This window comes from Vigna umbellata, chromosome 2, assembly GCF_029865625.1.
Source record: "Vigna umbellata cultivar VRB3 chromosome 2, Vumbellata_1.0, whole genome shotgun sequence".
Lineage (NCBI taxonomy): Eukaryota > Viridiplantae > Streptophyta > Magnoliopsida > Fabales > Fabaceae > Vigna > Vigna umbellata.
In genome coordinates this window covers 23,331,261-23,403,349 of record NC_142166.1, presented here as the reverse complement: position 1 = coordinate 23,403,349, position 72,089 = coordinate 23,331,261, and the positions used below count along the sequence as shown (strand labels likewise).

Sequence of the window (72,089 nt, the reverse complement as noted above, 5' to 3'; positions counted from 1 at the left end):
AATATGAAACTTAACAAAACACAATGGAAACTTAAGTATACTGACTAGCTAATGAACTAATAACAAGTACGAATTTCGCTCAAAACCAACTATATTGAGTTTCAGCCATGGCGTTCCAGGCTTATTTTTAATCGTGGCCATTTTAGCTAATTTTCGACCAAGGCCGACTCGTTCAAATTCGGCCAAATTTTTGTCAGAACTAACTCAACCAAGTTTCAACCGTGGACGTCCTGATTGAATTTGTTCGAATTTTTGCCTCGACTTGTCACAACATTTTGGGAAAACCTGACATATCTCAACCTTTAGCTCGACATGACTCGTCTTAACGTTTGACACGACCCGACTTGTCTCAAACTTTGGCCTAGGTCGACCCATCTCGACCTTCGATCATGCTTGACCTATCTTGACCCCGGGTCCACCTTGACCTGTCTAGAAATTTGGCCCGACTTGGCTTGACCCGTCTTAAATTTGAGTTAGGTCAGCTATCTCAACCTTTGGACCCATATCAGATTTGGGTCAGGTTGATTGTCTCAACCTTCGATCCAATTCAACTCATCTCGACCTTTGACCTATTTCAAGATGTCTCAAAGTTGTGTTGTGTAACAGAGTAAAAACCAAATTTGAATGCAATTTAATGCAAGACAGTTTGGTAGAACAAAAAGATAACTCAATTCAGGTCATATGAACTAATTTTTAGTTTAGTTTAGTTTGGGCAAACTACTTTTTGGTTCATTACAACTTTTAACAATGAGTTAAGTGCAGTTCATTTTGCCCACTTCTATTGGTCGTGTGGTGATGATAGTGTTGTTGTTGTTGTGGTGAAGAAGACAATGGTACTCTTGCTGGTGTGGTGATGGTAATGGTGGTGGAAGTGGTTTAGTGGAGTTGTTTTGGTCTCGCGGTGGCTGTGTCGTTCTAGTTGTGGTATCCTAGTGGTTGTATGGTGGTTGATGATGTATCATGGTTCCGGTGGGAGAACGAAAAGAGTGGTTGTGGTTGATTGTAGGATAGAAAAATTGGATGCATGTAGAAGAAGAAACCTTTTCAAAAAAGATAAGAAGTTTGCATTTAATATGTTTAATGGGGTTTGTTAACTTATGTAATCTCTTAAAATGTACCAAATTTTAGTTGACAAAAATACCATCATCTATTATGGATTCTATGTTTTAAGGTTAAGGATATTTGAATAATTTTTTTATTTTTTATTTTAAACTAAAAATAAAAATTATTAAAATATTCCTGTGCTTAGAGTATGTTTTCTTTTATGAATAAAGAGTTTTTTATTAACTAAAATTTGATACAGTTAAATAAGTTAGCAAATCACATATTTAATATTCTATAACTATATATATATATATATATATATATATATATATATATAAATATAAAAGAAGAATACACGTATTTGATATATGTTTTACTTTTCCAATTTTAATTTCTTAATTACTACTTTATAAATTTAAACAATAAAAAACTATTTGTTAGTTTTACCATTTTTGTAACTATTTTATTAAATTCAAATAGTTACTAATTTAAAAGAAAAATTTACTCTTAACCACCTTTTCAAATTTAAATAACTACTCATAATTAAATAATTTTTTACACAATATTATTTATAATATTTTTTATTTCTATAATTAAAATTTATTTTATCTATAGCTATATCTATAACTATACATCTTTCTGTTTTTGTAATTTTACTTTTTTAATTACTATTTTTAAAATTTATATAATTTATAGATATTTAAAAATAGATACACACAAATGTTATAACGTATGTGTTTATACTAATAATAATAATTGTAACTTTAATAATAATATTAATGATAATTATTATTATTATATATTATTTTAAATCACGTATATGTTTAAAGATAAAATGATAAAATTTTATTTTTATAAATTAAAATATTTTTTTTAAGTTATGAATCCTACCACATCATTTATTAACTTTAATAAACTTTTATATTATTTATTTTCATTTTTTAAAATCTTTCTCTTCATCTAAATAACATCAATTTCATCTCTGAAATGGACTTTTGGAAATAAAAATAAAGATAAGGTTTTTAAGTAAACTAATGTGTAAATATTTTTGTTTTCAACTAAAATATAATTTGCGTGATATTATACCGTACTTTTAAACCCAACAGAAATTCTAATCCTTAGAATTAGTTGTACCTTTCTGTTGTGCGTGCTAAACAGCGCACAATAGTGACAGTGTAGTACCCGCAATTTGCGTTTCAACAGAGGACCGAAGGAGGAACAGACAGCACAAGAAGTCGCAGAACTAATAACATCAAGAACAAGACAAAAACAAAAGAAAGGCAAAACAATTTTAACGGCTGTAGTGAATCGCAGGAGCAATAAGCGGGAATAAGGCAGCGTTTGTTTACCTTACCCGCACATATATCATCTACAGATGATAAAACCAAACTAAAGCTGTGGACTTTTTCAGACCCCTTTCACACTTCAACACTCTTATCCTATTTCTCTGTCACCACATGGTCCCTCTCCTTTTTCCAATATCTCTTTCCAGATCACAACACAAACTTCCATGAATATATCTTCCATCATTTAGCTTAACTTTCTCTGACATTTCTCTCTTTTTTCCTTCTGTTAATTTCTGTCTTCTTCAATAGGATTCACCACTTGATAGATAGACAGTCCATTCTTATGGCGTGAAATTGGGGATTCATGGTAGGTGTCTAACCCTCACACTCTGAGTTTTGTGTATAAAGGAATATCATAATAGATGGCCAAAGGACAGACTTTAAAGAAACATTTTTTTTGTTTTTGTTTTTGTTTTCCATATTTCAACCTTTGACCTCTGTTCCTTAATGTTAAAACCTAGGTAGATGGGAGTGGAAAGTGAATTCTAAGCAAAGCTCTCTCTCATAACTACTTTCTGTTTTCTTTGCAAGTTACTTCTTAAGGTTGAACACCTGGCTCTCACATTCTTCTTTTTTAATTCTGGGTTTTTCTTGAAGAGCAACTTGCCACCTTTCCCTGCTTCCTCTTATTCATTCCACTCATAGCCTTGGATCCAGTTCTGTTCAGGCTAAAGGGTTTGTTGGGGGCAATGGTGCTCATGTTGTTGTGTGAAGACATAAGAAGGTGTTGCTTTGCCTAAATTGTGAATGGACCGGAGGAGTTGGTTATGGCGCAGGAAGTCATCTGAGAAAAGTCCAGGTGAAACTGAGAGTTCTGGCTCAATGTCATCTCATTCAGAAAGATTCTATGATGATCAGGTAGCTGCACTCTTGTATTTCTTTACATTGTTAACTTCTTTTTTGCATGCTATCATGGTTTAGTTATATTTGTTTCCATTCTTTTCAGTCTTTCTATCTACTATCTGTGGCCTGAGATGATTTGAAGTTTCTGGGCACGCAGAAACTGTTTGTTTTGCAGACTTTACATGAATATAAGTTTTCTAAAGCTTGTAGACCATTGATTCTGCCTCTTTTTAGTTTGCTATTATGATTTTCATATATTTATAAATTGGGGGAAATTCGATGAATGATGTTTTTCTTACCATGATGTATATAGGTAACACCAAATGAATGTTTACCTCCCGAAGTCATGTGTGAGGAGGGTGCACCAAATGATGAAGAAGTTACTGATGTGAAGACTCTAACAGAAAAGTTATCTGCTGCTCTCTTAAACTCTAGTGCCCAAGAAGACTTGGTAAAGCAGCATGCTAAGGTTGCTGAAGAAGCTGTCTCAGGTATCTGTTGTTTGACCATCTTGCATATCAATAACTTCCCCTTTATTTGACAAACAAGTCTATCTAAATGAGAAATGAGCATTTGCAATTGACTTCCTGTTAGTTCAAGTGTTGATCTTAGTTATGGTTTATGAAAATGAATGTCTAAACCTATCCAAATATGATTCAGGGGTAATTCTAAAATGTGCTTCACCTGCTTGTCCATGATTCATTTCTCTTGCCTAGGGAAGCCATGGCTAGCTATATCCTTAAATTCTGATCTTGGGGAATTATTGGAAAGCCGTGTCTATATCATAAACTTCTGCTCTAGGGTGGTTATTAAATTTTTTTAAGAAATTTGTTTTCTGCTCTTTTTTAGTGGAAAAAAACTTATATTAACTACTGACATGGCTTTTGGATTAGGATGGGAGAAGGCTGAAAATGAAGTACTGATTTTAAAACAACAACTTGATGCTGCAAAACAAAAAAATTCAGTTCTTGAAGACCAAATTAGTTATCTTAATGGGGCACTGAAGGAGTGTATGAGGGAGCTTCGACAAGCTAAAGACGAACAAGAGCAAAAGATTCATGAATCTGTATCAAATAACTCTTGTGGCTTGGAATCCAAAAGACCTGATCATGAGTGGGAAGCTGTTGATCCTGCTGCTTCATTTGTTCCCTCTGATCTTCACAGGAGGCTTGAGGATATGGAGAGAGAGAATTCAAGTCTTAAAGTAGAGCTACAATCTCGACTTGAGGAACTAGAGTTCAGGACCATAGAAAGGGATTTGAGTACTCAGGCTGCTGAAACAACAAGCAAGCAACATTTGGCAAGTATAAAGAAGGTGGCTAAGCTAGAAGCTGAGTGCCGGAGACTGAAAGCTGTGACACGCAAACCATTCTGTGCTAATGATCACAGGTCTTTAGCTGCTTCCTCAGTTTATGTAGAGTCATTTACTGATAGCATGTCAGATATTGAAGAGAGGCAACTAGTACTTGAAAGTGATATTCCGAAATTGGGAGGCTGGGATATGAATGAAGCTGAATCAAACCGCTATGGCTCATGCTCATCAGCTGTAACTACAGAACTTGATCAATTTAAAAATGAAAACAGTGCCGGAAAAAATCATACGGTCTTTTCAACTGACATCAATCTGATGGATGATTTCCTTGAAATGGAGAGGCTTGCTGCATTGCCAGATACTGAAAGTGTTAGTAGCTTTCCTGTGGTAAATCCGGCATCTGACCAACTCAGTGTTGTAAAGAAACTAGAAAATGCTGATATGGAAGGTATGGTTCAAAAGAATGTCGCATTGGAAAAGAAACTAGAGAAAATGGAGGCAGAGAAACTTGTGCTAGAGATGGATCTAACTGAGTGCCAAAAGCAGCTTGAAGCATCATTGAGCAGAATAAACGAAGTGGAGTTAGAGGTAGTAGAGCTTCAAACTAAGTTAGCTCTTGCAAACAAATCAAATGAAGAAGCATATGAAAAACTAAAAGCAACTCAGGAAAAGAAAAAGATAGCTGAGTCTAAACTCACAGCTGCACACACCGAAGCAGAAGAATTGGTCTCAAAAATCTGTTCATTAAAAGAAGAGATTGAGAAAGAGCGAGTTCTGTCAGCAAAGAATTTGGCCAAATGTGAGAAGTTAGAGGATGAGCTCTTGCGAATCAAGCATGAAGCTCAACTCCAGCAAAACACTGAGATTCTGTCCGGAGAAGGTGTTAATAGTGAGCTAAAGCAGGTCAGTTTGGTAACACACAATGTGAACTCCACAATTTAAGCCTTCTTCGATGTATTGTATGTTGTTTGAACACACTGGCTAATAATCTCTCTTTCTATGATGAATGTTGTCAAGTGTATAATGCTCAAAGCTAAGATTTAGTTGAATTATTAACATGTGATGCAGGCTAAAATTACAGAAGATCAGTTGGAATTGCATTTGATTACTAGCTAAATACAAGTGATGGTTGTTGTGTAAATATTTTGCATTAACAATGTTGTTCACAAGTCTTTTCTATAAAGAGCTCAGCATCTTTATATGCAGGAGAAGGAACTAGCATTGGCTGCTACTAAATTTGCTGAATGCCGAAAAACCATTGAATCTCTTGGACTGCAGTTGAAGTCCCTTGCAACATTGGAAGACTTTCTACTTGATTCAGAGAGCTCTATGGATTTTGAAGTTACACCAGGTCCTCAAAATGGTGATGAGCAGTTGAAGAACTTACCTAGTAATTTGAGTTTGATCAAAAGAGATTCTGAACCATCAGTTTCTCTAAACCAATTATCATCTATAACCCATGAAAAAACCCATAATGGTTTTGGTAGGTTCAACTCTAGAAGCAAAAGTGTAAGTAAAACAAGAGGTCACTGAAAAATAAGGTGAAGAAAAAACTGAAGTTGTAAATGTGGTCAATACTTATTCAAAGTATATAAATCGAAACTTACTTGTTTACATATAAACAGTACCTTTTTGCAGAATTCAAATTGTTCACATATGTGAATTAGAATTACACAGTGGGCTGTGTTCCTCCATGTCATAATGTGCTAATGCTCCAAATTTTTCGATGCAAAAGTTGATATTTCACGTAATTAGGCGTTCAAGACTTAAATTCAAGAATATTGGCTAAATAAATACAATTCTGTACTAACAAATATATATATTCACTTAGTGATAATTAGACAGTTGTAATGCCACACACTACCTTTTTTTTTTTAGTTTCATCTCAATTATTGCTTGTTTTATATAATTTTAAATAAAATAAAATATTTATCTTTAGTAAATAAACATTTATTTTATTTTATGCTTATTTTTTCTATATTTATTCTCATTAATTATTTTATTAGAGTATAATTCCAGAAGACAAATGAACTCATACTTATTTTAATATTGACGGAAAATAATTGAAATATTTTATTATTAGTAATACTCAACTTTTTAAATTATGGAGGACATATCTCCTTCGTTTCAAAATATCATAATTAAATTTAAATAATTTATAATTTAGGTATTTTTAATTGAGTCCATTTCAAAAAAAGTTCATTGAATATCCAAAATTTTTATATTTTATAATTGAGTCTCTACTATTTGATTTTGTTGCCAAATGAAAGTAAGCATGTTTATTTTTGTTTTGGTCATTATAAAAACAACTTAAATAATTTTTAGTTTTTTTTTTCTGAATTTAAATATTTTCAATTAAATTCTCGATAAATATTTGAGTATGCAAATTGTTATACTTTTTAATTGAATTGGTGTCACTGAAATGACGTGACCATTTAATTTGAGTCAAATATAACATCACAATGAGGTTGTAAAACCTTAATTATTGAACAAAAATCAAATCAATCATGTAGACTCAAAATAATAGTGTTTGATAAGATTTTCTAGGATTTTAGAGAAAATTTTTATATTGTACAAATTCGTGATGTTCTATTTTAGAATGTAATAAAACAATTACGTCTCATAAAAACACTCTATTAATAAATAAAATTATTTTAAACCCTCAACAAAAAGAAGATTTATATTAGCAACTTAATTAAAAACACTCAAATTTATGAGAAACTTAAATTGAGCTATTTATTTTATTTTGTTTTTTGTTTGAATAAATTTTATTAAAAATTAAAAATACTCAACATATAAAAGAATGAAGAGGAAGAAACATACAAAAGTAGAAGTAAGTAGAAGTACAAAATTCTAAGAAATAATTTGAAATTAAAAATATAAATTGATTATTTACCAAATCAATTATAATTAATTAATTCATATTCGAAGTAAAGAAAAAAAATACTAAAAAGCCATTTAAACTAGTTTAGTTATTTGGATTTATGAATTCAAGATGAGCTTGATGAATTCCTGTTCAAAATCATAAGCTTGTTGTTAAATGCCAAACAAACAATAATTTGCAATAGAAAAAAGAAGTGCATTTTAATTGATAAAGATATTTCTACAATCCAAAACATCTTTAACTTTTTATTATTATTAAAATATCTATGTATTCATGTATTACGAGATTTTTCAACTAATCAAATAAAATAGGAATTAGAAGATAATTTTTTCTTATGTTTTTATTTCTTCTCCACAAATATTTATTTTGAAACAGAGAGAAACACTAGAAAGGGTTTGAACAGTATTTCAATTTTTCTTTTCGCAAAAACAACATTTAATAGCTATTGTGAGTATTAGATAAATTGCAGTAGTTGTTAGACTCTTATATCTTTAAGTAACACAAGAACTTTTATAATGGTTCACTCACCTGAGTTACGTCTAGTCTCCCTTAAGATTTCTTAAAGGAGTTTCACTCATCTTTTTCAAATATTAAAAATGAGTACAAACTTTTGGTATACAAGTATTATTAACCACTTCTGATCGTTCTAGTCAACTTGACTAGTCAAAGTTTAAAGACTTCTGGTATCAACGTAGACAATTGTCTAAAACATTTAATTTAACTGAGTTAAAGTATACACGTGTTTTAATCAATGTTTTAATTACAAGTACAAATTCAAATAACTCTTAGAGAGAGGATAAATTCAATATAATGAAATCTGATAACTTGAAAGACTTTTTCTTGTTCTAAGAACTGACTTAGACGATGTAAGCTTTCAGAGAGAATAATAATGTAACGATTCAATGATAGTAAAAATTCCTCTCGATTATCTTATGTGAGTCATCCTTATATAGTTTTCTTTGAGAGATGACGGTTATTTAGAGGGTTGACCTCTTGAAAATATTTGACTTCTAGTATGAAGACTTGTACTTTTATACATCTTGAAAAGAACAACATTACTTTAGTAATGAAAGCTTGTACGACTATGACAGGACATAAAGATTTTAGGAAAACAATCCAATATTGTCTACTTATTTTACAACATCTTTTTGACCCACGTGTAGGGGTTCGAGTCAAGCTTGATGTTGTTATTATCTACACAGATAAAGAGATAAAAAATAAAGAGAAAGGTAGAGTAAGTTCATGCATCATGTAACTAATAAAAAAAACATATTTAAAGTATTATACATAAATATAAAGTTGCTTATAAGATCCACAAAATCAAATTAAATATTCATTTAATAACCTTGAGGTGAACTTTCATATAAAGTATTTAAAATATATATAACATAAGACTTACAAAAATAAAATAATCTATCTATTTAAACATATTTATATCGTGAATACCTAATAAAAGGACTAAGAGACAATTTTTTTAAAACAAAAACAAAAGTCCAAAATAATATTATTAATTTTTAATGAAGTGTCATTCTCAATAATTGTTTTTTTAGAATTTCCATACAAAAATAGGAAAAAGAAAAAAAAAAACTTGTGGGTAAATATTGGGCAGTAAAACTAATATCTAAGACAAAGGATTATATAACACATGCAGAAAGTGACACCTGAAACCAATGGCATCAAATTTTATAGTAATTATAATACATGAAATTCAACAACAGAAAGACAGGAAAAGAAAATTGGTGAGACAAACTATACTATTTAGCTTCAAACTACATGCCATTGCTATCATTCTTCTTTCGCAGCAGATCATAGTAAACCTTCGGCTTTTTGTACTCTGACATGCATATAGCCTGATTCAACACAGTAACATATTTTTTCAATACCAACCAAACCAATAGTTATTAACTTTGAATGTCTGGTTTCATTTTCTTAAAGTTCATTTCAATTTTCTTAAATTTCAAATTATATAAAAATACTGTAAATAATTAAAAAAAAATATTGTTTAGAGAAAGGAATTTTACCTGCACTGCAAATGCCAAATGAATGAGTGTGGCTTCAGACCAAGGCCTTCCAATAAACTGGAGTCCAATAGGCAAACCTAATCTGTCAAATCCAACCTGTGAAATGCCAAACACACAATTTCTTTATAAACTAATTAATAAAATTTTCATTTTTTTAGAAAGATTATTTTTAGTTTACGTATTAATAATTTTAGTTCATGGAGATATTTCTTTTATTTTTTTAAAAAATGTTGTGAATAAGTTTATCCAAGATACCAAGAAACTAAGTAAAAGTGAGTATAATCCTACCGGAACAGTGACAGCAGGAAGTCCCAGAAAATTTCCTGCTATGGAATAACGAACAAGTGCAGCTGAAAATTATGGGAAAAAAAAGTTCAGATTTTGCAAGGAAAGTTTTGGTGCTTCATATACATAATGCTACCAATAACTTCAACATAACATGCAGAGCTTGGTGTCATTGTTAATCAGATGAATTTCATGTATGATGTACCTCCATTCACGTAGTCAAGTTCACCTGTCTGAATAGCATCATCTTGAATTGGATATGCAGTCACACTGTTACAGATAAATGGTATAAACGTGTTACCAAAATGCAAAACACAAAGAAACCATCATTCTTTGATGTTTGAGGAAACAGGACAAACCCAGTTGTTGGTGAGACAATGACATCTGCCTCGGCAAATATTTTCTTGTGAAATTGAAGTTGGCGATTCCTGTTCATATTTTTCTCATTAAAAGAAAAAAAAATGTTGTAGGAAGAAAATTCCTAATATGACCAAATTCACTTCTATCTACTATCAGTTAAATTTGATTGGAAGTAATAAAACCGCAAATGAACCTCATCAAAAAGGAAGTTCTAATAAATTTTAATTTTTTGTTAACAGTGAAGAGTGTGTTCAAAAAACTGTAATTTTATTAATTAGCATAATTTATTGGCTTAATTTTTCATATCTTACCTCATTTTCTGAGCTTTAAGATATTCCATGCCGCTGAAAGCACCATAGATGCTTTGTGCTACTCTTACATCCCATCCTAATTCTCCAAAATTCCTTTGGTAGTAATTTGGAGATATCAGCAACAATACTTCTCAAGCTAGAGGATAATGAGGAAGGTAAAAAGTTTATAAGATTGCATACTTTTCTTTAAATGAATCAAGTGCAGTGGAAGACTCAGATCCGATTGTTATATAGTGAGCCAGGCGCATTGCTTCTATCTCTGGTATGGTCACGTCTATGATCTTGCATGTTTGAGACAGAAAGTTAGCATGTTAGCAAGTGATGACTGTGATGTGCTGTTTCTCAATTATGAGTTCAGTAACAGTATTACAAGTGCTTTAAGAATTTTCTTCCTTAAAAAGATAGCTTCTTCCAAATTCACATCAAATAAGATACGGTTTTGTTTATGTGGGGAAAGCAGAAACCATGCTAATATATCAGTGGTCACCGTTAGCATTTTTATATTTTTCAGTACCTTCCAATTGTAATGATCCTGAAGCTTGAGCAAAGTTTTGGAGCAGCATATTCTGACTTCATTGCTGCAATCATCAAACCACTAATTGAAGGAAGTAGTGGTTAAACAACCTGATGTTAACCTATTTCTAAAATTTTTATAATCATAACGCAGATATTTGTAGCTGCCAACAGGACTCTAACCTTGCCGTATTTTGCTAATTTGATGTCAGATATGCCTTTTGTCAAACTCAGTCGTGGAAGATTTATGCTGGTCTGAAGATTAAATAATAAGAAATTCAAAGATATTAGAAATTTAGAACTTGAAAGTGCATATCTAATCAGAATCATATGTGATATTATAAACATGGACAGAGTAATCGATGGTAAAAAATCATTAATTTGAGAAACGATCTTACCAATACACTGAAAATCTTCTGATATGGAATTTCACCACTGATAGCTGCATAACTATAAACAATGAAACAGTAGATGTTGAAAAATCAATCTTAAAATTTCCTTGTAGAAAGAATATCATAGAAAGGAGTACTAACACAATCAATGCATCCTCAACTGTGCCTGCTAGTATTCCAACCATTCCAACTGTCCAATTTAGGGGAAGAACTCTGAATATAGCAGAAGATCATTCTCCTAAGTTATTACATTATAATCCTTAAAGTATTTAATGATGATAAAACAAATATGAATACCTACCCATCATGTGGTATACGTGCAAAAGTTGGTTTTAGACCAACAACACCGCAAAGAGATGCTGGCATCCTTACAGATCCTGAACATATAAATGAGCAAAGCAAACATCACAAGTAATAAGAAATAATGAATGCTGATTTCTCTGGTCTTTGATGTACAGATATAAATCAAATACCTCCCCCATCAACACCAAGGGAAACAGGACACAGTCCAGCAGACACCAGAGAAGCAGATCCACTAGAAGAACCCCCTGCAATCTTACTGGTATCATAGGGGTTTCTAGCAGGCCTACAAAGTAATAAGCAAACATGCTCTTATCACCAACTAGTTCTATGAACATTCCTTGATACTGAATTCACAAGACAAGTCCACCAAAGATGTCACATAATGTGAATATTAGTATAACACAAGGTGATCTTACCCATAATGTGGATTTATCCCACTGGTTCCAGACCCAAGCTCATGCATATTGCTTTTCCCAACAAGTATGGCGCCACATAACCTTAAACGCTTAACGCAGCAAGCATCATCGTTACACGGCCTTTCTTTGTGCAGCCACGTTGTACCTCCTTGAGAACAACATTTTCAGAGGCTCAAGTGAATCATGAAATCAGCACATAATCATTTGAATAGAAGATTCCTTAGGGAAAACAATAACACGTTACACTACCTGTTGTTGGATATGGCAAACAGTCTATCTCATCCTTGATAGCAACAGGAACTCCGTCTAACACTGAAATTGGTTCCCCTGCATAAATATTATTACATCAAATATCTGAACATTGTTGAGTACACATAATATATGAACACAAATGAGGCTGAATCCTAAATAAGAACGTCTGCAAATATGACAATGTAATTTCTGGGCTACTTCAAAAGTTAAAATATTAGTTTATAAATGCTAACACTAGGTTCTTTTAACACAGTCTTCATTATTGATTGAAAATTAGTGAAAACCACATAATTGTGTTGGTCCTACTTCTTATATAATGAGATTTACTTCTGATTTCATAGTTCCTAATAAATTTTTACTACGAACAAAAAGTGTACTAGGAGTGTCTTAGAAAAAGTGTTTTTAGCACTCCTAGAATATAATTCATTAGACTTGTACGGTTGGCAAATGACCACATATGTTAGTTGAAGGTGGAGTCAGGGAAAGGTAAGTGGCATACATCTTATCTTTGGATGCAGAAAGCACATGTAGCCATAATTATATGTTTCAATAACAACAACCCCATAGGAAGGGATCACTTAAATGTTGAATTGAAATGACATTTGACTTGCTCTCAAGTACCTCTTCGATATCGATGAGTTGATTCAGCAGCTTGTCTAAGAATATCATCAACACTATAGTGAATAAAGAATCCCATCTGGAGAGAGGGTTTTGTGGATTCATCAATAGCCGCAATAAACCGTTCAGCAACCTGCAAAATATTAAAGTAGAAAGAGAGTCAATGAATATAGTAGTACATCAAAATTCTGAAGTCAGAACGAACTAGAAATGTGAAGGACTTGTGGATGCAGATTACTCATTGTACAATAATACTACTATCTTTCAGGTTCTTAATCTAAATTTTGAGCTGTCAAAGCTTCTGAGTTTTTTTTCTCTTCATCACTTTTAGTTCTTATAATCAAGTAACAATGACTTTGACAACCTAATGATATTATGTCCTCCATTAGCATTGTTGCTTGATAGTAAATAACAGAAAGTGACAGCAGAAAAAATTCAGGAACTTTAACCTGTAAAAATTTAAATTTAAATTAGAAACTAAAAGCAGAAATTGTAAAAATGTAAAGACAGAAAGAGAGAACAAAACATAAGTATATCAATATAGATGAAAATACCAAGCTTGGTGTTATGTCCCCTGAGCGGTAAGCTTTGGCATAATCCATTATTGTCCAGCGGGAGAACGAAGAATTTGTTCCATCAAGTGTTTCCTGTGAAGATGTTGGCAAACAATCTAGTGCAAGATGAACTTTCTCCGGTGGAGGCAAAGAAGAGTCTAAGCATTTGACTTCTCTTTCTTTTATGTCTGCAAGAATAAGCAGAAACGGTGACCCACATTCTCTTAAGGCAACCTAAGGCCAAATTTTTGCAATCAAATATGCTCATGTCCACAATCTCTCAAACCTTCAAAATCATGCAAGGGAACAAAGAGAGGTGGTTCTTGGAACTCTGCATTTGTGATAAGCTGTGAAAATGGAATAAAACAAAAAGCACTTGCTTAAAGATGTTATTTAGAATTCAATCTTTACTGGAACAGAAGTTCATGAAATGGAATACAAATGTTCATGGAGCATACCCGGTGAATAAGATTGTTTCCCTTCAATATGAGCAGTAGGAAGGTTCCAAGTATTGGACACTCCAATAGATGAGTGAAAATCTTGACCAAAAGTCCAGTCATGCGGGGAGCTGCGATGGCAAAGATCATTAGTAGTATTTTTGTGGGTGTGCATGGATATCATCCATCACTATCAATACTCTTACAAGCTAACATTTTGGTTCAAATATCAAATCAAAAGCCATTAGTGTTAAAACTTAAAACACCAGCAGATGCAGAGCCTTTCTGAACCTGATAGAGTGGAACATACTAGGGAGTAGTCAATGTTATAACTGTCACAAGAACTCAATGAAAATCCATACTAGAAGAAGAAAAAGTAAAGATACCATGATGCTAGGATAGAAAGAAAAAAAAGACAGTGCATGATAAACCTTTGACATTAGCTTGCAGGTAGAATTCTCTGCTATGGGAGCCTAAATCCACATCCTTCACGGGCGTGTAAACCACACCCTCACGTTTCAAGAAATCCATTAGCCCCTGAAGGAGTGTTGGAGAAAAATGTCAGAAGGGTAGATAACTAGTTATAGGAAAATTTGGCGGAGATTACTAGAGGAATGAGGTAGAAATTCGATGTGCTTTTATAACTGTCATGTTGATGGATAGAATCTGGTATGAAAACTAGTAGACAAAGTGGTTTGCGTGAAAATAATTTACACTGATAAAGTTAAAACAAAACCTCACAGCAGTTTTGGTGTCTCTTTGGTGTGAAAAAAGCTCAACTACTTTTGCATGAACAAAACTTCGTAAATTTTCAACCCCAACAATAGGAATACAAATATAACCCTTTTCTTTTTCTTACCCACACTTCACAAAGTCAAACTGACTGTCACTGCCAGAATGTTTATTGATTAATTACATTGCTTTGGTATACATTGTCCTTACCTCTTTTCACGAACTTCATCTTTTCACTGTTTGTATATGTATCATTTTAGTCTACATCTTAATATTCAATATCCTAAATTATACTCTTTCTTTCTTATTTTATTTTTAAGGTTCATCCTAATCATCACTTCAAAGAATTCATTTTAATATTTTAATTGTTAAATTTGATTAGTATAGTACTTCGAAGATTCTGATGAACTTGTAATTATAAAACACAGTTGATGTTTGAACCAGAAATAGTTAAAAACATTCAAATGAATAATTAAAATCTTATATCAAACTCTTGTGCCAGTATTTGCTAGACACATTTCCTTGCCATCTTTACTATGTTTAAGATTGTTTCTTATTTTACTTTTCGTACTTTTCTTATTAGTGAACATACTAAGAAGTCTTATCAGTCAAAAAGTAGGTTAAAATTATGTAAATAGAACGATCTTTATTACACTAAATTAGTCCAAATTTAAAAGATAAAGAACTAAATAAGGTTTAACTTGCCCTGTATAAAAATGCTCATCATGTAAGATTATAGTGTATAACTACTTACTCTAAAAAACATGTTCAAAGCAAGTTCTTTCCCTGAAAGTGAGTTGAAATTGTCTCTACAGAAAGCCAAACATATCATCAATAGAATAACATATAAAGAAATATTAATTAGTTGATTGGTGAAATGAGCAAGAAAAGAAACTTTCAAAGACACAAATAAGCCAACTTTTGGATGCTAAGGTAAGAGATGGCAATAAATTGGACTTACAGGAGGAATTAATGAGCATCTGCTTCAACTTGTTTTAACGAATTTAAAGCACAGTAGCATGGTAGTATTAGTGAGATCTAGAAAACGTATGTATTGTGTCAAAGTCAAGTAATAATTTTTCTTACCATATTGTTGCAGTACTTATTTTGGTTCTAGGGACTCGGTAGAGTGTGCAGGTTGAAAATGTTGCTAATTTGATGGAGGCCTGCTTCATCTGCCACTCCATTCTGTGTGACTACGAGGTTCCTTGTGATTCCACCACCACCATTTTTTGTTTTATTTTATTATTTTATGTCCTAGGGAGCACCACCAAAGTTAATGCAATTTACTATATGAGTTGTTTCTACATTTATAGTGGTCCACTGCATCACATGAGCCTGTCCATTACTTTTCTTCTTCCTGCAAAAATTGTGAAACCAAATAGCTTTGGTTGTTTAAGAGAAAAATATGAGTACAAGAGCACATGAGATTAAAACAACTTTAGTGATGGGGACATATCAAGTTTCCGTAAGGGAGAGTAGTTGCTGCAACTTAAAGAGTATTATGAAGATGGTGATGATGCAATGCAATTACTACTGGGAGCTCATAATATGCTGAATAAGACAACGAATGCAATTGTTCATGGAAGTGTCTTTGGGTTGGGTCTACCACCCAAGCGTCAACCAAATATTCAGATACTAAAGTATCATCGTCATATACTCTCACCAACTACGATTAAAATAAAAAATCTCCGTATATTTATACAAACTAACATACAAATTATTTTATTGCTTTTGTTCTTTAAAGGTCTTCCATTAAATGTTGTTTTATAAACTCAAGTGTTTAACAATTACTGCAGACGGTCTTACCCATTGCAAAGAAAATTAAACATTGATTTGCAAAAAATTTAAAACTATATTCAACCCCCCTTCCCTCGCCCTTTCTAGAGTTCTTCTATTTCAAAATTGTCACAATGTAGTACATCAAACAATAGTTAAGACATATTATTTAGTGAAGTAAGAGATAATCTTCTAAACTTAGCAAGAGAACAAATTTGACAATTGGAAGTGAAAAACCATATAGAATATCAAAATGAATGTCATTACTCAAAAGTAGGACTTTATTTGGAACATAACCAAGTCTTAAATGTCAAATACATGCATTCTTACAAGAATAAGTATTTCGAAACACACTATTTTACTAGTTTAATAGGAAACAAAATTACAATTATTTTGTGAAAAAAAAAACAAATGATACAACACCTGCAATCCTCTAATAAGATTACCACTTATAATATTCTTAGAGTGAAACATCTCTTGGATAAAAAAATTAGTATTAACACCTTAGTCAATGGTTCATCTACCTTAAACAAAATATTGATATAAATAAGGAAAAAATTAAGTCATTGAAAAATTGACTAGCATATAAAGTAAACATAATCATAATATTAAGATGAGTCGACCATGAGTTTCTATCCATAACATTCATGAGAAAAAATAAAAGTTAAGATCTCTTTATTTTAATAACTTTTATAGGTGATAATTATATATAACAAAACATACCAACAAGTTCGGTAAAAAAAATATAATAACTAATGATATATAATACCTATAAAATTTAATTTTAATAAATTTTAACAATAACATAATTTATAACCTTTTTCATCTTATTCTATTATCATAATACATATTATCATGGAAAATATTATATACGAATCTAACTATATATTTTCTACATGGACTAAATTGAATTGTGAAACTTTTTTTTTTGTGTAAAAATAATACATTTTGAAAATATAATGAAAATTTTTAATTTAAGATACATATTCAAACTTCTTATTCTTTTCTTATATTGTGAAAAGGAAACAAGTTGTTCACATTGTAAAGTGATAGCCTTCATCTAGTTGCTCCTTGCCTGGATGATGAAGTGTCTTAGGTTGGATGATGAAGTGTCTTGGATTGGTAGAAGCATGAAGATAGAGAGAGAACATGGGTGGTGGTTCGGTGTTAAGAAGTTTTTCTAGAGAGAGAGGTAAGGACAACTCCTAAGAGATGAAGGAAACTAGAAAAAGAAAACTAACCTAGGGTGACTTCAAGACAAGTAAGATGCACAAATTTGACAACATTTCATTACTAAACTCAAAGTGATTTTTACAAATATGTAGTAATTAAGGAATAAAGTGGGTTTGATATTTGAGTGTTATTGTTTGGTAATTGGTGTTTAATATTTAGGTGTTTCTTAGAATTATAATTGTTATGTTAATTATTTAATTTTATTATTGATAAAGTGCAACACATTATTGGTATGTTATTAAATTTTTTATTTGTGTGTGGGTGATATTACTAATGTGATGTGTTGGTCTGTTGGTAGGAATGTTGTTTAGGATGGAATGGATGTGGGCTCAATGCTTAGGAAAAAGATTTTATGAGAACCTTATATTTTAATTATATTTTTGGCCTAGGCGTAAAAGGATATTCTTACCTTTATTAAATGATGAAGAAATTAAGTTAGGGGTGTAGAAAGTAAAAGAAAGAAAATAAAATCTGGAAAAAAATAAAAGAGTTACGTAGATTTTGCAAAGATTTAGTAGTTGTTGATATTTTAAAAAGTAGTTGAGAGAAAATTAGAAAGGAAATCTCGATGATTTTTAGAGATTAAGAGAGAGATCTTATTTTTAACCAAAAAGATAGAGATAGAGTAAAAAAGAGATAAAAAGAAGAAGAGGAAAAGGGTTTGGATATCGTTACTCAAGAGCTAAAAATGAAAAAGAGAGAGATAGGGAGAAACACATACTGATGAAGCCCTGGAAATCAATGTTTTTGGTGGAACATCTGAGGATGATACTGATGATGTGCAAGACCAAACAAAAGAGGAGTTTATTGAAATCTCAGACTCAGAATAGGAATTAGAGTCTAGATTAAGCTCTATTTTGTTTTTTATGGGATAATTGTAAATTTGGCCATAAGGCCTTTATCTTCTAAACTATGATACCTTATTCTGTTTTGATCTTTATTTTGGTTGTATGACATATTGCTTTTAATTTCATATCCAGTGCTTATGAATGTTTGGATGATTGGATGAAATCTTATTGTGAATGATTGATTTATAATGAATTGTATGAATGCAATTTGATATATTTAACTGTCATATTCTTCATTGCACATTCATACTCATTTGACATTACAATTGCATCACAACTATTGATTATTACTGGACTAACACTCAACATTGTTGAGAAAGTTGTGCTATGCAGGTTTAACATTGATCTTGAAAGGTTTAATGATCATATATGTGTATTTGAACATGTTGAGATTGTTGATAGGAGAAGCATTGGTTTAGCTGAACCCACAATCTCAATAATATTTGAGTTTTTGATGATGACAAAGCATAATTAATAACACATGTGTATTTTGTGTTACATGTTCTATGCTTACATGTGATATGCGTATCTGAGAACATGATTATGTTGTTATTGTGTTGTTCATTGCATTTCACTGTGTTATATATGTGATTTTATACATGAATGCATGACACATGTTTTTGGATGAGAAAAACTTCAAGCACTAATGTTGAATTTAAATTGTGTGGCAAAACAACATATTTAAGTCGATTACATTATGGGTTGAATCGATTAAAACTCGTGTCTTTGCACAAACCTTTTTCAAAGTGTGTTGTGAGATTTTTCAAAGAGAAACGTTTTCAAAACTTTGTTTAACATTGTTACATAATCGATTGCATGCGACATGTATTCGATTAAGTCTGTTACTGTTTTAAAATATGTTAATGCTTGATATAACTGTCACAACAGCTATATTTTTAAATGTGTTGACCAAGCATTAAATATTATTTGATTGCATTAATTGTGAATTCAATTAATTGCTTTGACTGCTACTAACTGTTATAACTGAATTGGTGTATTCAACTGCATTAGTAGCAAAGTCGATTATATTGCGTCTGATACGAGTTTATCTATAAATTGACGCGAATTTGATTTTTGTAAGAACTTTTGTGATTCTAAGATTTTCATATTCTTTTGCAGAAAGTTTGATTCTTATAGAAAGAGAAAAAGCTCTAATAAACTAGTTTGACCGTGGTGATCAAATACTTGGAATTTCTTGAAGAGCAAGATTGTTGAGTTTCAAAGTCTGATCTATCTGTATATTTGGGTGTCTACTGCAAGATCAGGTTCTACAATCTGCTGAAGATTGGGTTGAATTCCCTGTTGTGGTTACAGGAAGAAGGTCGTGCTGCGTTCTTGACTTTGAGGGTGCCTCAAAGGGGTTAGACTGTAGGAGAGAGGATTCTTGCTGCTAGTCTCTTTATGTACATCCTATATTTTGATTAGAGGGTTAGAGAGGTGTTTTATATTTTTTACGTGAGATCTCTATAAAAACCTTGTTGTAAAAACCTTGATCATTATAGTGCATTGGCTTCCTATGGTTGGAAGGACACTAGATGTAGGCTTGGCCGAACCAGTATAAAAACTTAGCGTTTGATCTTTCTTATCCCTACTCTTTTACATTCAATCGATTATACTTTATACTCATTCGATTAAATTTCCGTTGCACTGAAAATCTTTTAACTTGCGTTTCAAGAAAAGTATAAAGACATCTCTTTTGGTGAAATTTTTTTTGAAATTTTTAAATTTTATACTTCACCAATTCACCTTGCCCCCCCTTCTTAGTGTGAGAAATTGAGTCATTCTGTTTTAACAATTGGCACCAGAGCTGGTTTTCATAAAATATTTGAAAAGCTAGTCGATTACTATTTTCATTAAATCAACTAATACTGAAAAATGGCTTTCAATTCTCAGACCTTTGGTGAAGGTGCTTCGACAAATAGACCTCCACTATTTGCTGGAGAAAAATATGCTTTTTGGAAAATAAAGATGCAAATCTTTCTTGAATCGATGGATAAAGGAGTTTGGGATGCAATTCTAAACGGTCCATATGAGCCCACTCATGTTTTAAATGGCAAATTGTTTTGAAAATTTTTCAGAGTGGACTCAAGATGAAAACCGTGGAGCTTAGTATGATGTTAAGGCTAGAAATGTTATTGCTTCTACACTAACCATGGATGAATTTTTCAGAATTTCCCAATGTAAAACTGCTAAGTAAATGTGGGAGGTTCTTGAAGTCACACATGAAGGAACGAATGAAGTGAAAAGAGCCAGAAAGAATTCTCTCATACAGATGTATGAGCTGTTCAGAATGAAAGCGAGAGGGACTATCTATGAACTACAGAAATGATTCACACACAAAGTGAATAATCTCATGGCTCTCGGGAAAGTGTTTGATAAAGAAGAAATCAACATAAAGATCCTGAAAAGCCTCAACAGAAGCTGGCAGCCGAAAGTCACTGTAATATCTGAATCAAGAGACTTGACCACCTTATTTGGAAAAATCAGAGAACATGAATCGGAGCTTGGAAGGCTAAAGGAGGAAGAAGAAATTGAAGAAAAGAAATCAATTGCTCTAAAGGCCACAAGCAAGAAAGCTACAAAGAATCTTGAACCTGAAGTTGAATTAGATGCAGAAGTACCAGAAAAAGAAATTATGAATATGATGGTGAGAAAATTTAACAAATTCATGAAAAATAAAAGTTCTACAACTAACAATGTAGGCTTTTCAAGAGGAGGAAAGAAGAGCTCAAAAAGCAACGCTATACAATGTTATGAATGTGGAAAGGATGGTCATATCAAGCCTAACTGTCCAAACTTGAAGAACAAGTAGAAAGAATTCACCAAGTATCCTCAAGACAAGAACAAGAAGCAAAGGAAAGCATATATTTCCTGGGAAAACAGTGATGAAGACTCTTCAAGTGATGATGATTGTAGCGTTTAAAATGAGTCAAATTGATGTTTCATGACAGGCTCTCCACACTTTGATAATGACAATGATAGTGAATTTGAGAATGAACCAATAGAGGTCAAGTACTACATGCTGTTGGATGAATTTCAGGAGATACATGTAGAAGCCATGTGACTCCAGTATAAAGTGAATCGATTATCCTCTAAGAGAAGAGACTATGAATACAAAATTGATAATCTAGTAGTGGATAACGAAAAGCTTGAAAAAGATCTTTAAAATGCTTTGAAATCTGCGAAGACAGTCAAGACCGAGATAAAAATTGTTGAGAAAGAATGTGATAATTGTCCAGTACACCTTGAGAAAATTGATTATTTAACCAACAAATTGGTAAATTTACACAAGACAAAGAAAATTTTGATGTTGTGTTAAGATCATGTGGAAGAGCTATCTACAGACAAGATATTGGTTATAAGGCTAAAAGTAATAGAATAAACTCAAGGAAATTTATTGATCTGAGTAAACCTACTACTAATGCATGCTTTTACTGCAACACACTTGGTCACAATGTTAGAAACTACTATTTCATAAATGTTGGTGTTCCAAAGGGAAAATACAAATGGGTTCCCAAGGAACAACCTCTTGCTACTAACAAGACAGGACCCAAGTTCAAATGGGTACCAGTGTCAAAACCTTTTAATTGTTTTGCAGGAAAGGAGCAGTAACTGCTAAAGCAGTATTCAACTCAAGGATGAACTATCATGATGAAATAAAAAAATTCTTGAGTCACTGATTGTGGTAACTGTAACAAAACTCTTTCATGCATCATAAGCATTTGTACGATTGATTGTTATATGCATGTTTGTTGTGTGCTGTTTGATTGATTATTTTTTGTGATTACAGCTTTTAGTTTGTTTTGGTTGTAGCAGCTTATTTTCTATGTTGACTGTATTGTCTTGTTTTCTTTTTTAATAGATGGCTTTATATGTCATTCTTGTTTTGGCTTTATCTGATTGTACTTCAAGTTTGATATTAATGAAATCAGTGTTAATCAAATTTGTGATTCAAAGAGTATATCAGTGAATTGAACAAACCAATTGCATTAAATCGATTACACTATGCTTGTATGCGAATGAACTATTGATTACTGTTACTTTCATACATTTGCATACTCACACATTAATTCCTGTATAACATTGATTCTAAAATGCTTGATCTGGAAAGACTTTGAAAGGTTTTGCGGGAATATCATTTGATGACTGGATGGAACTAGATAATCTGAAATATGCTACAGCAAGAAATCGATTCTCATTGCGATCAAATCGATTAAATATCAACAAGGGTTTAAAGATTCCAAAACTGGAATATCTAATATCTTTAGATCTTGTTTTATTTGTTGTTTATTGTTTATTTTTTCTTATATCTCTATGCTTATCTATTGCATAAAATATCTGAGATAATAAGAGATTAAAATGTGTTGTTTGATTGAATTAGTATTGCTATGTTATTACTATGATATATCTTATCTGATACAATGTTAATACATGCTGATAAATGCTCTAACATATTCTGATTACGACATTGTGCATCTGTATATTGGGATTGAAATATGCATAATGACAGGGCGAGCATTGCATATCATTGATATATTTCACATGTCTTCATTTAAGGGGGAAAAAATCTTAATTTCATGTGAATATCTTGACAGGGGGCGCATCATTATTTGTTTCTTGATGATTATCTAATGCATCTCTGTATGCTTGATTATTTGTATATCAATACCATTGTGCTTACCTTTTTTGCTAATGCCCAAAGGGGGAGAATTATGTTGATTGGTAATTGATTGATAATCTATATTGAGTTGTGCAACATGGTTGATTATTAGTCATGGTTGTGCATGATAAAAAAAGGGGGAGATTGTTGATAGGGGGAGCACTGGTTTAGTTGAACCCACAATCTTAGTAATATCTGAGTTTTGATGATGACAACGCATAATTAATAACACATGTGTATTTTGTGTTACATGTTCTATGCTTACATGTTATATGCGTGTGTGAGAACATGATTATGTTGTTGCTATGTTGTTCATTGCATTTCACTATGTTATATATGTGATTTTATACATGAATGCATGACACATGTTTTTGGATGAGAAAAATCACAAACACTAATGTTGAATTTTAATTGTGTGGCAAAACAACAATTTTAAGTCGATTACATTATGGGTTGAATCGATTAAAACTTCTTTCTTTGCACAAACCTTTTTCAAAATGTGTTGTGAGATTTTTTCAAAGAGAAAAGTTTTCAAAACTTTGCTTAACATTGTTACATAATCGATTGCATGCGATATGTATTCGATTAAGTCTGTTACTGTTTTGAAATCTGTTAATGCTTGATATAACTGTCACAATGACTATATTTTTAAATGTGTTAACCAAGCATTAAATGCTATTCGATTGCATTAATTGTGAATTCAATTAATTGTTTTGACTGCTACTAACTATTATAACTGAATTAGTGTATTCAACTGCATTAGTAGTGAAGTCGATTATATTGCGTCTGATACGAGTTTATCTATTAATTGACGCGAATTTGATTTCTATAAGAACTTTTGTGATTCTAACATTTTCATATTCTTTTTGCAGAAAGTTTGATTCTTACAGAAAGAGAAAAAGCTCCAAGAAACTAGTTTTACCGTGGTGATCAACTACTTGGAATTTCTTGAAGATCAAGATTGCTGAGTTTCAAAGTCTGATCTATCTGCACATTTGGGTATATACTGCAAGATCAGGTTCTACAATCTACTGAAGATTGGGTTGAGTTCCATGTTGTGATTATAGGAAGAAGGATGTGTTGCGTTCTTGACTTTGAGGGTGCCTCAAAGGGGTTAAACTGCAGGAGAGGGGATTCTTGTTGCTAATCTATTTATGTACTGCCTATATTTTGATTAGAGGGTTAGAGAACTGTTTTATATTTTTGACGTGAGGTATCTATAAAAACCTTGTTCTAAAAACCTTGATCATTATAGTGCATTGGTCGAACCAGTATAAAAACTCAGCGTTTGATCTTTCTTGTCCCTACTCTTTTACATTCAATCGATTATACTTTATACTCATTCGATTAAATTTCCACTGGATTGAAAATCTTTTAACTTGTGTTTCTAGAAAAGTATAAAGACATCTCTTTTGGTGAAAAAGATTTTGAAAGTTTTAAATTGTATACTTCACCAATTCACCCCTCTTGGTGTGAGAAATTAAGACATTCTATTTTAACAGAACACATTCGAAAAATTTAACCGATTACACAAATATGTAATCGATTAGAATTCGCTTAACAGAGAGCTTAATCGGTTAGCTTTATAACGTAATTGATTAAAAATTGCTTCATTTGTTTATATATTTATATTTGCTGATATATATATATATACATACATATGTATGTATATATATATATATACATACATATATATGTATATATATATATATATATGCTTAACATGTTCAAACTGTTACTTCATACATGTTTAGGATCAAGTGTTGCATATTATTGAAAAATGTTTTGAAAATCATTACATATGCTTCATTTTGCAAATTGCACCAACTGATGCAGAATCAGTTACTGTGATACATTCATTTTGCTGTTATATAAGATAATATCATGCATTTATCATACAATTATACTCTAAGCTTCATATATGTTGGATATTCATATTGAGTATTTTGCAAATGGCATATCATGCATCATGATACACTATGTTGAAATCAGTATATACTTCGATCTGTACATATCTTTATACTGTCATAGTGTGTTTATCTGATATTTGAGCTCTGATTTAAACTGGTATAAATCTCATAATTTCTCATACTGTTTAAGTGTTACATTGCATATGATAGGGGGAGCATCACAATCTTCAAATGGTCTGTAAGAATTTATTTTGATGTATCTCTTAATGCATTTTGTTTCCATGTTACTTGTATTGCGATTTTTTGCTAATGCTCAAAGGGGGAGAAGTAAATAGAAAACAATTTCTTGTTGTGCATAATAAAAAAAGGAGGAGATTGTTGATAGGGGTAGCTATGTAGCTAAACCCATATCTCACATATGTGTTTTTGATGATGACAACATTAAAAATGAATCATTGATAGAAAATCTTTGCACATCGACTACCTGCATGAATTAATATATTACACAGTTTGCATAATCTGTTAAATTTATCATATATCAGTATATGCTTAACAAAGGCAAAACACCAAGTATGCATGCACATGTTTACTGAGTGCATTGAGGTGTTTTGAATGAAATTTTTTTCAAAATTTGTTTAAGTATGGAACTTAACCGAATATGTTAATTTTCAAATCGGGTAAAATGCGTTTTTATGAAAACATTTTCATGAATAGCCATAACTGTCATAACGGTCATATTTTTAGATATTATGGCTTATGTGAATTGCTTAATCTATTACATGCACTTCTTAATCTGTTAAATGCTCTCTGTATTCAACAACTTTATGATTCATATCTTTAATATCTAATTTGTTTGTTGAGATCATAATTGTAGGAGTGTCCTGAAACTCTCCAAGAATCAAGATTGCTACATTTGGAAGAAATCATCAAAGATTCTTGAATATTTAAAGTGGTGTCATAGAGCTGATCATTTATGCACATTCACGTGTACATTTCCATATCAATGGTATCTACAATCAAGGTTGATTGTTTCCCTGTTGCTGCGGCCAGGAAGAGGACTTGGTGAAGTTTTTTAACTTAGAGTGGGGTATTTCTAAGGGTGACAGAAAGTGGGTGATCTTTTTGGGTTACTATAGTTGATTTGGAGTTAGAAAGGAGAGTACATTGAGAGGAGTGATCTTTGTATGTCTGGCTTGTAATAAATCAATCAATAGAATGGAATCCTTTCAATCCAAGATTGATTGAAAGAAGACTAGACGTGAGCGGTTTGGCCGAACTAGTATAAACAACAACGTGAATCTCTCTTTCCCTACACTTTTGCATTGTTTTCATTCTTGATTGCATTCAAGGAAATCTCAAAAGATTTTGAAAAGATTTTTAAAGAACATATTTTTATACAGGGAAACCACCTCACCCTCCCCCCCCCCCTCTTGGTTCAGACACTTGGCCTAAACTTATTCTTCAATTTTGTTTAGCATATTGCCATAATATTGTACCTCCAACCAAAGTAAAAACATAATCAGTAGTTGATTTTGTGTTATTGAAATCAAAATTCAATTTGCATTAATATATTCTTCATCAATCTCAAGAAATTTCACTAATGAATGTCATAACTAGAAAAACAAAGTGTTTTTTGTGTTTTCTACTGTTTAGATAGGATTTTATCATTTAAGTTTAACACTTAGATAATAAGCAGTTGATTGATAACTTCACCGTTGGATGAAGTGATTTGTTTAGCACATGGTATCGTCTAGTCTATGTAAACACTTTAGAGTTTTCTCTTTTCTATTTAGGACATGTGTTTAGTAGGGTGTTTTCTTTCACAAATTTTTGGATCGTCATTTAAGACTTTCAGTGTGTTTTCTTAAAACATTGTCTTAACACTTTTATCATATTGAGAGTTGACTGATTGCCGTCTGGTACAGTACAATACTTGCATTTTAGCAAGACTCTCATTGATGCTTTAACTTGTGAATCGTTTAGTGGTGTGTGATGTTTATGCGTAGGTATTTTTCTAAGACTTTGCCTAAGTTATTTGGGTTTCTTAGAGTATTTTCATACTTCACTTATATTCCAACTATTTTGTTATTCTAGTGATAACCTTACCGTATGGTGTTCATTTTGTTTAATTGATGTTTGTTAAACTTCAAAACATATAAAAGTGTTTAGACAGTTTGATTGTATAGACGATATTGTCTTAACATTTATAAGGATTTATATTGAGAATATGACAAACAGATTACAAAGTTTCACCTCACATATATTTAGACAAGCTCCAATTTATAGCAAAACATTTCCTATATCAAACAAATCATTTTATTTTGTTCTTTTTGTTTTCTACTACATTTCGTTAGATTAAGACTACATAGAGATGTTACTTTATGAATCATACCACAAGTTCTTTTAAAAAAAATCATTTCTAAAGACATATATTCATCACCTCTATCAAAACAAAAGAAAAACCTTAATTTTCTTTTTCAATTGATTTTTTGTCTCAAATTTATGTATTTTAAATTTGTCAAAAACAAATTCATGTTTTTGATTTCTTAAATACATATAACAATATTTAGAAAAGTTATCAATAAGTAATAAAATAAATTTTTCCATTGCATATTAAAACATAGTTACTATTACATAAATTATATAAATAAAGTAAATCAGTTTTTTTTTCATGCATGTATAAAAAGGCTTTCTTTAAAGGGTTAAATATGTTTTTAGTCCCTAAACTATTGACCGTTTCTGGTTTTCGTCCCTCTTTCAAAGTAAGGTACAATTTGGTCCTCATTCTTTTCGAAAACGTTCGTTTTAGTCCTCGAAAACTAACACCGTTTAAAAAGTTGGTCCTCATTTAGCAACAAAATGAGGACTAAAACCAAAGTTCCGAGGACTAAAACGAACGTTTCGAAAAGAATGAGGACCAAATTGTAACTTACTTTGAAAGAGGGACGAAAACCAGAAACGACCAATAGTTTAGACACTAAAAACATATTTAACCCTTCTTTAAATCAATAGAAAATTTAGAAATAAGATTAAGAGATATAACTCTTTTAATAAAATTTAAATTTATCTTACCCAGTCTAACATGTTACATATCACAACTTTTAACATGTATAATAATCGGAAAAAAATTACTAGATATTTTATTTGAAAATAAAAACATAAAAAAACTTAACTTCAACATATCATAAATAAGATATTTTGAAATAATAAAAACCAGAAGTATGAGGTCAATTACCATAATACCTTTTCATTTCATATCATAAACATTATTTTCAAACTCATTAATATAATAAAAATACGTATATTATTAATCATTTAAAATTCAATTATTTTTTACAAGAATATTTACATACAACTTTTTCAACCACTGATGTTTCAATTCAAATGCTTTCCATTACTCAAAACACAATTTTAGTATGACAAAATATATTTTAAATATTATTAATTAAAATACTTAAAATATCTCTATCACATAAATATCTTTATCAGAAATATCATAATAGAATAATCAATAGTTTTATATATCATTAAAAAAAAACCTATTCCACTAAGCCAAAATTTATTTGTTATTGTCATCAGAAAAAAAGATACTCATATACTTGAGAGTGACTTAATATATCTAAGATAAATATATTATATAACATTATATCTTACCATTGCAATAAAAGAAATAATGATGAATAAAGTAAAATAAGATTTTTTTTCTCTAAGATTGTTAAAAAATAAAAATGAAATAGAAAATAATAAAGAAAAAATATGGATAAAAAGAAAATTTACCAAGTCAAACAAGAAACAATAATATATGATAAAGGTGTAAATAAAGAAAGGATTAGAAAGAGCAACTGAGGCAAGCAGTGGGCTGTCATTAGAGAAAAAACATCTCCAATGCATAGTCAAAGCAAAACAATTTGTCAAAACAATGTAGTGCAGCAAAATATCTCTTAACCTTGTAAAAATGTTTTAAAAGACAATATAAAATATAAAACTGAAAACACTTTCATTTAAATTGTTGTGTTTGTTGCATTTTTCGTCATGTTAATAGATTATATTTGTCTTATGATCATGAAACTAGAATGTATTTATAAGTAAAAGGGAATAATATGATTAAAATAAAATAGTACATAATAGTAAATCTTATTAAAATAAAATAATAAATAACAACAAATCTTATTAAAATAAAATAAATGTAATAAAATTTAAATTTATTTACATATAAATGAAATTTAACAATAAAATTAATAATACATAAAAATAAAAATAATAATAATAAGATTATTTATTAAGTTATGTTAAATATTTCTGGAACACCAATTATCTATATATTTAAACTTTAAATTCTACTTTGTGTCATTAAAAATGTTAATTGGAAAATAATTCTTTTACTATTATTGAACAAGCTGAACAAGCTGCGCAAGGCGTGAAAGATAAGAAAGATACAATAAAAGTGGATATAAAATTATGAAAGTCTTTTGTAATAACGAGTTAAAAGTAGTTGAAATTGTAGATATTAATTATATATACGCTAAAATTGCCTAGTCAAGTGGGCACATATAATTATGGTGTACAACTATTACTTTTTAGTCAACAAGACAAAATATAATTCATTTACCAGTCATCACATATTTAATTTCTCTTGGTTAGTCAGCTAAAAGTAAGGGTGACGAGAAATGAAGATAAGATATTTAGGTCCACACCTATTTAACACTTACAAAAGAATAATTTTGTTTTAAAATTTAAATATTTAGGAAATTTAAAATATAATAATACGAAAAAATATATTAATGTTATTTATTTTTAATTAAGTAATGTGATTATTAATGTTATTTTGTCACGTTATTTAATTATTATTATATTTTATTTTATAATTTTTAATTTGGTAACTTTTTTAACTTTTTTTTTAGTTTTATGAATTCCCCGCACTTTTTTTTCGCTTTGTTAACTTCAAATAAAATTTTCCTTAATTCATTAAAAAAAATCTATATGTAAAAGTTAATATTGTCAATAGATTTAAACAAAACCAATTAATTAATTCTAAAACTTTTAAAGGGAAAGCGTTCGACGATTTTATTTTATGTGATCATTATTTCTACAACATGATAAATTCAGAATTTATATAAATCATTGTTTTTCATCAAAAACTTAAGTTTAAGTTTGATGCCTGTAGTCAATGACAACATAAATTTATATAAAAATTATCATTATAAATTATTGTAATTAGTATTATAATGATGCATGTTGTCGATGACAATATTACGACTTATTGATTATAGTACCAAAACGAAAATTAAGAAAGGTGAGATGACCAAAGAATAATAACAAAGGAGAAAAAGGATAAATTATTTATTTTTCTAATTCAATGATAGTTAAAAGTGTTTTTCATAGCATACATACATACATAAATATATATATATATATATATATATATATATATATATATATATATATATATATAATTTATGGATATGAAATTTTAATAATATTGCCTAAATATTTGTAGAATATAAAATTCATTAAATGATTGAATATATGTTATTTTTATTCCTCTGGCCATTAACTTTTAGCAGTCTTTTATACTCTGAACAAGTGACCCTCTCTTTTTCTTCTCTATCACTTTATTAAAATGTCCTCTTCCTTCATTTAAATCAAATAAAGTACAACAAAAACTTGTCATCTTATGATCCAACAATGTCTGCCAATTAATTAAAACACACCGTAACACCTGTTCAAAAGTCCTATTTTAATTACTCTCATATTTAACCAATAGTTTCGGTGCAATTATAGTATTTCTTTTAATAATTGAGATAAAATTTATGTAGATTTATATAGGAATAATTATTTGAATTTATTTTTATATTTTCCAAAAACTTTAATTAATTGACTCTATAACTTTCATTTTAATTTAAATAAAAATAAAAAATAAAAAAAATTTTACACAAGTTAACATATACTAACTTAAAAAAATATAAATATTAAAATTAAATAAACTTAATGTTGATAGGGGAGCTAAACCTACCATTTATATCTTTATTTTTTATGATTAACAAGATAATGACATAATAATTGTTTTATTTGTATTTTGTTTATGCTTAATGAATCATGAATCATGTATTAAATAGATTAATAATTTTCTTTTTGGTTGAAATAATCGATTTAACATAGTATATAGTCTGTTAATCGATTGTGACAATCAATCTGCTATACAAATTGCACAGAATCCAGTCATGCATGAGAGGACAAAGCATATTGAAATTGATTGTCATCTCATAAGAGATAAAGTTCAAGCTAGTGTAATTAAGCTCCTGCTCATTCCTACTTCAGCACAACTTACAGACATTCATACTAAAGTTTTGCATCCAGCACAATTTCAATCTTTGTTGTCCAAGCTGAGCATTAAGGATATATATGTTGTAGCTTGAGGACTATATTGGATTTAATTAATTTATTTAACGTTCATATCTGTGCATTTATGTTCATATATTTATATTCTATTTTTATATTTATATTCCGTTTTTATATTGTTTCAAACAACTATATATATGTAACTTGTACTCTCTCCTTGTTATGGAATAAGAAATACAATTTTCATCCTTTCTTTTCTCATAACAATTGTTTCAAATTGTTCCATTGAACTATAACACACTCTGATGTCAATCATATACTGCTCATATATTGTCATGGTGTTATATCTCTTTGTGATATGGGAAGCATCATATTCTTAAATGGTCTGTAAGTGATTTTGATGTTCTTTAGCACATACATATTCCATGTTACTTGTTCTGCCATTTTTTGCTAATGTCTAAAGGTGGAGAGTAACTAGAAATCATGTTTTTTGTTGGTCATCATCAAAAAAGGGAGAGATTGTTGATAAGGGAAGCTAAACCTACCCTTTATATCTTTGTTTTTTATGATGAACAAGAGAATGGTTTTATAGTTTCTTACACAACAAATGTCATAACAATTGTTTTATCTTTATCTTGTTTGTGCTTAATGAATCATGTATTAAAAAGATTAATAATCTCATTTTTGGTTGAAATAATCGATTTAACACAGTACATAATTTGTTAGATTTCACCAAATCACTTAGTATCTTAACAAGGGCAAACTACTTTATAGTAATTGATTACATAACTTATCTAATCGATTAAAACATAAAGCTATGCCATTATATGTTTCATAAGTGATATAATTTGTTTAGAATGGAAATTGGATAGATATTTGGCTAAGTTTAATAATAATCGATTACATAAGTTGTCTAATTGAATAAATCAATTTACATAGTCTTATCCATTTTATTTAATAGCATGATCTGTTATAACTGTGAATTGAATTAGTAACTGGCTTATGTGACTAAATTATCGATTATATATTGAGGATAATTTGTTAAAACAGAAGGAAAAGCTTAACAGATTACATATAAATCCTAATCGATTATAATGCGTCAAGATTCAAAAAGTTCTATATATATGCGTCTTGAGACCTATTTCAAAACAAGAAATCATTATCATTTTCAAAAACTAACGTTTTCACTGAGTTTTGATTATAGGAGCGTTCAAGAATGATCTTGGAGAATCAAGGTTTCATTGGTTGATTATCCATCAAGATTATTTCCAGAAAGTGGGCTAAAGTTGTTCTGATTTGATTTGCACTAAAGGAGTGTGACTTGGAGATTAGTGCTTGTGTACTTGTGCGGGTTTGCTAAGGGTTGAGAGTTGTGATTGTTCTTGGTTGTTGTAAGAGAGTGAAGTTATTCATCTCTTGTATTGTTATATTGATTTTAAGTGTGGAGAGAAGTGCATTGAGAGGGGTATCACTCTATTTATGTAAACTCAATCAATTTTAGTGGATTTTCTTCAACTAAGGTTGTTAAAGGAAGACTGGATGTAGCTTGCGATTAGTTAAATCAATATAGATTGTTTGTGTTGATCTTTCTTTACTCTTTCTCTTTTATGGTTGATTAATCACTTCTTGTTTATTGATTTCAAGAAAGCCAAAGAATTCATAAAGATTTTGAAAAGACTAATTAATCCAATTCATCCCTATTGACTTGAGATATAAGACATTACTTTTCTAACACTTAATATTAAATAAATCGTCTTAAATTTAAATAAATTAAATTAACATTGTAATAAGATAAATAAATGAATAAAAGCGTAAGATTATGATTATAATTTAATGATAATAACTTCAATAGAAAAATTAAAAATATATTTTATTGGCACGCTAATTTAAACTAAAATAAATGTAAATATTAAAATCATGTTATTAATTTAAATAATAGTGATGTTTGAGTTATAATTTAGTATTACTAAAGGTCACAAAGTTTCCTCCTTGTGGTTAAAAGTTTACCTTTAAGTATTTGAGAATGCAGTCTTAAAATGGATATTATGTTAAAGTTTGAAGAATGATAAAATTTGTTTATCCATTAACATGGTCCACCTCTATGTAGTACTAGTTTGGGTTAAATATGTTTTTAGTCCCTAAACTATTAAGCGATTTAGTTTTTAGTCCCTCTTTCAAAATTTGCTACATTTTGATCCTTCTCCTTAAGGAAACCATAATTTTTCGTCTTCCAAAACAAACGGCGTTAAAAATTAGCTGAGGTGGCTAATGGTGGTGTGCCACTTCATTTTTTTCTGATACTGAGTTAGTCTTTTCCCAGATTTTCTCCCTCTGTCTGCTTCCTTCCTTGCATCTTCACACCCAACTTCTCCCCCTCCATCTTCACGTCGCAGCCGCACACCTCCTCTCCTTGTCCACCACCACACACACGTCGCAGTCGCATCGCCCTTAATTAAATCTGGTTTTGGTTAGGTTTGACCACTGCTCATTGGGTTTCAATTTTTCTACTTTTTTCTCTCTCTACAATCCACCGATGATCACTAAGACCGTAGCCTCTGGTTCGTTCTCATTCTCTATCTCTCCTTCCCTCTTCCTTCATCTTGTTCCATTTCATGTCTGCCACACCGTGTGATCTATTATTGGTTATTGTCTGCATTTTGGTACCGAATCAGAAAATAGGTTTTCATTGTTATTTTCTCAATTATCTGGCATTCGAATCCCACATTCAGGGTCGTTGAATCCTTTAACTCTGCATATTACAATGAAGCTTTATCAGCAAATTGAAACTCACGATTTACTTGTTTTGTTTCATTTTCACTTTCATTATTTACACTCTCACGTTTTCCCTGAGGTATACGCAACTCTTCGTAATCCATACTTGCACGTGCTAGTTGAACTTGCTCTCTTCTTCTGCATATAATGACCGTTTAGTCGAGACCACCCTATAATGCCAGAGAGAAAAAACCAATCCATTTTTATGGTGGATGAAATGCGCATAAAGGTAGAAAATTCCTAATTGGTGGCTTTGCCTTAGAAATCAATTAAGGGCAGCAACAAAAACTAATTTGGCTGCAAGTTGGGCATTTGTTCATGTGTTATTACGTCACTGTTATTATTGTCACCTCTATTTTATTAAAGAAGAATTTCCTATTTATTAGCAAAGGCTAACATAAAGTACGGTAGGGAGGTGTGCGGCTGCAACGTCGACGGGGTTTGATGAGCAAGAAGAGTGAAAGATGGGGGAGAGAAGCTGGGCGTGAAGATGCAAGGAAGGAGACGGAGGGAGAGAGAGGGAGAGGGAGGGAGAAAAGCCAGGAAAAATTGACTTAGTGTCAGAAAAAAAATGACCTCAACTGATTGTTAACATCATTGGTTTTGGAGGACGAAAAATTATAGTTTCCTTAAGGAGAATGATCAAAATGTAACAAAGTTTGAAAGATGAACTAAAAACAAAATCGCTTGATAGATTAAGGACTAAAAACATAGCTACTAGTTTTTAAGTTTTGAGAATTCAACCATACTCGGATTTCAAGATACTCAAAGTTAATCATAACATATAAGAAATGCATACAAACAAAAGTAACAAAAGATATTTGATCTTTTTGTTACCTGAACAACTTCAAAAGTTATTTAGATTTTAAAAAATATTCTAATTAATTGTATTTGTTTCTAATATTTATTTAAGGGTTAAACAAGACTATGAATACGAGATGCTACTTTTTCAGTTCAATTCTCTTATTGACTAATGTTCATATATTCAAACATTTCTTTAAAGCTCTAAGTAACTTAAGTATCACAAGATTTAACTCAAAATGAAATTATTAAATCAGTATTCCAAAACACTATTATTGACTTTTTAAATATTCACATTCTCTCATCGCTAACAAATATTATTCTTTATCATCTAATTATCATATAGTGTTTATATATTTTATTTTTATTTTTTTCAATTATAGAATTCACCAATTAAAAATACTATCCACAATGATAAATTTTAAAAAGATAAAATAAAAATCAGAAATATTTAAATAGTTCAGTTCAATAAAATTTCACATAAAATCTCAACACACATTTTATAATATATTTTTTAAAATTAAATTTAAATATAAAAATGAACATTGAAAATACCTCTCTAAAATTATATATATATATATATATATAGACACACAAAAATGTTTTTATAATGTTACCAATAAGAAATATAGGCATTTTTAAAGTATGAAAACATGCAAAAAAAGAATAATTATAATTCATAAAAGTTCAAGTATTTTTAATAAAATTTGTGTTTCATAAAATCATTATAATATATACATATTTTTGTTTCTTCTAGATAATTGTGAATCTTTTACAAATAATGTGTCGTCACCACAAATAATTTTGTGAATTTTTTACTAAAATTATCACCAGAAAGATTTCTTTTTGAAATTTTCTAAACACTATCACCGTACATGTTTAAAACCATAATTATCACCTTAATTAATAATAAACATTATTATATATATATATATGAATAAGTTCTATCATAAATCTATTTCAAACAACAAAAGAAGAAAACCACATCCAATATACAAAAACATACAAATTGACATTCATAAGTGGTGTTCAACACCAAACCTTTCCCAGAAGGTGGTGTTCGACAACAGGGTTGACGTTTAGCGTTATTCTTCTCACAAAACTAGGTGCTCAACAGTACAATTTCGCTACTCAACTATATGAAACTGAAATGCTCTTAGACTTGCAGTGGAAGATGGTATGCCAAAACAATCGCAAAAAGTGGTGCTTAGCGGTATAATTAGTCACTCAACTCCTTGGAGCTCCCAGGTCTACAATACAAAGTGGCACTCCACCACTCTACCCGCTTAGCACCATATCAGTTGACACAGAAAATGGATTTTGCAATTCTAAGTGAATTTTGATGTGATCAGTTTACTCTCTTCTCACTGCATTTCAAAGCAATTACAAACAAAAAGATTGTACCAATTTGCTTAGATTAGAAGTACTCTTAGTCACACAAACCCAAGTACAAACAAGCACAAAATCATGGAGCAATCATTCAATTTGAAACAATCATACACACTAAGAAAATTCATTAACATGCAAAACATCAAATTATCAAACTTACGCACATCAAAATAACTAACTTTTCTTATCTTAACAAAGTTTCTCAACAAACCCCAAAGAACCAAGATAGGAATGTTCTGGGGACTGTTTTGGTACTCTTATAAGGTAATTTGAAACTTGTTTGGAGGGTTAAATGGTTAAAAACTGTGTGCAGCAAAAAGAGTGATCTAGAGGAGTTGTTGTCTAATGTTTTTAGTATAAAAAGAGGGTTTTGGAGTAGTAAAATGTTGAGGTAAGTGGTATATTCTGGAGGGTTAGAAGAATGTTATTATAGGACTTGTCTAAGTGCCTCCTAATTCACATATAATTCCTTTTCTACATTTAGAGACAACATCAAAATGATCTGAAGATGCCAACAAAAATATTGATAAGAGAGAATCAAGAAAAATAACACAAGAACACATCCGAGTAGCAAAAACTTCGCATGTAAGGTTTCTATGTATGGTAGGTTAATCTTTATCTTTGTTATGCAGGGTACTTGTGTCAAGTTCAGTGGTGATGGAAGTTATGTGATTTTAGGAAGTGATGATAATAACCTTAGGATTTGGAAGGCAGAAGCATCTGAGCAAATTGGTGTAGTAAGATAACCTTAGCATCACGTGACAATGTTTATTTCATAGTGGTACACACTTCTCCTGATAAACATAGTACTAATTAAGTAACCAGTTTTTGCAAAATCTCCATATTATTAATCAGTCCACAACTTCTTCATATTGCAGAGGAACTGAATCTGGTGATAAGCATACAAAAATTCAGCTACCTTCAAAGCATACCGGGTGTGTTTGGTATTCAAAGATCATACCTATAATTGAGGCTGCCTAACTCTCTGCTAGAAAGTTAATAGCACGCAAAATTGAAAATTAATGGGGAAATAATTTGGTATTAAGATGAATAAAGGAAGGGTGTGTGGTTAGACATGAGAATAGCGTGGTGGGGGCATGATGGAGATGGTGGGGTATGGTTTGAAGTATGGAGTTCCATCTCGTGGGGCTGTATTGAAAATGAGAGTGAAGTCAGCAATTCAACGTCGAGCTGCTCTGGGAGGCCATTTGATATTTGCCACTGGATCCACTGGTTTATTCCCTGCACCACCAAGCTTTGCAATAACCAAACACCTAGACAAGATTTCCACAAGAATTGACTATTCAAAAGGTTAGTATCAATTTAACTCCTTGGGAATACTCTCTTCAATGATTGTTTTCTTTTAAATAAATTTATTTTCTAAACGACAGTCTATGGATTATATATGAGCTAAATATAATGATTATTTTCCTTCCAATTCGGTAATAACTATAGTTGTTGTGATCTTTTTAGCCATGATTTGAAAAAGTGTTGCTGGAACAATAAACCTTAAAAATGCACTAATGTAACTGTTTTCAAATTTAGTAAAATTCCTTAATTTTAAAAATGCAACATTAATATGATGGGTTTTATTTTTTTTGTTGAAGTTAATTTTACTGGCTGTATAAATTGCTACCATATAATGAATATAAATTATATTACTTGTAGATAAAAATTATTAATGTTAACTTGGTGCAGATTAATGGTTATATTTATAATTGTGTAAAAATATTAATTTGGTGCACATTAAAATGAAAAGACCTTATCTTTTTTTATTAATAAGTGTCAGGACCATTAAATTCAGAGAAAAGTGGAATCCAAGTGTATGCAGCTGGTTGGACCGAATGGTTTTTGACTGTAGTATATAAGTAAACTTTTCAAAACTTTGAGTAACTTTCTGCATGCACCTTTTCTCTTTACAAATTCTCACCTTTTCCTTCTTCTGATCATCAACCAGGTTATGCCTGAGTTTTTCCCTGGTGGCAAGAGTATCTCTTTTCACCAATCGAGTTGTTGTTTAGAGTTGGTAAGTTAAATTCACTCGTTCTTTGAAGTTTTTGCATTTTCTGATACATACAAGCACTATTCAGCTTGCATGTGTTCATCATCTACTTCTTTGAATCTGTTTTTTGCCTTTGATCCTCTGGTTGGTTCCTTTTCACCGATCAGAAATTAGTAGGTTACCTTAAAAGTTGCTTGCTAGTTAGTCAACACTATGGAAGCGTAGGAAGTGTCTGGTTTATTCGAGGTAAGGGAAGCTAGTAATTTAATTATGTTTGTTTATGTTTGAAATTATTGGTTGAACGTGTGCATGTGTGAATAATTTGATATTGGCTTGATTTTTGTGTGTTGCCGTGACTTGTGAACTGGTTGAGAAGTTCTGTAGAATTATGTAGAAAACAGAGCGCTCGTTGTTGAACGCTCGGTTAGGTCATGTAATCGGGTTTAGTGGTATTTGGTTTAGTATTTACGTTCAGTTTTAAAAGTATTTGTTTTCGATCTCGGCAGTCTTCAGGTTGGTATTAACGTTTGTTCTTAGTCGTACTACGTTTAGCGTTCGGTTTTAGTAATATTCGATTGGATTATTAGCATTCGGTCATACACTAGTATTCGGTAGTCATATGCTGATTGGCCGCTTGGCCATGTTCAGGTACTCTGTCAGTAACTGGTTTGGTCTCTTTAGTCTTACTCGTTCCTGACCGTTCAGCCTTAGGTGTGTGGATGGTTTCTTGTTAAGCGCTCGCTCTTAAGGTTGGGCTAAGCTCCTGGTGGTCGGTTTTTCTCTAGTGATCAGCCAGTAATTACGTTAGACAATTTCTTCAGTTGTATCTGTTATGGACCGTTTGATCCTATTTTTTGGATAGTGTGAAGGTGTCCGGTCTCCAATGTTCACAGGTTCTCTTTGTCTGATGAGTGAAAATATAACTGATGAATGACTGTTTATGTTAATTTATGAGAATTATACTTTCAAAACTGTGGAAGAGAATTCCAAGGAGGAATATCTCATGGATGGTTATGGAATTGTAAAGTATGGATATGGATATTGCTATGTTGGCTTGCATCCTGAAATTCTATGAGTATCATTCTCACATAGAGAGAGATATTTCATTTGTGAGAATAGCAGGAGGTCCTACCACCTTAGGGTGCCGAGGTAGGTATTATGGGATTAACCTTGGGTAGTAGCTTGATTGGTGTCAGCTGTTACACTACCACAAGTGCAAGGACGATTGTAGCTACATATTCATACAATTCGGATGGTCAAGTCAGGTGTTCGATCTATGTATGATTTGTGGTGTTAGGTTTGTCTATGATTGCTTGTATTCGGTGTTTGCATGATGTAGCGTTCGGTTTCGTACAGTCTGAACTTGCATGAAATGTATAGATGTGTTTATAATTAAATTACATTAGCTTACCCTACTTTCTTGTTTTGTCTTGTATTATTCGTCCGGTTACCTTTTCTTTTGCAATGATCATCCTGTGGATGTGAGCAGAAGGCGATGAGTGTTTGGTGGAGCAAGCATTGGAAGGCGAGGATCCTGCTGCTTAGGTTAGGACCGCTCGGTCATCAGTCGTATATAGTTTTAGATTGGACCGTTCGATCAATAGGCTTAGCTTATCTTTTGTAAACTGATCGGTTTCTACAGGGTGTTGTATAATCATTCGATTTATGTCTATGTTTTGTATCAAACTTATGGTACTCTATAAAGTGTTTTAGTTTTCACTAGTATAGGAGGAGGATATAGCACCGGTTAAAATTGGTTATAGGCACCGGTTCTGCAACCGGTGCATAACCAGACGAGTTAAAAAAATATAGATTTTATGCCTCGGTCATGAACCGAGACAAAAGTGGTAAGATTATGCCCCGAATTTTAGATAACCGAGGCCGTAACACTTTTTTTTTTTTTAATTTAGGTAACCCAGTTCAATTTTCAAGCAGGAGGATTTGGTGACCGAGATTCACAAAAATGCAACTGCAGAACCCAGAAGCGCAACCCATAACCCAGAACAACAACCCGCAACGCAAAACAACAACCCAGAACCACCATAACAGCAACCGAAAACCCAAATCGTGCCTCCATGATTCAATCTTCTCCACCCCAACCTGCACACAGAACCCAGAAACTCAAAAATCGGAGAAACGAAGATCAAATCACAGAAACTCAAACGGTAGGAGAGAAAACAGAGATGGTGAGGGAGATCTAGGAATTGTCGCTGCCGCCGCGTCCTCGCCGTCCCCGCGGTCCCCGCGTCCACCATCCTTTCTCTCTCGTCGGAAACCACCGATCTCGCAGCTGTGCTGGCTGTGTGGGTGCCGTCGTCGCGACGGGATCTAGACTCAAGGACGTTGGGGTCGTTGTCGCACTCGGAGCAGAGGATGTCCCCGGTGGCGCGGTCTGGGACGAGGCCGCAGTTGGAGAAGGCGATGTCGTCGGTGGCGCGGTCGGGGACGAGGCCGTAGTCGGAGTAGATGATGCTGCCGGAATGGTCGAGAACGAGACTGGATGAGAACGAGACTGGACGACGCGAGAAAGCGATGGAGGGAGTGGGAGGGAGGGAGTCAGATCTGGAGGACGAAGGAAAGGAGGGAGAGCGAGGGAGCGAGGGTGGGGAGGAAGAAGGAAAGGAGGGAGAGCGAGGGAGAGAGGGTGGGGAGGAAGAAGGAAAGGAGGGAGAGCGAGGGAGCGAGGGTGGGGAGGAAGAAGGAAAGGAGGGAGAGCGAGGGAGCGAGGCTGGGTTGTAGATATGGAGGAAGAAGGAAATGAAAGTTTACGTTTTTTGGTTAAGTGTGTGCTGCACATATGACTCGGTTCTCTCTCGCCCGAAACAATACATGCATATAGGTCTCGGTTCTACACCTGACCGAGGCATATAGTCCTCAAAAAAAAATGAAAAAAAAAATATATAATGACTATATACCTCGGTTTCCGTTTAAACCGAGGCATAAACACTATTTCGTACTGGTTCTGAACGAACCGAAGCCATAGACTCTGCACAGAATTCAAATTTCAAAGACTGTCAGGGGACATGTGGGCTTTTAGGCTTCGGTCGGTGCTTTAACCGAGGTAATATGACTTATATGCTTCGGTTGATTTTGAACCGAGACATATAAGTTCGCTTAAACTACAAAAATGCCACCGTATTTTAATAGGCTTCGGTTTCACCTAAACCGGTGCCTATAACGCAAGTTTAAAACCAGTTTTTTTACTAGTGTTTATGGTTATTTTTGGATAATTGTAATGTTAAATACTTACTAACTCTTGGAGAATTGATCTATCATATTGTTATATGTGATTAATCTATGATATAGTATTATGCTATATTTTTGGGATGTTACAATAAGACTAGGTTAAATAAAATAAACAAATTATAGAATACAAAAATAATTAATTCCTTTATTTTTTAACAGACTTTTGATAACTAAAACAATCAAAGTTAACTAGTAGTAAATAATATGTTTTCTTTTTCAAGCTTTATTATGATCTGCAGTTGTTGGATAATGAGTTTTGGAGTCGTTTTAAAATTTGTTTGATTTTGTAGGAAGGTCAAGTTTTCAAAAGCAAGGGTCACTAGTAAAAAATTGGGTTTTTACAGCGCACATTATGCCACGGTTCACTAGAAACCGCAGCATAATGGTGCGCGGTGGCAGTTTTGTAAATAAATCGAAGGAATATGCCGCGGTTTAGAGGGGAACCGCGGCATATACGCCAGTCAACCATCCCCTTTGACGCCACGTCTAAAAAAAAAATTAAATAACAGCCTATATGCCGCGGTTCTCTGGAAAACCGCGGCATATACCCCTGCCAATTTATTGCAGGGGCTGACTGAGTCAGAGAATTTCAGAAGTTACAGGGGTATATGCCGCGGTTCTCAGAGTAACCGCAACCTATTCTCCTACCTGAAATAAATTTAAAATGAATTTGAAATATTTAGAGGAATATACCGCGGTTGCCCTCCGAACCGCGGCATATAGTTTAAAAATAATTTCAAAAATGCCATCTTATACCGCGGTTGCCGCCGAACCGCGGCATATAGTTTAAAAATAATTTCAAAAATGCCATCTTATACCGCGGTTGCCGCCGAACCGCGGCATATAGTTTAAAAATAATTTCAAAAATGCCATCTTATACCGCAGTTGCCGCCGAACCGCGGCATATAGTTTAAAAATAATTTCAAAAATGTCATCTTATACCGCGGTTAAGTAGTGAACCGCGGTAGATTCCCCAGTCAGAGTTAAAAAATAAAACTTTGGAACAGTATCGTCTTGTTCGCGCAGACGCTCAACAACTTCGAGTTTTCTTCTCCCGCCGACCACCCATCTCAGTTCCCTCGTTTCTTCACCGTTTAAACTCAAAATTGTTCGGTCATTTCCCATTTTTGACGATAAAAAATAGTTTTAGCCGATCAAAATCGTTTGAAACGCTTGTCATTCCTCTCCGCTGCCATTCCCCTTTGTTGCACCAAGCTTTTTCGCCGCCCCTGTTCTAGGTATTTATGCCCTTTTGCATTCTTAACATGATTTCTTCATTAGTGGTAACTTTAACAAATTTTGATAACTTTAACAAATTTTGATTTTTTCCCAAATGTTGAATTCATATACACTAATTAATATGAATTGTCTTTTGCAGAGATTCAAGACACTACTATATGCAGGTCTGTTTTTGTGGTAGTGGATATCACAAAAACAGACCTGCAATTTTAAAAAACTGCAGGGGAATATGCCGCGGTTGTAACCCCAACCGCGGCATATAGTGGACAAATTTTTTTTTTTAAAAAAAAAGATTTAGGCAGCGGTTCTTTGGACAACCGCGGCATATTCCACAACCTATATACCGCGGTCATAACCGCGGCCTAAAGTCTCTGACTTACTACCGCGGCTGAATATGCCGTGGTTCGTAAACCGCAACGTATAGTGAAAAATAACCGCGGTAAAAGCCCCTCGCTGCACTAGTGGGTAGTGCTAGCAATGTTGTTCGGATAGCAGTTTTGACATGGAGTTCTTTATTAGTTGTTAAGGGAGTAGAAATATTATTGGCTACATCTTATTCTTTACATGTTTCTCACACTGTGTATTGACACTGTATTTTCTGGTCTTAGACATTCTCTCTCTTTTGTTTTGGTGAGGCTTGATATAATTATTGAATTTTATTTTCATTGTGTCCCTCTTAGTATTACGGTTGTTGAATGTAATATTAATGGTAAGAGATTTGTTACTTTTTTGTTACTAATATTTGTTTAAGAGTTTGTTAAAGAATAAAAATTGTATTTGTTTCTTTTGAACTTTATTTATAGAGCTATCTAATAAAGTTTTTTGTTTTAATTATTTGTTTCAAGTATAATTATATATTATAAATTCATTACATTTCTATTCTTGTAGTAATTATTTTGTGTAGAAATTCTTATCTAAAATTTTACATTAATTATACAACTGTTTAAAAGAACTAATCTAATCAAATGTGTAAAACAAGTTACATACATATTTATTTATAGAAAATTATATACAAATAAATTTGTAGATAATTACATACGAATATACTAATAATATAATTACCTACCGTTATATTTGAATGCAATTATTTACTTATTTATTCGTATGTAATTTTTTATAAATTTATTTGTATGAAATTATCTATGAATTTTTGTCCGTAAGTAATATTGTGTTATTTATGAATTTTTAGTCATACCTACGAATTTTTGTTTTAGGTAATTGACTTTTTTTTCTTGTAATAAGTCTAGAGCTGAAATGCTCTCACACTTGTAGTGGAAGACGGTGTGTCAAAACTATCACAAAAAGTGACCCTCAATAGTATAGTTTGTCACTCACTGCCTTGGAGCTCCTAGGTCTACAGTACAAAGTGGCACTCAAAACCACTCTGATATCTCTTAACACCATATCAATTGACAAAAAATAAATTTTGCGATTCTAAGTGAATTTTGATCTGATGAGTTGCTCAAATTGGTACTCTTTTCTTAGTGCATTGATTCAAAACAATTACAAACATGAAAATTTGTACGATTTTACTCAGTTGTTTAGATTCTAAGTTTCTTTAGTCACACAAACCTAAGTACAAATAAGCACAAAATTATAAACCAATCATTGAATGCAAAAAAATCATATAGATCAAGAAAATTCAATAACATGCAAAACATCAAATTATCAAACTCATACACACCAAAATAACTAGATTATTTTACCTTGACAAAGTTTCTCCACAAACCCCAAACAGCCAAGATGTCTCCTAATTCACAGTTCATTCCTTTTCTACACTTAGAGACAACATCAAAACGATCCGACCATACCAATAAAGTGATAGGAAAATCTCACAATATATGCACTCTGATATTTTCCTGAAATTGAGTCTTACTATTCATTGATAATTGAAAGGCTTTAAATAGCCATAACACTTACAATATTACGAGGAATAAAAATAAAATATCAACTATCTTAAAAATAAAATATGTTTAATCTATCATAAAATAATATTGTACCTAGATAAACCGAAAATCATAACTACATATCCCTATTTTATCTCTATCAAATCAAACTAAATATTACTATACCCAAAAACTAATAAAATAAGATTTAAAAAAATTATTAATAAAACCCTAAAATTTAAGTTTATCCCAACAAACTCCCCCATAAACTTAAATTTTTCCTTCCTTCATTCGGCTTTCCATGTGCATCATCCCACACCGGGTTTACTTCTTTCAATCAAATTTGAGTTCTTCTTTTTCCTTATTGTCCTCCTGTCTTTTACCTTGGTTGACCTCTTTAATGCTTTGACTGACTTTGTTATGTCCGACTTCTCAATAACTTTGACCAACTCGTTTCCGACCTTAGGCGATTTCTCAACAATCTTGGCCGACATCTTCATCGGGTTCTTCTCAACATCTTCATCATCCTCTCTGTCTGGTTCAAGAACACTAGACACTTTCTCTTTCTTTTCAAGGGTCGCCTTCTTCAGCTCCTCAAGCTCAACCCTCTGTTTATTCATAATTTCATTAGCTTCATCTAGAAGCCTCCCTATTCTCTGAATCTCTTCATCTTTTTGTTTGAGTTCTTTCTCCAGGTTTTCCTTCTCCACAATTGTTGCATCCTTTACTAAGATCACTTCATCCATTGTTGGGATTGGGCTCTCCATGTCCATTGCATCCGAGCTCTTTACCATCAACAAGATTCCACACTCTTCTTCAACATCTTCAGTAACGAGATTTGTCTCCCCCTTTGTCTCGGACTTGCAATACTTTGCAATATGACCAACCTTGCCACAGTTGTAGCACTTGCTTGATCTACACTCGTTTGCATAGTGGCCATACTTGCCACACTTAGAACATTTAACTCCTGACCGATCTCCTCGGCCTTTCCCTTGTCCTCGGTCATGCCAATTCTGCTGACCGGTTTACTCTTTATCATCATTCTCAAAATGACCTCGGCCACGTCCACCTCGTCCTCGTCCTCCTCGCCATCTACCGCCAGGACCTCGGCTCTAAGTAATCCGAGATTTATTCGAGTCAAACTGTACCTGTAGTGCTTGATCGTCGGGTTCCCTCTTTTCCTTTTTCTTCCTCAATTCGTGGGCTTTTAATGACCCAGCTAACTCCTCCACAGTGAGAGTTGACAAATCCTTTGTCTCTTCAATAGTGACCATGATACTTTCAAAATCATCCGTCAAATTTCTCAAGATCTTTTCCGCAACCCGGTTAGAAGGAACCTCTTCTTCGTTCATTCCGAGTTGGTTGGCCATCTTCTGCACTCTAGTTATAAACTCGGCAACTCCCTCATTTTCATCCATCTCCATACATTCAAACTCTCTTCTGAGAGCTTGTACTCGAACCTGCTTCATGCGGGTATCTCCTTTGTATGCCACCTTCAGAATTTCCCATGCTTCTTTTGCTGACTTTGCATTAGCTATTTTCTCGAATCCAGATTCATCCACTGCATTATACAAAAGGTACAAAGTCGATCTGTCTTTCACTCGTGTCTTTTTCAATGAAGCAATCTGGTTCTCTGTCTGATGCTCATCATCTGCGGGTTCATTGTACCCGTCCTCCACTATGTCCCATACATCTTGGGATCCAAGAAGAACCTTCATCTACAAAGACCAATTGTTGTAATTGGTATTTTCCGACAATTGTGGCACACTCATCCCATTAACTACCTTTGTCATCTCTCTCATAAAAAAATCAAGCACTCACTTTTTCTCTCACGGTGTTTGACTCTCCCCTCTCTCTCTCTTTTTCTCTCTCTTGGTACTCAGAGCATAAAGCTTTGATACCATTGATAGGAAAATCTCACAATATACGTACTCTGATATTTTCCTGAAATTGAGTCTTACTATTCATTGATAATTGAAAGGCTTTAAATAGCCATAACACTTACAATATTACCAGGAATAAAAATAAAATATCAACTATCTTAAAAATAAAATCTGTTTAATCTATCATAAAATAATATTGTACCTAGATAAACGAAAATCATAACTATGTATCCCTATTTTATCTCTATCAAATCAAACTAAATATTACTATACCCAAAAACTAATAAAATAAGATTTAAACAAAATTATAATAAAACCCTAAAATTTAAGTTTATCCCAATACCTATTGATCAGCAAAGATTTAAGAAAAATAGCACAAGAACACATGTGAATAGGAAAACTCCACATGTAGTCAGATGAAACAAAGAAAATGTAAAAGAAGTTTAAAACTAACTTACGTGAATAGAAAAACAACTCGGTCCAAATTGAAAAGTTCACCGTAAAGATCAATCTCACAATCTTAATTTTTCAATCAGACGAGTAGAGAGAAGAAAATCCTATAGAGAAATCATAAAACTTTAAAAAAGTAGTTTATAGAGAAATTATGTGTTTTAGAATAATGAAATTTATTCGTAACAAAATTATTTATATTAAAACTTTTTAATGTCAAAATAATCTATTTTTACTATTTTTAAATACTATCATTTTTAAAATGTTATTTTTTAAATTTTTACAGCACACAAATTAACGTGATTTAAATCATACGTATGAAAAATTTAATTTTTATACAAGAATTAAAATTGTGAAAAATAAGATAGAAACTAAAAAAACACAAATGAATATATTAAAAAAAAACTAGTAAGATATTTAAATTTAAAATGTGTTAACTATTGCAACAAAAGTTCAACTCCAAATTAGCAATGAATGTATTTTGACAACATCTTTAACTAAATTTAATCTAGAGTCAGCTATAAGTAAACAAATTTTTTAGGACAAAATTAAAATTGGTTAAATTGTGGACTACTTATTCGTAGTCGAATATGCTTATTCATACCTCTTCTTTTATTTTCTTGTAATTTTTTACTTTTAATTTTCAGTTGGATTTTTTTTAACAAAAGGTCAAATCAATATGCGCATTATTCATACCTCATTTCATATTTCAAACAAAAAATTTAAATTATTGTATTTCCCTATATTATGAAGCCCTGAAAAAATATACTATCTATTTTACCCTTCTTAATATAAATTATATTATAAATCATATTATCTTTAATTTTTGTATTTATTTCTTTATAATTATATTTTAAGAATATTTTTTATAAATTTAATAACTTTTTTATTTTAATTATATTCCCACTGGTCATATTTAATTATATTAAAAAATGAGAAACTATTTTTTATTAAAATATTAAACATTATTTCTTCAAAAAAAACAAACATACTAGAAATAAAAAAAAAGTAAACTAAAAGAAAAAAGTGAAAGAAATAAGAACATGTGATGCGGACTTTTTTCCCTAAAATTAATAATTTTTTAAAGAAAATTTCTTAAAAAAAATCATTTCTTCCAAAGACCGGTTTAGGTTTTCCATTTTTCTTTGTTTTTTTTTTTCTAAAATGGAAAATCTGACCCTACGGACCCAACTTTTTTTTTTCTTTTCTCTTTAACTTTTAATCTTTTCTCTTTAATTTTTAATATTTTCTCTACGTCTTTTTTTTCCATATCTTATTTATTTTAAAATATAATCATACTTCTGCTACAAGAAAATAAAAAGTGAAAATGGACAAAAACGTGTCAATAATCATAGAAATTTATCTGTAAATTTTATAATTTTTTTTATCACTAATAGATAACAAAATTCATCAATAATTATAAACATTTATAGTTTAATTTTCAAGAAAAAAGCTTGAAAATTAAAGTTAACTTTAGCCAATTCCAGCCAAATTATTTAGGTTTCCCAATTTTTTTTTTGTTTTTTATTTTTCTAAAATGGGGAATGTGACCCTACTTACCCAACTCCTTTTTTTTGTTTTCTTTTCTCTTTAATTTTTAATCCTTTCTCTGTCTTTTTTTCTTCTATATCTTATTTATTTTAAATTCTAATCATACTTATGCTACAAGACAATCGAGAAGTGAAAATGGACAAAACCTGTCAATAATCATAGAAGTTTATCAGTAAATTTTTATTGGTAAATCTATTTGTCATAAATTTCACTGATAGATAAAAAAATTCACCAATAATTATACACATTTATAGTTTATTTAATATATTTGTGTTTATTGATTTAAATAGTTTTATTTTCAAGAAAAGAAGCTTGAAAAATAAATTAATTCTAGCCAGTTCATCCAAACTATTCAGGCTTCATAGCTTTTTAACAATCCAGCCCAACTCATAAAATAGTATCTAGAACCTTCTGGCTGTGAGAAGAATTCCGAAAGATTTTTGAATTTTCTTAAAGAATCTTCGTACTTACCAAAAAAAACATTTTCACACTTGTGTTTAGGTCAGTTTGACTTGTGGTTTAAAGTAGAGCATGAGTGAGTGTTGGGATGTATCTGAGTATGTGATTGATGAGCATGAGAGTGAAGGATAAGTCTATTTGTTGTATCTCGTAAATCCTGGTTCTATCTGCGGATAGATGCTTCCTTTTGTCTTGTGTGCATTAGAAGGAGATGATCTCTAGGGGAGACTACAAATATCCTGTAGGAGAGGCTACAAGTGGACTTTAGGAGCGATTACAGTTGGTAAGGTAGGGTATAGGAGTGAGATGGACTCTTTACACTATGGTATTGTGGTACGAATATGCTCATGGTGTTGTTCATGACTGGATAGTTATGATGGTGGTGTATCTATGATGATTATCATGATACTTGAGATACTCCAGGTTATGTTGATAGTGGTGTTACTATAATGGTTATAATAAGTAGTTAGCATGGGTGCTAATGAGTGGATAGACTAAGGATCTATGTGTGAGATGTTAGTGATGACATCAAGGGTTAGAGATCAAGGATCGATGGTCGAAGTTCAAGGATCGACGATCGAGGATCGAGTAATTCAGTATGATTAAATTGTTTATGTTAGAGGATTAGGAATCCTATTGTTATTACTACTATGTATGGGGTGTTTGATTATGGTTGATATAATCAGAAGGTATGTATCTTGTTGTGTGTTTGATTATGGTTGGTATAATCAAAAGGTATGTATCTTGTTGTGTGTTTGATTATGGTTGACATAATCAATATGTATGTTTTTTGTTGTTGTGATTGTTTTATCGGCAGCTTACCCCATACATGTTTGTGTTTGTGTGTTTGTGAATGAAATTATCAGTGATGATCGTATAATGCGTTAACGTGAGCAGATAATGTTACAAATGTTTCAGAGGCGTGATTGACTTGAGAGAGGATGGGGAATAACCTTGGGAAGCATTCAAAGCTATTTTGTTTTACAAGTTAAGACAATATAATTGGAGTATTTCTTTAGTTATTTTATTAATCGAAATAATGTAATTGGATAAGGTTTTCTTTAAGTACATTTTCGCGCTAGAATAAATTTTAAATTTTATTTATTCTTAATAACTCATGACATCTCAAAAATCAGGGTGTTACAAATTAAGTTTATTAAAATAAAAAATAATATGTTAAATAGAAGTGAAGTGTAGCATAGTTAGTTAAAGTTTATTGTTATAATAAATTTATCTAGGTAAAAATAATTTAACCAGTGGTAGAATTTTTAAAAATTTAAAGTTATTGGATGAAAGAGTTGAAGATGCATTGTGAAACACCTAAAAAAAACTCATTATAATAACTTAAAAAGGTAAGAGTTTGAACCCACTTTTCGTGTGTGTATATAATTTGAAAAAGTAATAAGAATGAGAGGTGTTAAGCTTTTTATCATCCTGACGCCGAGCTATTTTTCCGCAGGACCTCCCCTATAGTATCGTCACCGGGGAACAGATATCCAGTGGAGATGACGGGGTGGGGCCTGTAGCTCAGAGGATTAGAGCACGTGGCTACGAACCACGGTGTCGGGGGTTCGAATCCCTCCTCGCCCACAACCGGCCAAAAAAGGGAAGGATTTTTCCCTCTGGGGGTAGGAAAATCATGATCGGGCTAGTAGACCCAAAGCTATGGAACTTGTGAGTAGTTTGTAGAAATGGAATGGCCTTACTGTTTTATGTTTTATTAAATCAATTTAGTATGCCCTAATCTTTTAATCCCCATTTTTTTTTACGCTTCCTCAGCCAGGTTTGGAATAGCGGAGCAAGTAAAGTATTATTAGCATAGCACAAAAAAGCGTTCCTCATCATTAATATGTTTGCTAGTGGTAATTGCTTCTCAGGAAAATTGATGAATGCATCAAAGATGCACTTGCTACTGCTAGTACCAGTATATCTAAGATGGGCTCCTAGAATATGGCGCCCTTGGGGCTTTCTATTTGATTGTATTGAAAGGCCCAATAATTTGGGATTTCCCTATTGGGCCAGGTCATTTCGGGACAAGCGGATCATTTATGATGAAGAGGATGAGCTTCAAGAAAATGATTCAGAGTTTTCATTTTTTCCTCTATGGATAGAGTATTTTCTTCGATGAATTTTGTTTCTACATTTCAAAATTTCTTTTTTTCTATCAAAGAAAAAAGAAGTACAAAATCTCCTAGGTCTTTTGGATAATAAGAAACAATATATATATATATATATATATATATATATATATATATATATATATTAGAGCTGTCAAAATGGGTCTCAATCCGCGGGTCAACCTGGCCCATCACGGATTTGAGCCCGGTTGGGTTTTAAAAAGTTGTATTTTTTTTATGCGGGTCAGATTTCAACCCGGCTCATTTAAACCTGGCTCATGCGGGTTGAACCCGTGGTGGGCCGGGTTGGCCCACCAACCACCTACCTAATTTTATTTTATTAAAATTTAATTTTAATTTTATAAAAAAATATTTATTATTTTGTTTTTGCTTGAAAAAATTATTAAAGTTTCTTATTTTAAAAATTAATTAAACACCCACGTTAGGAGTAAAATTTGGGAGTGAAATTTGTTTAGATTTGAATTATAAAATGTTTGTAATTTTTTTTTATTTTAAAAAAATTGTAATTAAGTGAGCGAGTGAGCCAACCCGTTTACCCACCAACCCGTGGTGGGTCGGGTCGGGTTCAAATTTTTCTGGCTCGCTAATAAATGAGCGGGGTTGGGTTAACTCACTAAGTAACCAACCCGTAGTGGGCCGGGCCGGGTCGGGTCGGGCTAGGTGGCTCGTTTTGACAACTCTAATATATATAACTCTAACTTTTCTTGCCTATACTTGACCATAGTTAGGAGATACACTATTAGTGGAAGAAACTTCATCGCACACAAGGACCATGATATGTTAACAACTTTTTGACAATTGACTATGTATTTCTATTTTATTAGTTCGTATATTTGAAACGGACCAATTATAAGCTACTAAAGCAGTTGTCAAAAAAAGTTGTTAAAAAAACATTTTTCCACAAGAAAAATAATGAAAACTACGGAGGAAGGGTGATAGAAGCTCCCACGTGCATGTAAAAGGGAAAGTTTAAAATTTAGACTCTGATATGTTAACAACTTTTTATAACAATTTTCTAACAATAGATTACATGTCACTATTTTATTGGTTTATTTAAATTTATTGGACCAATCACAAGTCACTACGTAAATGTTGTAAAAAAGTTGTCAAATGTTAAAAAATATTTTCCTTAAAATTTATGGGGTTACAAGAAGAAATGGTCTGAAAAATAAAAATTGTAGCCCATTTCAAATCATTCGGGCTTCATTGCTTTTTAACAATCCAGCCCAACTCATAAAATAGTATCTAGATCCCTGTGGCTGGTGAGAAGAATTCTGGAAGATTTTCGAATTTTCCGAAAGAATCTTCATACTTATCCAAAAAAAAACATTTTCTGGAGGATACGAGATTATCCCTTAAATTCGTTTAAATACCTCATGTGTACTCCCACACATCAACATACAAGAAATCCGGTATCTGCTAACAATTCAGACAACATTTTTGCAGAGTTCAAAACAAGACATCAGCTAAGCAAAGAAGAGAAAATGTCGCTTATCCCAAGTCTGTTTGGTGGTCGAAGGAGCAACGTCTTTGATCCTTTTTCTCTTGACGTGTGGGATCCGTTCAAAGATTTTCAGTTTCCATCTTCGCTTTCTGCTGAGAATTCTGGGTTTGTGAACACCCGAGTGGATTGGAAGGAGACCCCAGAAGCGCACGTGTTGAAGGCTGATATTCCAGGACTGAAGAAGGAGCAGGTGAAGGTTGAGATTGAAGATGACAAGGTTCTTCAGATAAGCGGAGAGAGAAACGTTGAGAAAGAAGATAAAAACGATAAGTGGCACCGCGTGGAGCGTAGCAGTGGTAAGTTCTTAAGGAAGTTCAGATTGCCAGAAAATGCTAAAGTCGATCAAGTCAAGGCTTCCATTGAAAACGGGGTTCTCACTGTCACCATTCCAAAGGAAGAGGTCAAGAAGCCTGATGTTAAACCCATTCAAATTTCTGGTTAAAGACCAACATGTGTATAAAATCTCTATGTTTTGCTTTCGTCACTTTTAAGGAATCTTGTGTCTGTGTTGTGTCTGTCTGAAAATGAGGATATTTTATCTGTACTGTGAATTATAAGAAGCATTATACAAGTACTAAGTTTTAACTGTTGAAGTGTTATTCATGCGTTATTTTACCAATGCAACATTCCTAATACGACATCGACGTGCTTTGATATTTTACGATACACTAATACTGGAAAAGTCAATATGATCCTAACTTAGGACTCCTAACTGGATTTCTGTTCGTAGTCCATCTATACTTGTATTTTTGCATTATTCTGCTCCTTCTTCTATGTACCAAAATTCTGCAGAAAACATAAATATTTCCTCTTCTTCACCATTGTGTGCAGAAAATTCTACTGCTCCTGCCTCACTTCCTGTTTAGAATGTTTACTTGTGCGAAAGGAGTTTATAACCCAAGACTTTTACTGCTATGGTTCCTACTTTCCATTAACCTACCACTCTAAAGGAAGCTCTTATTGATCCTTACTGGTTCAAGGCTATGTTTAAAATAATACCTGGACTCTCACTTCTCTACCTCCTAGTGCAACTAAAGTTGGCTGTAACTGGATTTTTAAAATCAAATTTATTAAATACAGTAAAAATTATATATGGGATTAAGAAATAGGAAAATGTTATTTGGACAACCAAATTTTGACACAGATTTAACAACACCACGTGTCAGCTCTTGATTGGCCAAATAAAGTGAAAATGAAACAGAGAAAGGGTTACGGGGCGAGGGGTATTTTGGGATTTCGAGGTTAAAATTTTGAGAATTGGGTTTCGCGGTTTAGGCTGGGAAAGACGTTCGTTCAACCCTTCTCGCTCACTCGCTCTCTCGCTGTGTGGCTCTCTCGCTCTCTCGCTCTCTCGCTCTGTGGCTCTCTCGCTCTCTCGTTCTATCGCTCTCGCTCTCTCGTTCTCTCGCTCTCTCGGTCTCGCTCTCTCGTTCTCTCGCTCTCTCGGTCTCGCTCTCGCTGTCGCTCTCTCGCTCTCTCGCTCTCCTTCTGTCCTCCTTGTTCTCGCTCTGTTGTTAGGACCGTTTCAATGGAAGGGAAAAAAGCAAGTGTAAGAAAAATTTAAATGTTGTGTTTATATATTATTTAATTATCTTACGGATTGTAGTTAGTAATAAATTTTTATGATTTTTTTTGTAGTGGTGACTTCTTATCTCGATGGATTCATCGATCATTATTGAAATGAATCGTTTACTCCGACAGTGTCATGTGGATCGGATTAGGATGACACCATTTATGTGGTGTTTGAATATTCAAAGGCCTGTGGAGGTGAATTTAAAATTATTGAAGGTTATGGTTTGCAGGTGGGTTGGAAATGATAACAGTTTTAGAGTTAGTCAAAAGTTGGTGCCCTTTAGAGTTGTTGATGTGTTGATGAGCTTAGGTTTAGAAATAGGTGGTTTAGAGATTCCCTTTGATGAAGTAGTTGGTGGATTGGTTGGTGAAATGTTCAAATCAAAAACCATCAGTTTGAAGGACTTGACGGACATGTTTAATGTCATTGTTGATGATAAAAACATTGATGTTGATGTAGTGTGTAGGTTATATATATTAGTTTGTTTGGTTGTTTTCTATTTCCCTAGGAAATCAAGGCATGTTTGTAACATGCCTTTTGGAGTGTTAGATGACTTAGACCGTTTGTGTCTATATGATTGGTGCACCGGTGTACATAAACATATTGTAGAGAATTTAAATAAATGTAAGAAGAAAATTATGGGAGCAGGTATCCCCCAGTCAGTCACTCTCAGTGGCAATGTGGCAGTGTTGCAGGTAATATGATATGTAGTTCACTATTTTCATGTAGTGCAGAACATTGTGAATTATGTTTGATGAAATAATTTTATGATATTTTAGGCTTGGGCGGTTGAGAGACTTTCTTTGCATGGTCATCCTTCGCACCGGTTTTTCCCGCGCATAATGAGGTGGTTCCCGTTTAAATCAAGGACCGAAAAAATTGAACATATTTTTATTACCGGAGATGTAAGTGTTTTGTTTTTCGTTATTTTGTATGTTAAAATGGATTGTCTATTTTGTCTGAATTTGTTGTGTGCTATTGGTGCAGTTAAATATGGAGTGGTAGTACGAAATGAAGATCGTCATAGGCCGGAAATCCGTGCAGCTTTCAACATGGATGACGGAGGACTGAGTGAAGGATCCTTGGGTGAAGGATCCAAGGTTGACAAAGATGATGATGATGACGAAAGCTCTGATGACGGGGAATGGGAAGCAGGTGCGGAGGAGAGATTGAGGAAAAACAACGAAGATATCAGAGCATTGAATGCGAAGATTGGAGTTCTGACTAGGGAGTTATTTGAAATTTATGAAACTCCAATCTTTCATGAAGCAGATGCATGTGGCACTGATGAAGAGGTTGGGGGTGGAGTTGATGAAGGACATGGAGTTGGAGGTGAGGAAAATGCTGAAGTTGGGGGAAAAGAAGAAGGTGATGGAAATGAAGTTGATGACCCCCTAGGTGCACATACTGAAGTAAGAGGGGATGATAAAACTGTTGGTAACATTAATTTTATTGAAATAGATGATGATGCTGATGAAGAAGAACGGGAGGTCGTGCCATTGGCTATACCCCCATTGCGGAGTTTTGTTGGTGATCCAAGCACTAGTGTTGATGTAAACCAATTGTATACAGCAGTCAGCATCAGAGAGATTTACGTACACAGGTTTATGGTATGAATTGTAGTTGTGGTTGAGGAATATGTATTGTTTGTGATTGACTAATATTTGTATGTTTAGGGTTGTAAGCGAAATAATTGGCCAAAGCTTGAGCACGACTTCAATTTATACTTTGGCCCCAATGAAATACGTTGATAACATGGTTAGTATTGTCACATTTGGTTGTGTTTGATGTTTTAGTCTATGTTAGTAATGTGAAATTTTTTTATTGTGTAGGTGGTGTTATTTGCTTCTACGATCTTTATGTACTTTGAGAAAAGGTTGTGCGGTGTTGTTAAGAGGATTCATTTTAGTCCGTTATACTCGGTAAATAAAATTTGATATTGTATCATATTTATGATTGAAGAAAGTATTTTTGATCGATTTTTTATTGATGATTTTGAAATTGTCCACAGCACCATATTCTTACAGATTATAGGAGACGTCCACAGAATCGCCATGTATTCACGCTTCATAACTATAACAGTTATTTGCGTTCCGATCATTTTCGACTTGAAGAATTACCCACAGCGGACTTTGTGAGTAACCTTGAATTTGCAAATATTGTCGACTTTTGGTTGTAAATGTGTTACTGAAATTGTTTAAATTTTTTGTAGTTGTTTCTGCCATTTGTCCACGATGATCATTGGTGGTGTTATTCAGTGAAATTGAGGTCAATGGAGATTTTTGTGATTGATTCATTGGGGAAGGGGATTAGAGACCGCAAAAGGATAGACACAACCGTTGTAAGATTCGACATCTTTCATTGTTGATTACCGTGTGATTATGACATAACCCTGTATTGTTTAACTATTTATTGTATTTGTTAACTGGTAGGCTGAAAATATGGCACGGTTATTTTGCATCCTGATGAATACACCGGAAGGTAGTATTGGTCCTTTGACAGTTAAACAAGCAAATATCCCATCCCAACCAAACTTGTAAGTTTCTTCAACTGTACTGCCGGATTATATTGTGATGTATATGGGCAAAAGTAATCTGATGTTGTCGGTATATTATTTCAGACATGATTGTGGAGTAATAATGTTGAAAGCAATGGAAATCTGGGATGGAGATGAAAAATACAACGGGAAAAGCATGCCTGAATATACAACTGTAAGTTGGAACTGTGTGTTTGATAATATTCTTGTATGTCCTGGTTTCTAATGTGGAAAATGTTAGTTTCAGGAGGAGCTGCTTGGGATTAGAAAGAAATATGTGTGTGACTGGATCCTGGACAACGACAACATTAGAAGAATGGAAGCCCTACAGCTATACGGCATTGTCTAGGATTGCTAAGAAATTATCAAATTTTGACATGTATAAGATGTTCAAATATGTACCTAATGTTATTTGATAATTTTGACATGTATAAGATGTTGAAATATGTACCTAATGTTATTTGACAATGTACAGTATGTTTTTGTAATAAGATTAGTGGTTGGATTTCGAAATGAATTGTTTTTACTTTGTGTTTGTGTTTGTTATAATGACAAAATTAGTGATTGAAAAATGAACGCAGCATTATAATAAAAATTTGAAAATTACAAGACCATTTTCACTAAAATTAATGGTAATTAATGGGAAGGATTTGATCAAGTTCTGAGTGGGGAGATGGGTGTTGGTGATTGCTGTGAACGCAAGAATTGTGGAGTGACCCGTGATGAGTAGGGGGACGAAGTAGTGCAAGGGAATGACTCAGAGTGCTGAAAAAAGGCTCTGTTAATCGTTTACAGAACCCCTGTAAACGATTACCCGAGAGAAAATGCCAGTTTGTACAGAAAGTCCAACACAGGTACCCAGTCAGGTGAACAGGGGTCACCATTGGAAAAAAAACTGACTTTTTGGCAGTTCTGCACCTGTCTGAGGCTGGTGCAGGTGTTCCAATGGTGGGAGAGGGTGACTGGTGATGTGATGTGACTCCAAGGAGTGTGGGGACACCCCTCATGAGTTGGAGGAGCAAACTGTGCAAGGAATGACTCAGAGTGCTGAAAAAAGGGTCTGGTAATCGTTTACACCAACCCTGTAAACGATTACCCGAGAGAAAATGCCAGTTTGTATAGAAAGTCCAACACAGGTACCCAGTCAGGTGAACAGGGGTCACCATTGGAAAAAAAACTGACTTTTAGCCAGTTCTGCACCTGTCTGAGGCTGGTGCAGGTGTTCCAATGGTGGGAGAGGGTGCCTGGTGATGTGATGTGACTCCAAGGAGTATGGGGACACCCCTCATGAGTTGGAGGAGCAAACTGTGCAAGGAATGACTCTGGGTGCTGAAAAAACGGTCTGGTAATCGTTTACACCACCCCTGTAAACGATTACCCGAGAGAAAATGCCAGTTTGTACAGAAAGTCCAACACAGGTACCCAGTCAGGTGAACAGGGGTCACCATTGGAAAATAAAGTGACTTTTAGCCACTTCTGCACCTGTCTGAGGCTGGTGCAGGTGTTTCAATGGTGGGAGAGGGTGACTGGTGATGTGATGTGACTCCAAGGAGGGTGGGGAGACCCCTCATGAGTTGGAGGAGCAACCTGTGCAAGGGATGAGTGAGGGTGTTCAAAAAAGGGTCTGGTAATCGTTTACAGCACCCCTGTAAACGATTACCCGAGATGAATTGCAAATTTGTACAGAAAGTCCAACACAGGTACTCAGTCAGATGAACAGGGGTCACCATTGGAAAAAAAACTGAGTTTTAGGCACTTCTGCACCTGTCTGAGGCTGGTGCATGTGTTCCACTGGTGGGAGAGGGTGGATGGTGATGTGATGTGAGGCCAAGGAGGGTGGGGTGACCCCTCATGAGTTGGAGGAGCAAGCTGTGCAAGGAATGAGTGAGAGTGTTCAAAAAAGGGTCTGGTAATCGTTTACAGCACCCCTGTAAACGATTACCCGAGAGAAAAAGCCAATTTGTACATAAAGTATAACACAGGTACTCAGTCAGATGAACAGGGGTCACCATTCGAAGAAAAACTGACTTTTAGGCACTTTTGCACCTGTCTGAGGCTTGTGCAGGTGTTCTAGTGGTGGGAGAGGGTGGATGGTGATGTGATGTGAGTCCAAAGAGGGTGGAGAGACCCCTCATTACTTGGGGGAGCAACCTGTGCAAGGGATGAGTGAGGGTGTTCAAAAAAGGGTCTGGTAATCGTTTACAGCACCCCTGTAAACGATTACCCGAGATGAATTGCAAATTTGTACAGAAAGTCCAACACAGGTACTCAGTCAGGTGAACAGGGGTCACCATTGGTAAAAAAATTGACTTTTAGGCACCATTTTGTATGACATAAATAAATTCATTATAACACACCATTAATAGAGATTCAGTTACACAACATACAGAGCAAAATGATACATTGTACGTTTCAAATATTACAGTTATCCATGAAATACTTATAATGGTGTTCATATAAAATTACAGTTATCCTAAACCCACTATTGGTTGTCTGCTTGATTGGACATTGATGGTTGGCCAGATGGACGGACAAATTTGCGGAGGATGTCATCCACATTGAGTTCCTTCTCTGCCCACATAGGAAGTCGAATGACAGGTTTTGGTGTCTCCTTAACAAGGTCAATTGTAGGAGGAGAAACTTCAGCTGGAAATACCTTCACTATAGAGCGATGCGTAATATTGAGGTAGTGGTTTTGCCTAAATGTAGTGAAGGGGTGGACCTAAATGTACAAACGGAATTTGTAAGAAGAAGAACACTTAAATACCAATAAAATAATTATGGTAGTTAAGTACAAATTTGATGGCTTACAAGATTGAGTATGATAACGGAACCAACTGCGATATTTTCTGCAATTTCAGGATCTTCAAGAGCTTTCTTGTGCAAGGAAGCCTTCATCGTGGCAGTTGGGTCCTTAAGAGTCAACTGCATATCTCCCAACCCATTGGGCTTGCACTCTTTCAATATGCAAACCACCAATGGAAGGACCTCAGCTGATTTTGCCTCTTGGAGGGAGTTAACGTTCTCGAATTTTCCATCCTTTACGAGACCTATGATAACAAAATATTAAAACAAATTACAAGTATTAAAGGTAATAATGTTCTTGGAAGCGTGTATGAGATTCAGTGTACCGTGGTGTTCAATAAACATCTGTGCCCATTTCCAAGCATTGGAGTTGAAATCTCGTTCATAGGTTGCGTCAGCAACATCACGAGCAAATTCTTGTGTCGATTTCGGTTGTTCTGTTCCCGTTCTATTCATGAAAGCTGCTTGGATGTTACCTGCAGGACCAGGAATAAGCGTTGCGGAAGCATCACATTTTTTCAAAAACGATTCAAGGACATCATCATCATAAACAAGGTCTTCCCATGCATCCATGATTATGCAGAAATTTCCTGTCCACATAAAAATTGTAGGTTAAGGACGATACATCAGTGGGATGATTAAAGAAGTCACTCACAACTAAACAATGGTAAACGGGTTACTGTCACCTGATTCAAGCCTACAGAATTGGTTTCTCCCCGAATTTGAAATACAAGTACGTGAACGATGAAATTATATGAAATCAATGTAACGAAAAAAATATTAATATTATATCTATTTCCATTAACTTAACTTATTCAAATCAAGTTACATTAATTGTGGGGAGATAGTCTGATTTGATGGGTAGCCTTTAAAAGTGAAAAGCATTGATTGGGGGTTAGGAGAGAGAAACTTTATGCTGACAACCATCAATGCATGCTTTCACAGGATAACCAAATACGTGTATGACAAGGCAAAAATATGACCTTTGGCGGGAATACACAGCTGCGTCAACAACCAACTTTAGAATCCAACGTTCACACTTATTTCCATTGACCAAGCACTTCCAGACAACTTACCCGGGTGTTCATTAAAGAGAAGGGCCAAAACGAAGTTCGGAGGGTTGGTGAGAAGCACATAAGGATCATTTATGGTGGACTTAAATGTAGAAGATGAGGTTGGTTAGGACCACTGAGCTTCATTAAAGGGCACACCATTTTTCACCAGGGTACGTTTTAATAAGTTCTTCGAAAAGATTTTATTTTCATTATTTTTGTAGTTGCCAGTGGTCATAGGGGTAAGTGTGATGAGTGAATATAATTTGCTTTATCTCTAAAGGTGGGTTTAATGTCAACGCACACAATGGATGGGGATCAAGGGAATGACTATAATGACAATGTTGATGAGCCCAATGAAAGTTTAATGGAGATTGACCCAACAGTGCATATGTGTTTTGACTCAATGGTTGAAGCAAAAACTTTTTACACAAACTACGCCATTAGACGTGGGTTTGGCGTGCGGACTAGAACTTCTAAAAAAGATAAAATCAACAACGTCTACTACCTCATAATAGTTTGTTCAAGGGAGGGAAAATATGTGTCTTCGGTCAAACCAGTGGTAAAAACACTTCCAAGTCAAATTAACCAATGTGGTGCTGGGATAACCATTGCAAAGAAGGAGGACAAGTGGTTTATAAGGACCGTTGTTCTAGACCACAACCATGATCTTTGTCCAAATAACTCCAAACTATTTGCAGCCAATAGAAAGTTAAGCATGCATGCAAAACACACGTTGCAGGTCAACCACGATGCTGGAGTTAGGTTAAATAAGAGTTTCCTTAGCATTGTGAACGATGCGGGGGGATATGAAAACATGGACTTTGTGGAGCGGGACGCTCGAAACTACATTGGCCAACACAGAAGATCTTTATGTAAGGATGGTGATGGTCAGGCACTCCTACGACACTTTTCGTCAATGAAAGATAGAAATAACGAGTTCTTCTATGACATTGCTCTGGATGAAGGGAATAAAATCTGTAGTGTGTTTTGGGCTGATGCAAGAAGTCGTGTTGCATGTGAAGAATTCAGTGATGTTGTTTCCTTTGACACCACTTACTTAACAAATAAGTACGACATGCCATTTGCGCCTTTTGTTGGAGTTAACCATCATGGACACTCGATTTTACTTGGTTGTGGATTGTTGTCTTCGGAAGACACTGTCTCATTTGTCTGGTTGTTCCAATGTTGGCTAAGATGCATGCGTAATAAGACTCCTCAAGGTATTATTACTGACCAATGCAGAGCAATGGCCAACGCTATTGAACAAGTGTTTCCTCATACGAGGCACAGGTGGTGTTTATGGCACATCCTTAAGAAGTTGCCTGAAAAATTGCACGGGTATAGAAATAATCCCGTTATCAAAACTGAACTACATGCGCTTATATATGATTGTGTTTGTCCAACAGAATTTGAAAATGGTTGGAAGGAACTACTTACCAAACATGGATTGGAGGAAAATGAATGGCTATGTAATTTGTACGAAGAGAGACATAAATGGGTCCCGTGTTACTTGAAAAAAGATTTTTGGGCAGGCATGTCTACGACTCAGAGAAGTGAGGGAATGAATGCCTTTTTTGATGGATTTATCAATTCTACAACAACACTTCAACAGTTTGTGGTCCAATACGACAATGCACTTAGGGTAAAGGCGCAGAAGGAAATAGAAGTCGACTTCTCCTCCATGAACACCACTATTGCATGTGGTTCTCAGTCACCAATTGAGAGACAATTTCAAGTGGAATACACACATGCAAAGTTTGAGGAGGTCCAAACTGAATTCCGTTCAAGGATGAATTGTTTCATCAAAGACACCTTAAAGGAGGACTTGTGGAACACTTACACTGTAAAAGAGGAACGAATGTGGGAGGGTAATCGTGTACCGGATAAATTTTACAAAGTTCAATTTGATCCCATCACACAGACAACCACTTGCTCTTGCCACCTCTTTGAGTTTAGAGGAATTATATGTCGCCATTCCCTGTTGGTATTTGGCCAAGAAGATGTTTACAGTGTTCCCTCACAATACATTTTGAGGCGCTAGAGCAAAAACATTCGAAGAAGACACACACTAATAACAGCATCGTATAGTAATTCGACAAATGAACCACGGATGCAAAGATACAAACTGTTGTGCAAACGTTTTTATGAAATTGCTGAAGTTGCATGTGAGTCTGAGGAAGCTAGTACTGAATTGGAAAAAGAACTTAATTGTTTGGGTACAAAATTTGGATTCAGTTCTTCCATGACAAATAACATCATCAGTGATGCAGGCCAACTAAGATACGATACTGGTGCATGCACGTCAATACCACTTACTCCAGTTGGAACATCTGATGTCCTTGTACACAGTCCTGCAACTGTTAAGCGAAAAGGACGTCCACGCACAAATAGGTTGAAGTCCACTGTTGAGAAAAAAACCAAAAGAAGAAAGTCAACTTCATTGACAAACAATTCAACACCACCCACCGAACAATGCGTGAGTCATTATTTACGGTCAAAATATTTATTAAATAGTTTTTAGTCTATCAATTATGTTTAACTTAGTAGTTGTGTTGTTTCAGGGCGAAAGACCAAGTAATGTTGTTGAATGTGATCACCGTGAACAATTTGAAGCGGACACTATCTAACTATCACAAGATACCGAAATGGGTCATTTTGGATTTATGTCGTTGTTGTCAGCTGTACATAACAATTTCGATAACAACATCAACTGATATATACAACTTGTTTGCTGCTTATTTTGTAACTTTTTTCTGTTTTTGAAAGTTAAAATGGTCTTTCATGAAATTCCTTTAATGAATGTATGTAATGCATATGACCACACCAGTATTTGTTATTGTAATCGATTACGAGGCTCTGGTAATCGATTACGAGGCTATTGTAATCGATTACGAGGCTCTGGTAATCGAATACTGTGTTCAGTTAATTAAACCAAATTATCCCACTGCATAACGTGTATAACTTGCAATCGTGTTCATAACCGCCCAAAACACATCCTTCCTCAAATTCGTTTCGAAAACCTCTCTTCTCTCAGTGCAAAACCCTAAACGAAATACAATGGCTGATCGTGGAACGAAGAAACAAAAGGCATCTTCTTCCGTTGGTGGACGTCGCCGTCGGCAGAGTCCAACCCCATCACCATCGTCATCCCCTCCAACGCCTACCAATGATCTCTTCTCGTCGAATGAGCAATAGGAGAAATATGCCCAACATTTCGTAAATCGGGAAATTTTGGAGAGTAAGTATCTAGAGGACAAATACTTTCAAGGAAAAAATTTTCAATTCTATGACATATTACACGAAGCTGGGCTGACTGAATTTGTGTGTTTAAGAAGACATTACCACCCACAATTAGTCAGAGTGTTCTATAGCAACATGTCAATATCGGATACGGGGGTTATTCGAAGCGAAGTTAGATGGGTCAAAATTAGGGTGAGCCCTAATCTTTTTCAACAACTGACTAATCTCCCATCTGATGGTGTTTGTTACGAAGGCAAAGTTGTAGATAAGTGGAAAGAACAATACGATTCTGTCACTGCAAGGCAACTAGTGTGTAGAGATGATGCAGCCATACAATCTAGAATACTAGCGGGGCAAATGAAGGTTCAACCAAGGATACTTCATTACGTTCTCACTAGAGTATTAATTCCTCGTGCAACCAATATTGGTCAGGCATCCGAAGAGGATATTATGCTGCTATGGGCATTTTTCAATTCCATTCAAATTAACTGGGGACATCTTATTAGATATAAGATGAAAAGAGCATTAAGGGAGAACGCAAAGTTGCCGTATCCACATCTGATAACCATCTTCATGGAACACTTTGAAGTGCCTACTGAAAGTTATCCCATTTCAGAACTGAAGTTCAAGCAAAGAATTGGTTGTGAAGTTGTAGCATCATTTGGTTATATGCAAAATGATGAAGGAGAATGGGTTCCCAAAGGCAACGCCCCCCATCCCCCCTTACAAGAAGGTCAACAGAATCAAGGACAAGATGATGAACAAGGCAGTTCATCTACAACACTAGATAATGTAATCAACCGCATAGAACAACTTCAAACCTTTGTTGGTACAAGATTTGATGCCTTTGAAACTCGATTTGATGCCCTTGAAACAAGATTTGGAAACATGGACATGGTCATCACTACAAGGTTTGATGCGTTGCAATCGCGCGTTGGGAACATTGAAGAACAACTGCAACACTTGCCAAGTGCTTCTGGAAACAATCCTCAGACTTAAAATTGCTTGTTTAGGCTTTCTTTACTGCATTTTAAAGAACTATGTACTCCAGTTCCTGCTTTGATCATTTCAAGTATTTAATAAAATGAAGTTGTTTAGTTTCAAAATGGTTCCTCAATTCTCGACATTTATTATGTAATGTTCAATTTATGATACACTTAATACCATGGCAGTTGTGAGTAAAACACCAATAACACTAACCAATACCACTTAATAACACTGCAGTTGTCTGTAAAACTAAAAGTCAGTTTTTTTACCAATGGTGACCCCTGTTCACCTGACTGAGTACCTGTGTTGGACTTTCTGTACAAATTCCCCATTTCTCTCGGGTAATCGTTTACAGGGGTGCTGTAAACGATTACCAGAGCCTTTTTTCAGCACTCTCACTCATTCCTTGCACAGGTTGCTCCTCCAACTCATGAGGGGTCACCCCACCCTCCTTGGACTCACATCACATCACCATCCACCCTCTCCCACCACTGGAACACCTGCACAAGCCTCAGATAGGTGCAGAAGTGTCTAAAAGTCACTTTTGTTTCCAATGGTGACCCGTGTTCATCTGACTGAGTACCTGTGTTGGACTTTCTGTACAAATTCCCAATTTCTCTTGGGTAATCGTTTACAGGGGTCCTGTAAACGATTACCAGAGCCTTTTTTCAGCACTCTCACTCATTCCTTGCACAGCTTGCTCCTCCAACTCATGAGGGGTCACCCCACACTCCTTGGCCTCACATCACATCACCATCCACCCTCTCCCACCACTGGAACACCTGCACAAGCCTCAGACAGATGCAGAAGTGCCTAAAACTCAGTTTTTTTTCCAATCGTGACCCCTGTTCATCTGACTGAGTACCTGTGTTGGACTTTCTGTACAAATTCCCAATTTCTCTCGGGTAATCGTTTACAGGGGACCTGTAAACGATTACCAGACCATTTTTTCAGCACTCTCACTCATTCCTTGCACAGCTTGCTCCTCCAACTCATGAGGGGTCACCCCACCCTCCTTGGACTCACATAACATCACCAGCCACCCTCTCCCACCACTAAAACACCTGCACCAGCCTGAGACAGGTGCAGAAGTGCCTAAAACTCAGTTTTTTTTCCAATGGTGACCCCTGTTCATCTGACTGAGTACCTGTGTTATACTTTGTGTACAAATTGGCTTTTTCTCTCGGGTAATCGTTTACAGGGGTGCTGTAAAGGATTACCAGACCCTTTTTTGAACACTCTCACTCATTCCTTGCACAGCTTGCTCCTCCAACTCATGAGGGGTCACCCCACCCTCCTTGGACTCACATCACATCACCAGCCACCCTCTCCCACCAGTTGAACACCTGCACATGCCTCAGACAGGTGCAGATTAGCATAAAAGTCAGTTTTTTTTCCCAATGGTGACCCTTGTTCATCTGACTGAGTACCTGTGTTGGACTTTCTCTACAAATTGGCATTTTCTCTCGGGTAATCGTTTACAGGGGTCCTGTAAACGATTACCAGACCCTTTTTTCAGCACTTTGAGTCATTCCTTGCACAGGTTGCTCCTCCAACTCATGAGGGGTCTCCCCACCCTCCTTGGACTCACATAACATCACCAGCCACCCTCTCCCACCACTGGAACACCTGCCCCAGCCTCAGACAGGTGCAGAAGTGCCTAAAACTCAGTTTTTTTTCCAATGGTGACCCCTGTTCATCTGACTGAGTACCTGTGTTATACTTTATGTACAAATTGGCTTTTTCTCTCGGGTAATCGTTTACAGGGGTGCTGTAAACGATTACCAGACCCTTTTTTGAACACTCTCACTCATTCCTTGCACAGCTTGCTCCTCCAACTCATGAGGGGTCACCCCACCCTCCTTGGACTCACATCACATCACCAGCCACCCTCTCCCACCACTGGAACACTTGCACATGCCTCAGACAGGTGCAGATTAGCATAAAAGTCAGTTTTTTTCCCAATGGTGACTCCTGTTCATCTGACTGAGTACCTGTGTTGGACTTTCTGTACAAATTGGCATTTTCTCTCGGGTAATCGTTTACAGGGGTGCTGTAAACGATTACCAGAGCCTTTTTTCAGCACTCTCACTCATTCCTTGCACAGCTTGCTCCTCCAACTCATGAGGGGTCACCCCACACTCCTTGGCCTCACATCACATCACCATCGACCCTCTCCCAGCAGTGGAACACCTGCACCAGCCTCAGAGAGGTGCAGAAGTGCCTAAAACTCAGTTTTTTTTCCAATGGTGACCCCTGTTCATCTGACTGAGTACCTGTGTTGGACTTTCTGTATAAATTCTCATTTTCTCTCGGGTAATCGTTTACAGGGGTGCTGTAAACGATTACCAGAGCCTTTTTTCAGCACTCTCACTCATTCCTTGCATAGGTTGCTCCTCCAACTCATGAGGGGTCTCCTCACCCTCCTTGGACTCACATCACATCACCAGCCACCCTCTCCTACCACTGGAACACCTGCACATGCCTCAGACAGGTGCAGATTAGCATAAAAGTCAGTTTTTTTCCCAATGGTGACCCCCATTTCATCTGACTGAGTACCTGTGTTATACTTTATGTACAAATTGGCTTTTTCTCTCGGGTAATCGTTTACAGGGGTGCTGTAAACGATTACCAGACCCTTTTTTTAACACTCTCACTCATTCCTTGCACAGCTTACTCCTCCAACTCATGAGGGGTCACCCCACACTCCTTGGCCTCACATCACATCACCATCCACCCTCTCCCACCACTAGAACACCTGCACAAACCTCAGACAGGTGCAGAAGTGCGTAAAAGTCACTTTTGTTTCCAATGGTGACCCCTCTTCATCTGACTGAGTACCTGTGTTGGACTTTCTGTACAAATTCCCAATTTCTCTCGGGTAATCGTTTACAGGGGTGCTGTAAACGATTACCAGAGCCTTTTTTCAGCACTCTCACTCATTCCTTGCACAGCTTGCTCCTCCAACTCATGAGGGGTCTCCCCACCCTCCTTGGACTCACATCACATCACATGTTACTCAAAATGACCACTCAAACACCAACATCTTACAAACAAGCCTGCAACTTAGGAGACAAAAAAAATTACGACATTCTGAAATCGATAAACCCACAACTCATAATAACAATGGTATTGAATAGATAAAATATGAGACCAATTCAAACCAAAACTCAAATTTTATTTCATTGAACCAAATCGGATACATTAAACATTGTTATCTTAATCTATTTACAATGATTACAATTTTCATTACTTTCCAAATAACATTTTCAATCAACTAAATACACAGATCACTCATTTTTTATTCTAAGCACTACGGTCCCGGTGTATGGAGTCCTAAGTGCTCTTCCCTTGTAACGCCTTCGTGATCCAACCCTAACATACGTCTTCAAAGGTTGTTCATTTCCGTCAATGTCAGTAGGGGATACAAAACCAGTGTTCACAGATGGTTCTGTACGAGGCACACTTTGTCCAACGTCATCTTTGTTTTGCCTTCTTGCCTTCTCTTCAGCCAATTGTGCCTCCAAAGTTGCAACCCTCCTTTTAAGTTCTTCAATTAGAAATTCTTGTTCCTCTAAGACACGCATAAAAGTTTCTCTGCGAATTCTTTTTTGTTTCTTCTTTCCTCTTGGTTTAGCATCCTTTCTTTTAGGTGTTGGTCTGTATTCCTCCTTATCCTTCGTTGAAGGACCACCATAAACATCGTCAACAACCTGAAATTTAACAACACATTACAGATTACACAACTTTGGTCAATATATGAAAACATAACAAAACTTTCGATAACAAACAACTTACCAAACCTGTCTCCATACACCGTTTAACGAACTTGTCTCCAACACTTATATTCATCCAATGCAATATTCGTGGAAATTTATCAATAGGACCTTTTGGTGGAACAAAGAGCTCAAAAAACCATACCTAAGACAAATAAATCATCTTAACTTGTAAGAAACTTAATTCAAATAACAATTTAAGTAAGTACATCAAATACTATTAATTACCTGCAGCATGTACACACAACCGTCGACGTAAACGTTTGAAATACCTTTGCCTTTCTTCAAGCCTTTTGAAGCTTTGCACAAACTATGTAACAGAAAACGATAAACTACACTACCCCAACAATAACTACCCAAAGCACTTAAGTTGTCAACAAGATTAAACATTACGGGAAACACTTTCCCGCTACGTTTTGGAAATAAAATCTCACTTATCCCTACCAGGAGGTAAAGGCTACAAAAATGAGAACAAGGAATCTTCTTCTTTTGTTTTCGCATTAGAATTTTGTATATTGAATTCAATTCCTTTGTTCCTTTGCCTATGTATTTCACACATTCACTATTGCCCAGCTCTTCCTTTAAGTTAATGTTTGCACCATCTGTACTCAGTCCCAACCCTAAATAAATATCATTTTCATTTATATTCAAAACTTTATTCCCAACTAAAAAACCACTACTACAGTCGTCCCACTTACCCAATAACTCACTCAGTATATTTCTACCTACTTTAACATTGACATTGACATCTAAAAACCAAGCAAATGGAGTTGTCGCAATCAATGATCGATGCTCCTTTGTTAAGCGTTCGTTCAAAGTACATATATACTTTGTCGAAAAAGAGTGACGAACACTCAACCGCATAAACCAAAATCAAATCATCAAAACAACGAAACCCAATAACCCAAGCACCACAACACAACGATACGAACCCCAAACATTAACCCAAATCAAATAACCATGCTACGAGATGCCCAAACCGAATAACCAAGCTACGACATGGAATGGAAAACCACTTACCTTAGTCGTCGGACAATCGTCACCGGAACTTGCCATTCCGCACGATAACAGGACACCAAACTGGCCGGAGACAACACGATGCAAATGGAACGAAGCGAGACGAAACGCGACCTTCGACCTATCAAGAGAATGGACCTTCGTTTGCAATGGAACAGAGAAAGGGAAAGGGGTATTTTAGGATTTTCACTCAAAATAAGGGTTACGGTCATAGGTTTTAAAAAAAAAATTTAAACGAACCAATGAGGTGGCGACACGTGGCGTTGTCAAAATAGTGTTAAAAATCCGTTGTTGGAATATCGCGGTCCTAAGAAATAATAACCAATAACTGAAAGATAAAAGAAGAAATATAGGCTAAGCCCAAAATATAAATAAGAAATAATAACAAACATAAAAGATAAAGATAAAAAATATAATATTTCTAACAAAATTTAATGACGAGGGAAGTTTTCTGCATCACAAAGCCACGTTTATCGTTCTACTCTTCATGTATGAACTCTTCTTTACGTTTTATATAGGATGGAACGACTACTATTTCAGATCTCTGTCTTTATCGTTCTATTGTTGGTTCCTTACAGTATTTGACAATCAAACGTCCAGAATTAGTTTTCTCTATCAAGAATGTCTGTCAATACATGCATCAATCTCAAAATCATCACTAGAACAGATTCTATGTTATCTTACCGACAGTTCACATCATGGTTTTCTTCTTTGTCGCTGCTCAGAGCTCTCAGTTACTGGATTCAATGATGCTGATTGGGCATCTAATTTCTACGGTAGGAAATCCACAACTAGTAACTGTTTTTACCTTGGCAAAAATATTGTCTCGTGGTCTTTACAAACAGAAAGTTGTTTCTTGAAGCAGTATTGAATTTGAATTCAGGAGTGTTGTTGCTGTCCTTGCTGAAATCACATGGGTGACTTCCCTTCTTCCTAGACTTCGAATCACTGCTATTATACCAAAAATATATCCCATCACGCACTCTTAAGTATTTTGAGATTGATCTACATTTAGTTCGTGATAGTATTTAACACAAGTTTCTCCAGCTTATTCATCTTCCTGCAAGCTGCAAGGTTTCAAGTTGCTAATATGCTCACTAATATTCTCACCGAACCAGTTTGGTTTTTCGCTCTTCTATTTTTAGATTCAAGGATATGCTTATTGTCTCAATTTTATATATATGTATATATGACTTAGGTCTCTGTAAACAGCACATCAAAGAAGTTCATCTCTGTTTTCCTCCTTCCTCATTTCTTATAATTTAAGGACATTTATGATTTTCTCTCTTCTTCTTGCTCTACTACTTATCTCTTAGAGTAGACGACAAACCCATAGTGAAAGAACTTGATTTACCACTATGTTGTTGTTGTTTCATTTATGTAATTATCAATACAATTTATAGACTTAATTTTTATGACCATTGTATTCCACTAAAAACGGTTAATACATTAAATATCCATAAAGTTTTAATGCCTAATACATTAATTACTCTTAATAATTCATTTAAATTTATTATAAACCCAACAAAACTATATGTTTCTTTTATTCTTGGTCTTAGTTATTCTATTCTTTATAGTGCAGTAATTCTTTTTACACCATATTTGCTCCTTTTATAAATGGTTGAGTTTTTTTCTTTCTTCATAATCAACTAATTTTTAACTAGGTTCTCTTTTGTCTTTATGGCTAATTTGTCAATAATTGGATTTTTGTCAATAGGTCCAACTGCTTTTCTGCTTTTGAGATATCGAACCACACTCATATATTTTGTGCTCAAACGCATTGATCTTATCATCCACTTCTTGTCACTTCTTATCTAACACTTATGTATCCTTCTTGACTTATAATTGTTCTTACAATTTTGAAACCTAAATGTTGCTTTTGTAAAGCTTATTTTATTTTTTCTAAGCTTGCTTTTGTAAGATTGCATTATCTCTGACCTTATTTTCAATTCTTTTTTGCAAATAACTTTTTTCAATCTTTAACCTTTGAATAATAAGTTCGTTTCTACACATGTTCGAGCTATCCTAATTGTACAGATGTATTATTGAGCTTTCTAGACGGTTCACTAAATTATTTAAGCTCCACTTTCTCCACTTATCTATTTGAGTTATTTACATGTTCCACCGAACTATCAAGAATGCCCATCGATTTTTTTGAGATGTTCACTGGCTTCACTGAGAGCTATTCGAATTTCTTACCCTACATAGACTTCTCACCGAACTATCTGGGTTGTTTACTTACTCTACCGAATTACTCAAGCTTTTCATATACTCCATTGCGTTGTCTAGGACATTGAATATCTTATAGACCTATGCCACCAACTCGATTGTCTTGTTGAGTTCTTCCCTTGCTTGTGTTTGGTTCTCAAACTACGTGTTACCGTTAAC

At 34.0% G+C, this 72,089-nt stretch overlaps 5 protein-coding genes and 1 non-coding gene across 10 annotated transcripts; 4 read left to right on the top strand and 2 right to left on the bottom strand.

Annotated features, from left to right (window-relative positions):
- The first annotated feature begins 2,418 nt into the window (after positions 1 to 2,418).
- Positions 2,419 to 6,217, top strand: LOC124836534 (filament-like plant protein 3). Of its 5 annotated transcripts, XM_088106450.1 has the most exons (6): positions 2,430 to 2,701; positions 2,856 to 2,933; positions 3,048 to 3,248; positions 3,547 to 3,724; positions 4,127 to 5,448; positions 5,752 to 6,217. In XM_088106450.1, the coding sequence occupies exons 3-6, from the start codon at positions 3,138 to 3,140 to the stop codon at positions 6,076 to 6,078; spliced, it is 1,938 nt and encodes a 645-aa protein (XP_087962576.1). In that variant the 5' UTR covers positions 2,430 to 2,701; positions 2,856 to 2,933; positions 3,048 to 3,137; the 3' UTR covers positions 6,079 to 6,217. The 5 variants fall into 5 exon arrangements, with proteins under 5 accessions (XP_087962578.1, XP_087962576.1, XP_087962577.1 ...); XM_088106451.1 differs by lacking the exon at positions 2,856 to 2,933 and having other exon boundaries at positions 2,430 to 2,697; XM_088106448.1 differs by lacking the exon at positions 2,856 to 2,933 and having other exon boundaries at positions 2,430 to 2,697; positions 2,988 to 3,248.
- Positions 6,218 to 9,049: 2,832 nt separating this feature from the next.
- Positions 9,050 to 14,428, bottom strand: LOC124836535 (fatty acid amide hydrolase-like). The gene is made up of 20 exons (XM_088106447.1): positions 14,323 to 14,428; positions 13,913 to 14,022; positions 13,741 to 13,801; positions 13,455 to 13,642; positions 12,904 to 13,033; positions 12,280 to 12,357; positions 12,031 to 12,178; positions 11,785 to 11,897; positions 11,613 to 11,688; positions 11,453 to 11,524; positions 11,318 to 11,369; positions 11,103 to 11,174; positions 10,921 to 11,001; positions 10,587 to 10,687; positions 10,407 to 10,499; positions 10,095 to 10,163; positions 9,941 to 10,005; positions 9,739 to 9,800; positions 9,451 to 9,546; positions 9,050 to 9,279 (listed from the first exon to the last, which is right to left on the bottom strand). The coding sequence occupies exons 1-20, from the start codon at positions 14,420 to 14,422 to the stop codon at positions 9,199 to 9,201; spliced, it is 1,848 nt and encodes a 615-aa protein (XP_087962573.1). The 5' UTR covers positions 14,423 to 14,428; the 3' UTR covers positions 9,050 to 9,198.
- A 36,153-nt stretch (positions 14,429 to 50,581) lies between these two features.
- Positions 50,582 to 50,660, top strand: TRNAR-ACG (transfer RNA arginine (anticodon ACG)). Its single transcript has one exon. It is a non-coding gene; the product is annotated as a tRNA-Arg (tRNA).
- A 1,831-nt stretch (positions 50,661 to 52,491) lies between these two features.
- Positions 52,492 to 53,311, top strand: LOC124836536 (17.5 kDa class I heat shock protein). Its single transcript, XM_047311710.2, has one exon. The coding sequence runs from the start codon at positions 52,585 to 52,587 to the stop codon at positions 53,152 to 53,154; it is 570 nt and encodes a 189-aa protein (XP_047167666.2). The 5' UTR covers positions 52,492 to 52,584; the 3' UTR covers positions 53,155 to 53,311.
- Positions 53,312 to 60,985: 7,674 nt separating this feature from the next.
- Positions 60,986 to 62,722, top strand: LOC148203650 (protein FAR1-RELATED SEQUENCE 5-like). The gene has a single exon (XM_088107698.1). It carries the CDS (start codon positions 60,986 to 60,988, stop codon positions 62,720 to 62,722), a length of 1,737 nt encoding a protein of 578 aa, XP_087963824.1.
- A 5,436-nt stretch (positions 62,723 to 68,158) lies between these two features.
- On the bottom strand, positions 68,159 to 69,318 carry LOC148203649 (uncharacterized). Its single transcript, XM_088107948.1, has 3 exons — positions 68,913 to 69,318; positions 68,707 to 68,829; positions 68,159 to 68,621 (listed from the first exon to the last, which is right to left on the bottom strand). The coding sequence occupies exons 1-3, from the start codon at positions 69,183 to 69,185 to the stop codon at positions 68,199 to 68,201; spliced, it is 819 nt and encodes a 272-aa protein (XP_087964074.1). The 5' UTR covers positions 69,186 to 69,318; the 3' UTR covers positions 68,159 to 68,198.
- Positions 69,319 to 72,089: the final 2,771 nt, after the last annotated feature.

What these genes read in the sequence shown, in the direction of transcription:
- LOC124836534 (XM_088106451.1), top strand. Translation starts at nt 3,138, where the DNA reads ATGGACCGGAGGAGTTGGTTATGGCGCAGGAAGTCATCTGAGAAAAGT. An exon ending in TGCTGAAGAAGCTGTCTCAG is followed by an intron (nt 3,725 to 4,126) that starts GTATCTGTTGTT and finishes CTTTTGGATTAG; the next exon opens with GATGGGAGAAGGCTGAAAAT. An exon ending in TTAATAGTGAGCTAAAGCAG is followed by an intron (nt 5,449 to 5,751) that starts GTCAGTTTGGTA and finishes CTTTATATGCAG; the next exon opens with GAGAAGGAACTAGCATTGGC.
- LOC124836535 (XM_088106447.1), bottom strand. Translation starts at nt 14,422, where the DNA reads ATGGATTTCTTGAAACGTGAGGGTGTGGTTTACACGCCCGTGAAGGAT. An exon ending in GGGATAAATCCACATTATGG is followed by an intron (nt 11,898 to 12,030) that starts GTAAGATCACCT and finishes ATTACTTTGTAG; the next exon opens with GCCTGCTAGAAACCCCTATG. An exon ending in GCACGTATACCACATGATGG is followed by an intron (nt 11,525 to 11,612) that starts GTAGGTATTCAT and finishes TGCTATATTCAG; the next exon opens with AGTTCTTCCCCTAAATTGGA.
- LOC124836536 (XM_047311710.2), top strand. Translation starts at nt 52,585, where the DNA reads ATGTGTACTCCCACACATCAACATACAAGAAATCCGGTATCTGCTAAC.
- LOC148203650 (XM_088107698.1), top strand. Translation starts at nt 60,986, where the DNA reads ATGGATGGGGATCAAGGGAATGACTATAATGACAATGTTGATGAGCCC.
- LOC148203649 (XM_088107948.1), bottom strand. Translation starts at nt 69,185, where the DNA reads ATGCGAAAACAAAAGAAGAAGATTCCTTGTTCTCATTTTTGTAGCCTT. An exon ending in GTTGTGTGTACATGCTGCAG is followed by an intron (nt 68,830 to 68,912) that starts GTAATTAATAGT and finishes TATTTGTCTTAG; the next exon opens with GTATGGTTTTTTGAGCTCTT. An exon ending in GGTGTATGGAGACAGGTTTG is followed by an intron (nt 68,622 to 68,706) that starts GTAAGTTGTTTG and finishes GTTAAATTTCAG; the next exon opens with GTTGTTGACGATGTTTATGG.